The sequence below is a fragment of the Triticum urartu genome, chromosome 3A, assembly GCF_056163025.1.
Source record: "Triticum urartu cultivar PI428250 chromosome 3A, HENAU_Tu73, whole genome shotgun sequence".
Lineage (NCBI taxonomy): Eukaryota > Viridiplantae > Streptophyta > Magnoliopsida > Poales > Poaceae > Triticum > Triticum urartu.
Window position 1 is genome coordinate 10,886,132 of NC_141875.1, and position 71,426 is coordinate 10,957,557.

The 71,426-nt window shown below is 44.8% G+C and overlaps 5 protein-coding genes and 1 pseudogene across 9 annotated transcripts; 3 read left to right on the forward strand and 3 right to left on the reverse strand.

The window, feature by feature from the left end:
• The first annotated feature begins 1,140 nt into the window (after window positions 1-1,140).
• Window positions 1,141-3,969, forward strand: LOC125547589 (receptor-like protein EIX2). The gene has a single exon (XM_048711410.1). It carries the CDS (start codon window positions 1,141-1,143, stop codon window positions 3,967-3,969), a length of 2,829 nt encoding a protein of 942 aa, XP_048567367.1.
• Window positions 3,970-11,399: 7,430 nt separating this feature from the next.
• LOC125542347 (beta-1,2-xylosyltransferase XYXT1-like) lies at window positions 11,400-16,865 on the reverse strand. 5 transcript variants are annotated; one of them, XM_048705346.2, is made up of 5 exons: window positions 16,432-16,865; window positions 16,280-16,348; window positions 15,969-16,043; window positions 15,788-15,862; window positions 11,400-12,705 (listed from the first exon to the last, which is right to left on the reverse strand). In XM_048705346.2, the coding sequence occupies exons 1-5, from the start codon at window positions 16,595-16,597 to the stop codon at window positions 11,519-11,521; spliced, it is 1,572 nt and encodes a 523-aa protein (XP_048561303.1). In that variant the 5' UTR covers window positions 16,598-16,865; the 3' UTR covers window positions 11,400-11,518. The 5 variants fall into 5 exon arrangements, with proteins under 5 accessions (XP_048561303.1, XP_048561306.1, XP_048561305.1 ...); XM_048705349.2 differs by having other exon boundaries at window positions 15,788-15,859; window positions 16,280-16,345; window positions 16,432-16,864; XM_048705348.2 differs by having other exon boundaries at window positions 16,280-16,345; window positions 16,432-16,864.
• A 3,338-nt stretch (window positions 16,866-20,203) lies between these two features.
• Window positions 20,204-23,893, reverse strand: LOC125542346 (beta-1,2-xylosyltransferase XYXT1-like). Its single transcript, XM_048705345.2, has 5 exons — window positions 23,495-23,893; window positions 23,326-23,388; window positions 23,054-23,161; window positions 22,799-22,888; window positions 20,204-21,547 (listed from the first exon to the last, which is right to left on the reverse strand). Exons 1-5 carry the CDS (start codon window positions 23,640-23,642, stop codon window positions 20,367-20,369), a joined length of 1,590 nt encoding a protein of 529 aa, XP_048561302.1. The 5' UTR covers window positions 23,643-23,893; the 3' UTR covers window positions 20,204-20,366.
• A 4,166-nt stretch (window positions 23,894-28,059) lies between these two features.
• LOC147977758 (protein FAR1-RELATED SEQUENCE 5-like) lies at window positions 28,060-29,422 on the forward strand (annotated as a pseudogene).
• A 64-nt stretch (window positions 29,423-29,486) lies between these two features.
• LOC147977759 (uncharacterized) lies at window positions 29,487-30,131 on the forward strand. The gene has a single exon (XM_087514532.1). The coding sequence runs from the start codon at window positions 29,487-29,489 to the stop codon at window positions 30,129-30,131; it is 645 nt and encodes a 214-aa protein (XP_087370658.1).
• A 4,096-nt stretch (window positions 30,132-34,227) lies between these two features.
• On the reverse strand, window positions 34,228-36,905 carry LOC147977760 (uncharacterized). The gene is made up of 4 exons (XM_087514533.1): window positions 36,419-36,905; window positions 36,163-36,299; window positions 35,490-35,594; window positions 34,228-35,346 (listed from the first exon to the last, which is right to left on the reverse strand). The coding sequence occupies exons 1-4, from the start codon at window positions 36,903-36,905 to the stop codon at window positions 34,228-34,230; spliced, it is 1,848 nt and encodes a 615-aa protein (XP_087370659.1).
• Window positions 36,906-71,426: the final 34,521 nt, after the last annotated feature.

The window sequence follows — 71,426 nt, forward strand, 5'->3', positions numbered from 1 at the left end:
CATTGTATTGTTGCAAAGGCTAGATGTACTCCCTCCGTCCCATAATATAAGAATTTTTTTCAACCTATCCCATATAAGAACTTTTTTCAACCTATCCCATAATATAAGAATGAGATAGGTTGAAAAAAGTTCTTATATTATGAGACGGAGGGAGCACTTGATATCAGCTTGATATTAATATATTATCCTTTTTTGAAAGAAAAAGAAAACTTGGTACACAGAAGCGCCACCTAAACCGTGTTGTCAAGAAATACCACAGCGAGTCTAGGAATAGAATGCAGGGCATACGATGATGCAAAGAATGTCTGGTCCAACTGAATTCTGCACGGCACGTTTCACATGAACCAATTTTTTCTATGACGTGACTATTGTGGCAGTTCTAGAGCACTTGGAAATCTCGAGACGGTCTCACGATCTAATTCGTTAGTTGTGTGTGTGTTGTACAGTTGAACTCTTCGACTCACTTGGAATTTCACGCACTTTACGTATTCATCGTGGAAGAAACAAAGAAACGGACGAACGCATCTATTCAAGCCAGGCCACCCAAGATGACTTGACTCGAGTCTACAGGTCTGACCATGAAATTTGTTTGTGGTGTATTTTCAGGTCAGTTGTCAAAGGTGACGAACACTTACGATAATCAGCCCTCACCCAGTCTCGTCGAACGTTGAAACAAAGATGTATTCATTAGGAAAAACTCGAGAGTTCTGTCCACACAAGCATGAATCCTGCATGACGTGAGACCAAAAGCATGCATGCATGCTACTCCCTCTGTACCACAATACTTGTTGCTAGGGAACTAGTACTGGTTTTCTCAAACGACAAGTATTTTGGTACAGAGGTGGTGTTAGAAATATAATTGGGTTTAAGTTAGAGATAAGGAGATAGAGATAGAATTAGTTTAGACCACGTGTAACTTGTCTTGTACTCCAACTCTCTACCTCTCTTATACTTCTATATATACTTTACACAAGGGTCAGATCAATACAACAACAATATTCAGCCATACTACAGTTTTCACAGGTGGTACTTCGACAGCAAACCATACTGGCTAGGCTGTGCTATATATAGCAGTATCGAACAACAAAGTCGCCATAGGCAAAGTCATACAAAGTTGTTTCTGTTACAAAGTTAAACACAATGAGCATCGTCCTTAGATGCTTGTGCGTGCAACTAGCTATAGCCTCGTTCCTGCTCACACAAACCAGCTCCACTGAAGCCCATGGCAACAACACGGGCAGTTGTGCTGTGAGTGAGAGATCCGCCCTTGTCCGCTTCAAAGCGGGCTTGTCGGACCCTGCAGACCGCCTTTCGACGTGGCAGGGCGACCACTGCTGCCGATGGAAGGGTATCCGCTGCAGCAAGAGAACCAGCCATGTCATCAAGCTCGATCTTCAAGGTTCCTATGACAGCTATCTAGGAGGCAACATAAGCTCCTCGTTGGCTGGTCTAGAACGTCTAAGGTACCTCGACCTCAGCGGCAACTCATTTAGCGGCTTTCAGCTAGCAGAGACTTTGCCGTCTCTCCACCACTTGAGGTATCTAAACCTGTCCAGCTCGGGCTTTGTTGGAAGGATACCACCACAGCTGGGTAATCTCACCGACTTACGTTACTTGAGTCTTGGTGGTAACGCCGACACATACTCCACGGATATCACCTGGTTGTCGCGATTATCTTCCCTTGAACACCTGGACTTGAGCTCTGTGAACCTCAGCACCATTCCGAACTGGTTGCCAGTCGTGAATATGCTTCCTTCCCTCAAAGTTCTTCTTCTTACTAGCTGCCAACTTAACAACAGTCCTGATTCTCTTGTGCATTCAAACCTGACATCTCTTGAAACTCTCGACATTTCCTTCAACCTTGCCCCAAAGCGTCTAGCACCCAACTGGTTTTGGGGCTTGACTAGCCTTAAGTTGCTTGATATCTCATGGAGTCAATTTAGTGGTCCAATTCCTGACGAGATTGGGAATATGACCTCCATGGTAGAGCTCTATCTGTCACATAATAATCTTGTGGGCATGATACCGTCAAACCTGAAAAAACTTTGTAACTTGGAAACATTGTTTATACATGATGCCGGTATCAATGGAAGCATAACGGAATTCTTTCAACGGTTGCCTTCTTGTTCATGGAATAAATTTTCAGCCTTGGATCTATCTAACAACAGTTTGACAGGAAGCCTACCAACCAAGCTGCAAGAATCCTGGCTCAATCTGACCTTTATCTATCTTGGTGGAAACAAACTCACAGGTCAGGTGCCGCTATGGATAGGAGAGCTCAGAAAGCTAACTGCATTGAACCTAATGAACAACTACCTGGATGGTGTTATACATGAAGGTCATTTATCAAACCTAGCAAGATTGCAGAGATTGTTGTTGTCAGGTAATTCAATAGCCATCACAGTGAATTCAATTTGGCTTCCTCCATTTAATCTGACAATGATTGGACTCCGGTCGTGCCTACTCGGACCTAAATTTCCGATGTGGCTACGGTGGCAAACACCTATATACCTCGACATCTCAAATGCAAGCATCTCCGACATAGTTCCGGATTGGTTTTGGATAATGGTTTCCTCGTTGGACTCGGTTAGAATGCAACAAAATCAACTTCGTGGTTTTCTACCATCTATGATGGAATATATGAGGACATCCGCAATGGATCTCAGTTCCAATCAATTCAGTGGTCCAATTCCTAAGCTTCCTATTAACCTAACCTACTTGGATCTTAGTACAAACAAACTATCAGGGCTACCATTGGAATTTGGAACGCCACTACTTGAAGTACTTCTTCTATTTGGCAACTCAATCTCTGGCACCATTCCATCATCTCTGTGCAAGTTGACATCACTGAAACTATTAGACCTATCAAGAAATGAGCTCACTGGGTCAGCTCCTGATTGCATAGTCAATCAATCCACTAAAAACACAGAAAGTTTAAGTCTTAGTAATCTAAGCTTAAGAAACAACAACCTCTCTGGTGTTTTTCCTTTATTCCTCAAAAATTGTCCCGACCTCATATTTCTTGATCTCGCACACAATAAATTCTTTGGGACTTTGCCATCATGGATTGGGGAGAAGTTGCCATCTTTGGCATTCTTGCGGTTGAGATCTAATATGTTTCATGGCCACATTCCTTTGGGGCTCACAAAGCTAGCTAATCTTCAATATTTGGACCTTTCCAACAACAATATGTCAGGAAGCATACCAAAATCTATTGTTAACTGCACGAGGATGATTCTAAGCAGAGATAAATCTGATAAATTTAATGGAGTACTCAATTTTGAAGATGTTGTTTATCGCTCTGACGTTGACTACACAGAGAATTTCACAATAGTCACAAAAGGCCAAGAGAGATTATATACAGGAGAAGTCATATACATGGTAAATCTTGATTTGTCGTGTAACAATATCACAGGAGAGATTCCTGAAGAGATCGGCGCACTTGTGGCGCTGAAGAGCCTGAACCTATCATGGAATGCCCTCAGTGCAAAAATTCCTGAGAAGATTGGCGCCTTGGTGCAAGTCGAGTCTCTTGACCTATCACATAATGAATTGTTCGGTAAAATCCCTACAGGCTTATCGGCTCTCACATCATTGAGTCACTTGAACCTGTCCTACAACAATCTGAGTGGAGAGATACCATCTGGGAATCAGCTTCAAACACTTGATGACCAGGAGTATATTTATGTGGGCAATCCTGGTCTTTGTGGTTCCACGATCCCCAAGAAATGTCCAGGAATTGAGTTAATTCCAGCTACTCCGGAACATCATGAAGATGCGGGCAATATGATCTCGTTTTACATCGCCATGAGCTCTGGATATGTAATGGGCCTCTGGGTAGTCTTCTGCACCTTCTTGTTCAAGAGGAAATGGAGAATTTTCTGGTTCTCATTCTGTGACAGCTTGTACAACCGAGTTTATGTGAAGGTGGCTGTTAGTTGGGCTTCCTGGACAAGCAAAGATGGGTAGAACGTGATATTTCTATCACTGTTTTTCTTTGGTATATGCTGTCATGTGTGGGAATTTTATGATGTAGTATCATCTGATGTAAGTATTGTACAAGTGTATTAATAAACATGTATGTAATCAAGGCACCGGGCTAATGTACCCAGTCGACCAAGTTTGGTATTACCTTCGCTATGTACAAGTTTATGCATAATGACCTGCAAAAAAAAAAGTTCATGCATAATGAATAAACTTATCAGAGTGATCCAGAGCGCACATGCTTACAATGTCGTCCGCGCCTGAACGCAGCCACACCGCCGTCTCAATACAAGTACGAGCAGTTGTAGCTTAGCTTGTGACTAAGGGCATCTACAACACTCACCCGCAAACTAGCTCCGGCATCCGTCGGCAAACAGGCGAATACGGATGCAAGAGCCGGCCATCCAACGCTGTCTGCACATATTTCAACCATTATTTAAACTAACAGGATGAAATTCGTACAAAGACGAAGAATTTTTATATAAACCGGACAAAATTCATTACATTTCGAACATTTAGAAAGAAAAAAATGTGGTCTGGTCCTAAACCCATCCTCCACTATTACTTTTAGAAAAAATGGTGGTCCGGACGTAACAGTGATATAGTCGGGAGTGGGCGTAACAGTGGTCCGGACGCCCGCAAAGCCTCTCACTTTGTTTCTGGTTTACGGAAAAAAGAACCGAGTTGGATGACTTTCGAAAAACGGAACATGTTGTCCGGACGTATGCGAGCAGTTGGAGTCAGCATACCCTAACACTATTAGTTTCACGTCGAACACCTCTAAAGTTCGCTCGCGTCAGAAAATTTACAAGACAATCACACACACACACGGGAGTGACAGCGAGAGAGCAGATTGGCTGACCCACCATCCGGTCTACCAGCGTGGTACCTTCTGGTTTTACCAGTTTTGGAAACCTTTCAGAAGGTTCCGCTCTGGTTTCTTTCTTTGGTTTTTTTAGGGTCGCTCTGGTTTCTTTCTGATTCTGCGGTTTTCCTTTACAGTGTTTTCTGGTTTTTCACATTTTTGTTCCTTTTCTTTTTTTTCCGAATTTTCAAAATTTCGTACAGATTTTCAAAAGAATCTAAAATTTAAAAAAATGCCCGCACTTCAAAAATTTCACAATCTCAAATATTCTCGCATTTTCTAACAAAAATTCTAGCGTTAAAAAAATGTTCACATGTCTAAAACAAATCTGAAATTTTCAAAAAATGTTCATGTTTGTCAGCAATGAAAAAAGTTTTTAAAAATAGTTCATGTTGTTTCAAAACATATCCGCATATATTCAAAATATCACCTTCTAAAAAACTAATGTTCTTCTCCTCCAAAAGGCCGAAATAAATTTCACTTAAAAAACAACAAAAGAGTAAAAAAAAACTTAGATGAAAACAATAGGAAAAAATGTGATGGGCCAGCCAGCCCGGTTGTTTTCTCCCCTGAGGACGTATCTTGTGCACCGAAGCTTCTTGTGTTACCGGTGCACCGGATGACGGTTACACATTCAAAAATGTCAAAAAAAGAGTCCAAGAAAACGCACAAAAAATCCAAGAAAAAACAGCGCATTGACAGAACATCAATCTATGTTGTCATAAAAATAGAAACCAAAGTTCAAAACATTGCTCGAGATACAAAAATGGCAAATGTTATGTGAATGTGCTAAATTTTTCAGAATTTTTCAAATATTTGAAAATGTTCGTTGGTTTGCAAATAACCACTAAGTAATTTTCAGAGAATTGTTTTTTGAAATATTAAATTGCCCCTAACCTATTTAAAACAGTGGCCAAAACAGCCTATTTAATCCATTTGTATTAAAGTAAAATTCAAACTAATTCCCAAATGACCGCCGAGCGCAAGCACGATGGACGGGACGCGGTGCGTCACTGTGCACGCGGGCGCCGGGGATGCGTCGGACGTCGAGTCGAGCTGCGTCACCATGACGTTGGGGATTTTTTCCTTTTTCTCTTATGTTTAACCTTTTTTCTTTTTTCCTTTTCCATTTTTCATGTTCGTTTTGTGCTTTCCTTTTTCTTTATTTTTTCATTTTCCTTTCTTTTTCATTTTGCGAACATCTTTCAAATTCCTGAACATTTTTCGAAATAGTGAATTATTTAAATCATGGGCATTTTTTGAATTCGTGAACTGTTTTTAAAATCATGAATATTTTTTGAATATTTTTTGAAATCATGTTCATTGTGTATTAAAAATATTTTTTATAAAAACGTTTATATGATGTACTAAAAATATTCATTTGGTATTTCAAAAAAATGCTCATTATGTATTAAGAAAATGTTCGCTGGGTATTAAAAAAATGTTTATCATGTACTTAAAATGTGCATCATGTATTAAAAGTTATTTAGCATCTATTTTTTAAAACTGTTATACAACGGCTAGTTATGCATCGCGACATGCCCAGCCTCCTAACACCCATAGTGATTGTCTTTGGTGGGCACACATCCCACCCATCTGCTAGTTTCACTTTCTCCTGCGGTGGATAGCTGAGTGGCATAATTTTCGGAAGATCCGTTGCCTAGTTGGTGTTTGAAACACACTTAAGAGTTTTAAATTAGAGCTACCAAATGGAAGTCCAGATGGTGTTGTACACGGACGAACCGACGACAGATTCTTCTCCCGCTTGTTGCACGGACAGAACGTAGGCACAAGACCGCTACACCTTCGCTGGGTATCCTCGTGCTGGCTGACCATCATCATGTATAGCACGTGCATGGATTCCATAGAAACGGTATTAAGAAGAAGCGACTGGCTGGCAGATTAGTTAAGCTATGCCTTTGATAAGTTTAGTTATAAGGATGGGCCCTTCCCAAGGTATGTAGACCCCAAGCAGCAGCTTCTAATCAAATGTGATAAAGCTAATTAATCCACGGCCGACAGGGTTTTGTCTGATGCGAGAGCCGGCGATTATGCCTTGCTACTTTTGCTGGATTCCCTTCCCTCCTTTTGCTTAAAAAAAAGGGGCTGTTCCTATCTATCTAATCGAATGACAGATTGACAGTTTTTCTGCCAAAAGAACCGCAGAAGCTGGGCAGTAACAGGCAGTTTGCATTAGAAGACTGATAAGATTACGACAGATTGTGAACGCGTAGTGGTAATCATTGAAGACACGGTGTACTACTTTCTAATTTGTACACACATGGCGCCAACAAAATTTTGCACTATCTTTGATACACTACCTCTGTTCCTAGGTACTATAAAACGTTTCGGCAGTTCAAGGTCACTTTGTCCTAGCTAAATGATGTGCTTAAATGAAGAAAAAAGTCACACATGCAGCAGGCCGTTTCTAAATTATACTAGTGCGCACATGGGAATAATATACATAATAGTGCACACATGGGAATAATATCAAAGCAAAAAACATCGGTTGATAAAGAATGTAAAATAAAAAATATGAAAATTTTGTTCACAAATATGATTTTGATTGCTGATATCAGGGCCTCACTTAGGAAATTGATACATACAGTTCAAATTATTTGTCCAGGTTTCTGGGTTCTAAAAATGCTCAAGGTTCCGCAATGGATCAATCAACTTACTCTCAGTGATGATCAAGACTCCCAAAATGCCTTTTTTTCATGGTCAAAGATGCTCAAGCACACATCATTGTTGGTTTTCTCACATCATGCCATGCTTGGTTGTGTAACCGAATCTCGAAAATTCATAGGATGTTCCGCGAATGTGGAACCAAACTTGGATGACTTTATGTACAAATGCATTATTCATAATGAAAACAATATCATTGTATGTGTCTAAAAAAATATGTCATACTTTCGTAAAAAGATGGAATCTACTACCAGATAAAGAAGTGATAATGGCAAAAAAATACTTCCTTTAGGTAATCTCCATGACTAGAAGGTTGTGACGTTGAGATATCAGGGGGTGTGCATTTGTATCAAAGATTATTAGAAACCAATGGTGGCTCAAATGTGCTCCCACGGAAAATCGATCGGCCGAGGAATGAGAACACTAACTTGAACTCCAGATTTCTATGATTGTGTTTGTATTTGAATTAAGAAAAGAGCAAGATAGTAAAATTGTTCCATGCCTTGATAAAAGTATAAAGAAATACGGATAACAATGTAGGTACATCACCACCACCGCCAGAATTATGCACTCACCCATGGATGGGTATCACAACCTTCCTCGGCGTTCAATTGGTTTCAATAATATGTATTTTTTAAAGTTGTCAATAACAGGTTTCAATAACATATTTTTTTTAAAGTTGTTAATAATGTATTATTGTGTCTGATAGTATGATATGTGTCAGCTGAGATGTGCATTATTCTCGATTAATTTAGCTCCGTGGGTAGCATCTTATTTTTTAAAGCCCATGGCAACGCACGGGCATTCTACTAGTATACATAATAGTGCACACATGGGAATAATATCAAAGCAAAAACCATCGGTTGATCAAGAATGTAAAATAAAAAATATATACACTCTGTTTTCTATAAACAAAGTTAGGCAACGTGTGATGACCGTACCAAGGACGTGACATGGTAGATGGCGTCGGTGTTACAATGGCGATGTTCTCTCAACTCAGAACATGAGTTCCAATGTGCCCCCTTGTATAATTAGGCAGGACGAAGTGTTATGCTTTCTACTGAAGTGCTTGGTGTGTCTATTAAGTTTGGAATCCCTGTCGAGCGACACTTTAGTACCAACATTTGTGGAAGTGAGGGCCACTATATGCTTGACAATCTGGAAAACTAGAAATAGCGCTTGTTTTGATTGAAAAATTTCCTAATGAGCCATCTTCTGTGGTTTTCAAATTGTGCTTGATTTTGAAATCTTGGACCATGTTGCAGAAAAGCCAAGACAGAAACTTTTGCCAATATCCATGGATGGAATCGTCTTGCTAGAAAGATTTGCAGCTGATACTAGGTTATCCTTGACTGGAGTGTTTTTGTTCATGGTTTTCGGGGCATCATTCCTTAAGCTCCCGGGAGATCTGTGTTACTTTAAATAACAACTTTCTGGTGTGCTTGCTGGTTGACTTTGCCTGCGTGCAGTACTGATCTAGCGTGTCCGTTTTTTTTTCTCGTTGTCTAGCACGTTTAGCATGTGCGCCTTTCCTTTGCTTTGTTATGATACTTTATAGAACTTGTGGGGGGTTTCTCTAATGAAAATCGACAAAAAGGCTCGTTGTTTTTTTCAAAAAGAAAGTAGCAACATTTCGCCATTTTGGTAAGTTTCAATTCACTTATTATGTAAAGTAAATCGACCAATATAGCACCAACAAATTCCTATATGTATTCTTCACCAAATTCAGTGGCAGTAAAATGCCCCGATTCATCATTATATACTAAAAAAGAAAAATATGAACTCCTTTGCAGCTAGCGGATGTACAAACGGTCTGTGTCGTCATCCCTCACAGGCAGGGGCGAATCTAGTAGGGGGCTTTAACAGGCTTGAGCCCCCCCTCCAGCACTGCAAGAATTTTTTTTACTACTAGTTTCATGGCTCAACTAAGCCACTTGCAAGCCCAACCCAACAGATATTGGCATGATACAGGCTTTGAGCCCACCCTCCAGTTTCTGTCTAGATTCACCACTGCTCACAGGCATGTAACCCTAGCTACTGTTGCCGGAGATGGTCGAGCGCGAGCGCGAGCGTCGGCGCGAACCTTTGGACGTTGACGCGCACGTTCTGCTTGCCAAGGTAGTACTCGGCGACCTTGTCCCAGCCGCTCCGGTGGACGGAATCGGGGTCCTTCATCGCGGGGTGGTCCGGACTATTTTGGCATCTCCAACGGACCCGGGGAGGGGGGGGGGGGGGCATAGATGGTCATGATTTTCTACGCAAAAGGAAGGTCAAGGGCTCAGCTTCTCGTTGAAATAACAAACATGGACGATGAACTGTCGGCAGATTCTTCTCCCGCTTGTTGCACCGACAAAACGGAGAACTATGCAGGCGCAAGACCGCCACACCTTCGCTGGGTATGCTTGATGGTGCTGGCCATGTACTGGCTGACCATAATGTATAGCACGTGCCAGGATTCCATACAAACGGTATTAAGAAGAAGCAACTGTAGCTGTCAGATTAGTTAAGCTAGCTTAATCAGTACCGTACTACAGTACTAGTTTACGCCTCTGATTAGTTATAAGGATGGGCCATTCCCAGGTATGTAGACCCCAGGCAGCAGCTTCTAATCAAATGTGATTAAGCTAGTTAATCCATGGCCGACAGGGTTTTGTCTGATGCGAGAGCTGGCGATTATGCCTTGCTACTTTTGCTGGATTCCCTTCCCTTCTCGCTTAAAAAAAGGTGGATTGGTCCTATCTAATCGAATTACAAATTGACAGTTTTTCTGCCAAAAGAACCGCAGGAGCCGGGCAGTAACAGGCAGTTAGCATCAGCAGCATTAGAAAACTGACGACATTACGACAGATTGCAAACGCATAGTGCTAATCATTAGACATGGTTGCTACTTATACACGCATGGCGCCAAAAAGAATTTTGCACTTATCATCGTTAATACTACATCTGTTCCTAAAAATAATACACAACAGCGCACACATGGGAATAATATCAAAGCAAAAAAAAACCATCGGTTGACCAACAATGCAAAACAAAAAACATACACTCTGTTTTCTATAAACGAAATTGGGCGACGTGTGAAGACCGTAGGATGTGACATGGTAGCTAGCGTCGGTGTTAAGATGGCCATGTTCTCAGAACTCATAACATAGTGTTATACTGTCTACTGAAGTTTTTGGTGTGTCTATTAAGTTTGAAATCCCCGTCGAGTGACTCTTAGTACCAACATTTGTGCAAGTGGTTGTTGTGCTTTTGATTGACTAGACCACCTAATGGGGTTTCACGTATGATAGAGTGCTAGTTGCACTCCTTTCTTAGGAACCAAAGCCGCCTAGTGCTTAGAAGGGGGGCCAATATATGCTGGACAATCCGAAAAACAAGAAATAACGCTTGTTTTGATCGAATATTTCCTAATGATCCATCTTTTGTGGTTTTCTGTGTTTGATTTTTAAATCTTGGAGCATATTGCAGAAAAAGCAAAGACAGAAGCGTAACTAAAGCTGGGGTGCTGAGGATCAAGAAGGTGTTGCCCGAAGCCTTCTTGTTCATGGTCTTTGCGGCATCATTCCTTAAGCTCCCGAAAGATCTGTGTTAGTTTAAATAACAACTTTCTGATGTGTTTGCTGACTGACTCTGCTTGCATCCAGTAGTGCTATAGAGTGTCTGCTTTTTCTACTTGGCTAGCAGGTATAGCTGTTTGGCATGTGCGCCTTTCCTTTGCTTTGTTTTATGATGATACATTGATGCTTTCTAGAACATGTCGCGGTTTCTCTAATTAATGAAAATCAACGACGAGGCTCGTTGTTTTTACCAACCAGACATGTCGGTAAGTTTCTATTCACTTCGGTAAAATATAAATCGACCAATATAGTACCAACTTTTTCCTATATGTATTATCTCCACCAAGAAAGAAAATGTGAACTCCTTTGCAGCTAGCGGATGTACAAACGGTCTCTGTCGTCATCCCTCACAGGCATGTAACCCTAGCTACTGTTGCCGGAGATGGTCGAGCGCGAGCGCGAGCGTCGGCGCGAACCTTTGGACGTCGACGCGCACGTTCTGCTTGCCAAGGTAGTACTCGGCGACCTTGTCCCACCCGCTCCGGTGGACGGAATCCGGATCCTTGATCGCGGGGTGGTCAGGCCCCAGCGTCTCCAGCAGCGTGCTCTCCTCCACGGAGATGCTGTACTCGAGGTACCGGAGCCCCATGTTGGCCGCGGGGTCGCCGAATTCCCTCTGCGCCATCGGCTCCAGCTTGCCGTAGGGCACCACCTGGATCACCACCGCCCCCGGCGGCAGGAACGCCGAGTTGGTCAGCCCGGCGCCGTGCACGCCGAGCAGCACGTCGAACGAGTTCACGGAGAGGGCCAGCTCTTTGACGCGCACGTTAAACCGCGGGTCCGCGATGGTCACCTCGAACCCGGCCTTCTCGGCCGCCTTGACGATCTCCGGCACGTTGACGAGCTTCCGGTAGTGGCCCCGGTCGAGCAGCATCAGCCGCGGCTTCTTCATCTTCTTCCCGTCCACCGGCGGGCTGCTCTTCTTATTAGTCAGGCGGATGGGAGCGGCGCGCGGCAGGGAGTAGGTCTCGCGGAGGAAGGCGGTGAAGTTGAGCATGGAGAGCGGGACGCCGCCGGGGACCAGCTCCGGCACGATGTTGAACTCCTTGTGCATGTTGAGGCCGACGGTGACGTGCCGGAAGCAGCGGATCTGATCGTCGTGGTCGAGGTCCAGGACGTCGTACTTTGTCAGCCGCCGCACGACGGCCTCGTACTTGCCGAGCCACCAGGGCTGGATGTTGCCGGCCAGGAGCTGGACCTCGCCGCCGTACCGGCGCGACGCCACGAAGAGCGGCACGAGCGCGTCGCTGAAGTCGTGGAAGTAGTTGCCCAGGTGGCCGCCGAGCGCGAGCACGATGGCCGGGACGCGGTGCGTGACCGTGCACGCGGGCGCCGGGGACAGCGCGGACGTCGAGTCGAGCTGCGTCACCGTGACGTTGGGGATGCCGGTCATGTTGAAGCGGGCGTAGGCCTGGATGCTCCACTCCCGGCGCTCTGGTCGGGACGTCGCCGGCACGAGGGTGACGGTGTGCGCCGTGCCGTTGGTCCGGACGTCACCGAAGACGTCGCAGGTGTAGGAGTAGGGGCTCGCGATGCACACCACCTTGCCGTTGTCTGCTCAAAAAAAAAAAGGCACAGTGATTTGTCAGCTTCACTGATCATTGAGCATTTTATTGATCAAGTGAAATTAATTGATATGTGCCATGCAAATGAATCAAGTCTTAAACTGCATTTCTCTTCCTTCATATAATTGATTTGCACGTGCATATTACATCTTGGCTGATGATGTTAACCGTCCGGTCTAATTTTGATTCCATGTTGTGCGCGTATCTTAAAATGAGGGCATTAGACAACTCAATACATCGACTTAGCTACACAAGAATCTTTAGGTGACCTATGCACAAATTTATATCCTTTTCATGAAGAAGCAAAAACATACTCCCTCTACCCAAAAATAAGTTGTGACACTTATTTTAGAACAAAGGGAGTGTATTCCAAAGTTTGTGCTCCGCCTCTCTACTTCGATACTCCCTCTGTATCAAAATATAAAATGATTTTTGGCTCTATGATAGTATAAAAAACGTCTTATATTTTGATACGGAGGGAGTACCAGAAATATTATATCCTTAAAATCAGTAGCCCCAAGCCTAGTAACAACGTTCCTGCAATTGCCTCTTAGGCCTTGTACAATGCTAGACGCTTAGGAAGGTGCTTAGAGAAATAAACTGGCTTTTTCGTAGCACCGCTGCCTATTTTTATAGGAGAGACGTTTAATTAAACGCATGTCCTGTACAAATAAGCACCAGTGTTTAAAGAAAGCCTGGTTTATTTTTTCAAGCACCTTGCATTGTACAAGGCCTTAGAAAGGAAAACAATTAAGCTAGCTTAGCCCAGACGTAACCCATTGTTAGCTCCGCAAGGGACGGAGCTGCCTGGACTGGGTCAGCTGACCCCAATGACTTTTACAGATCCTTCACTACATCCTACTACCTCTGTTTTTATAGATGTAAGACGTTTCGACAGTTTAATTTAAACTGCCACAACGTCTCACATTTAGGAGCATAGGATGTACTAAATTAGCACCAAGTGTTGTTTCTTTGTGAAAGTTGAACCTAGTGTAATGTAGATGACGCCATCAGATTTATTTTCTAGCTCCACCCCTACTTAATAGTCAAACCGTGAACTATTTTTTATGTCCAGAAGTCCCTAAAGTAGTAAGATTAGGTTTGGTAGTGCTAGGTCCAATACAAGGAACTTCTTCAGCACAAAAATCCATATGGTCCCTAAAGTGGTCTAGACTCGTTATTTGTCCCGTTGAAAAGTATTTTGACAATGATGTGTGAGTTCATCGCTTAAGCTAGCTCAGCCGAGGGCGTAAACCCGTTGCTAGCTCCACCCCTACTTGAAATAGTCAAACCGTGAACTTATTTTTATGTCGAGAAGTCTCTAAACTCTAAAGTGGTAAGATTTGGTTGGTATTGTTAGGTCCAATTCAAGAAACACCTTCATCACAAAAATCCATATGGTCCCTAAAGTAAAGTGGTCTGGACATGGTCATTTGTCCCGTTGAAAAGTATTTTGACAACGATGTGGGACGGCTTCATGCAAAAATAGGAACAAAAACATGAAACATGAAAAAGGGGAAATAGCTAGGAACAAAAATGCAAAAGAAGGAAAAAGATTGACATGTCAAAGTTTCATGTATTTCTTGAAACTCAACTAATTTGTAGAAAGGGGTAATTGTACTCCTACTGTTTGTTTTAAGGAAGGAACTTACGGGATGACATGGAGGCCCACCATCAAAATGGGGAGGGTGGGGTGGTTTGGAAATCAAGGGGTGTTATTGGGGATAAAGACATATACATCTGTATATTTATTCTGTAAGTCGAGCATTATTATTGTAGAAAATAGGGGCCGTACAAAAAATGTGCTACTATCTTTTTTGGACAAATAGAAAACATTCACACATGAAAAAACTATCCCCCATTTTTATTGTTTATCGTCACAAAAAAACAGATGCTGGCACAGGAATGGACTAAATTCAGACAATTTTGACACTTGAGGGGGGGGGGGGGTTAAATAGCCTAGTTTCATGTATAAAATTGATACAAATACTCGTACTACTAGTGACCAACAGATACGTACTGTGCATCCAGCATTATTACTCGTACTACTAGTGACCAGCATTATTACTCGTACTACTAGTGACCAGCAGATACGTAATGTTACTAATGATTTTCTGGAGGAGTTGGTTTGTCCGGAACGAGCTAGTTCATGCTAAGCCTGCCCCACCTATGGAAGTCTCTCTAAGATTTCTGCAAAGCTATCTGGTGTCCTTGGTTGGTATCAAGCAGAATCCACAGGCTGACCCAGCCAAAGGCAAAACTTATATCGAATGGAAAGATACAGTGAGAAGGGGGGAAAGCGTTGGTGATCAGGACGAACGGAGTTGGACTACGCCCGAGCCGGGGTGGTGCAAATTGAATACTGATGGATCTTTTGTTGCGTCAGAACAAGCGGGTGCGGGCATGATCTTACGTGATCATCGCGGGGCTATCAACTTCTCGTCATGCAGGGTGTTGTTTTCGTGCAGAGACTCCCTTGAGGCGGAGTTGTGCGCGTGTATGGAAGGCTTGTCCCTTGCCTTGCAGTGAAGCGAGTTGCCGATCGTGGTGGAGATGGACTCTATCGAAGTGATCTCTCTCATATCAAGCTTGGATGCGGATCGCTCAGCTTACTCTTCTATTGTTAGAGAGATTAAGCACTTAATGGGTTTAAGGAAGACTTGTATTTCTCATATAGTTAGATCTCAAAATAAAGCTAGTGATTGCTTAGCAAAGTTTGCTAGAACCCAAGGCAGGACCTTGACTTGGTTAGGAGCTGGTCGAGATGAAGTAGTGGAAATAGCATCTTATGATTGTAAAGACATTGTGATTGAGTAATGCAATGCTATTTCTCCCGGAAAAAAAAAGATACATACTGTGCGTCCCAAAGCTAATCGGATCGAATCAGCACAATTATAGCAGCATTAGTGAGCAGGCAGTAGGTACACAGAGTACGTCCGAAAGCTACGCGAATCGAATCAAACCAATATGCTTGTATATATTTTCTTCTAGCAGAGCAGGAACAAAATGCGACATCTCATCACACTAATTGTGCTGCTAGTTTAGTTAGGGGGAAGGAATATTGGACATACCAAACGGCTTGGCCGCACCGTCGTCGTCTCTCTTCCCCACGCCGCGCGCGCGGCCCTCTGCTTTCGGCGGCCCTGCTTTTGGTAAAAACACAGCCCCCTTTCGCTCACTCATTCCATCCATACCATCCCATGCCATGCCATGCCACCGACAGCAAGAAGGAAGATATTTATTTTTACTTACCCGTTTGCTGCTGCTGCTCGTGAGCTGGTCTGGCCTCCGCCTTGCCCTCTCCTTCTCGACCCCCTTGCGTAAATCCTAGTCAATTTAGCCATGATTCCATCAGTCAGAGAGGCACGCCTCACTGTTCCCAAAGACGGGAACAAGTTGACTTAATTGTGTGGGTTCTTTCTTTCCACCACGCCGGCGCCGGGCCCGGGCGGACGGCGAGGTAGCGCGGCATTAATCTCCATGGAACGAATGAACTAACAGCAGTAGTGCTTGAAATTGGACGGCTGAGAATTATAGGGCAGGGGGTGGCGATGGGTGCTCACCTGCTTCGCCGGCGCCGGGGGACTTGACGGCCTGATGCTTCCTGTGCGGCGGCGTCGTGGGGACAGCTGCTGCAGATGAACAGTCAAGAACCGATAGAAGGAACCAATTGGGACAGTGAGCGATGTAGTAGCGGAGGGAGAAGAGCACGCACCGACGGGGGAGGTGACGGCGAACTGCTGGGAGACGACGAGGTAGGTGAGGAGCACGAGGAGAAAGCCGGCGACGAAGCACAGGTTGAGGTGCCTCTGCGCCCAGCTGCTCAGCAGCCCCCTCCCCCCCGCCGCCGGCGCCGCCTGCTTCGCGTCGACGCTGACCATCTCCGCCTCCGCCTCCTCCTCTGTCTACCGGCCGCGGCCGGGTTGGATCCTTCCTTCCTTCCGGCGGTGCGCCGCACGGGTTTCTTGCTCCCTTGAGTGGCCGACTGGCGTGGCTGCTGGTTCACATGGGGTGGGAGAAAGCCAGATGATAGCTGGGGACGGGACGGGACACAAGGCTACAAGCGAGACGGTGTTGCATGCAGATGCAGAAGCAGTGTGGCAGTGGAGACTTCTTTGGCTTCGATTGGGGTTCCAAAGCCTCCGCGTCCGCTCGTTTTATCGGTGGTCATTTGTACCCATCCGGCCAGCCGGGCGGCCCCTTTTGCACTTACGCCCCTAGCAGTACACTACAGTGCACATAGCACCCAACCGAGCGGCTCGATGGAGAGCAATTAACTCGAGACGTGAGCGGTGAGCCCCCCCCTCCTCACCTCGCTGGCCACGCATGTGTCCTCCCGTCCTGCCCCATGCATCCGACCCCAATCATTCATCTCACTCTCGAGTCTCAACCATCCCGACCGTGACTCCACCGACGAAACGTGTCTGTCTTTCTTTATTTCTTTTATTTTATCATTAGTATTACAAAAATGTACCACTAGTATACGAAAAAAAATATACTGGCGACCAGCGAATCGATCACAAGTGCAAAAGGAAACAGTGACAAACACGCTCTGCAGCACAGATTAGGAAGCAAGTGACACCTCACCTCACCTGGGATGGGCCTCCTGAACAGAAATGAGAATCCGAGTTGCGGTGAATTATGGGCTGCTGCCTGCTTGGATGGAGTGATCTCATTGGTTAACGCCGTACATGGTCCGTAATGGTCTACGCGAGATTTGGCCAACCGGCGAGGGGATATGCGCGAAAACATGTGTTCCTGTCTGTCAGTCAGCCTGTACTTGCTCCCATGTCTCATGATTAGCACTCCACTAATGCGTTTCCTATCCTATCAACTCTCCAACGCTAACCCAATGTGGACCCAGATACCGCCAAACCTCCGTGTTTCTTTCTTTGGAACCGCCATTCGCTCCGCTTTATAAATAAAACCACACCGTCAAACGGTACATGGTGTTGAGAAAATCATCATAAAGACTGATTGTATGTGGCTTGGTCGGGGTCTCTGGCTTTAGATGTTAGGCTTGGTGCGATGTCTGTTTGGTATTAGGATCGGACCATCGGCACTCCTTCATCAGGTAGATAGCAGCAGCGATAGTTGTTGCTAAGATAGTGCCTTCAGACTATCTGATGTACTATTTTGTAAGGTCTTTGTGAATAATTAATAAAATGGCTGCATGCATCGCTCAGATGCAGAGGCCGGGGATAATCCTCCTTTTCTAAAAAAAATCATAAAGACCGATCGAAAGAAAACCCAACATAACACGCCAAACACGCAATCAGGACTATGCTACTAGACGCCTCCAGCAAGCAGCCGAGATGAAGCACAAGAGAGGCCGGACCACCACAGGACGCAACCAAGGTTGGCAAATGAAGCTCCAAATCATCACGAATACACCGTGGCGACCCAGAGAAACCCACACTCAACGGCGATGCCGTTGTCACCGTGACACCCCGAGTGGACAAAGGTAATCTCACCTTGAGCGTCGGCAAAGGGTGGGGAGAGATGATCTCACCGTTGCCACCTCGAATCCTGCCTTTTCCGCCGCCTACACGATCTCAGGCACGTTCACGAACTTCCGGTAGTGGCCATAGTGGAGCAGCTTCAGATGCGGTTTCCTCTTCTACTGGTCCTCCGGCGGGCTTGGGGTAGGGTGTAGGCCTCGCGGAGGAAGGCGGTGAAGTCGACCATGGAGGCGGGGGGGGGGGGGGGGGGGGGGGGGGCGTTGGGGACCAGCTCCGGCACGATGTCAAACTCCTTGTGCATGCGGAGCCCGACGGTGACAATCCGGAAGCACCGGATCTGATCGTCATGGTCGAGGTCCATGACGTCGTACTTGGACAGCCGCCACACGATGGCCTTGTACTTGCCAGGCCACCACAGTTGAATGTTGCTGGCCAGGAGCTGGACCTCGCCGCCGTACCGCCGCGACGCCACGAGCAACGGCACCAGCGCATCGCTGAGCTCGTGGAAGTAGTTGCCCGTGAGGCCGCTGAGCGTGAACACGATGGCCGGGACGCGGTGCGTCACCGTGCACGTCGGTGATGGTCACCTCGGTCGGAAGACGGAGCCCTTAATTATGCTCAGCAATCGATGATACACCATTCAAGAGACCATGTGCAAGTATTGCTACCACTTGAAACAATGGAGATTCAAAAATGTTGACCTTGAAGAGAAGGAGTTGAATGCCGATGCAAGGATGGTCGTGCATGTCGTCCATCTTAGGATGTTGAAGCCCTTGAAGGAGCAGTTGGAGATGGCCAAGAAGGAAGCGGATGGCGAGGAGGAGCCGGCAACTGAGTGAGCGTGGAGGCTCAAATAGCCGGTCTAGCAGGGCCAACAAATCCCCCTTTTTCTGCTCGGACAGTCGGACTGGGATACTTTTGTCATCGGGCATGTCAAAACTATGAACATCGACCTTTTAGTTGCAATTGGACGCTATGTATTTGAATTTGAAATTGGCAGGATATGGACGGATGTTTAGGGCATGCGGTTGGATGGCTGGCTCCTCACCCATATCTATAGATTGGTCTGAACCAATGCGCTCACGGATACCATCTTCATTTGAGCTCGGCGTTGGAGATGTCCTAAATGCATCAAACTTATGTGGTATACCATTAGGCATTCAAGCTGGTGACCATACGTATTGACATTGCGATGCTGGTACAAGTTGGACACAAGGTGGATGACTAGCCATGCAAGGCGCACAAAAGTGCAGTAAAAGAAAAGACATTTAATTTTTCTGGTCATGAAGAGAAAAAACAACAATTTTTATTTCCTTGACAATTGCGACGTGTGAGGTTGTTTTTTGTCGAAATCATACCTCGATGAAGATACCATATGAAAATTTTAACTTTTAGTGATACTTTTAACCCTTTTTTTTTTGTTATTGTCCACTCGAACTTAGTGTCTGCAGGCATCCCGTAGATACTTGTCTACCTAAATACCCCACGTCCTGGCAGATTACTGTGGTATTCGTCCCGGGCCTTGCGTCAGCTGGATCGAATCCAAGCAGTCTAAAAAGGTGTTGCCATGACGAGGAAGGAGGACCAACCAAATTCGTCTTGAGTCTTGACAAATTCTCCCTCCGTCCCAATTTAATACAAAGTTAAGTTATTTATTTTGGGATGAAGGGAGTACATTAAATGGGACGTGCACAACACATGGGCGATGTATGAATTCTATCGCGAACAATGCGACAAAAGGTTGGACATTGTTCACGAAGCCTTTTTGCTATCACTTTGCCAACAATTCTGGTTTTATAGTAATCCAACCTATACAGGTGTGAAAACCTTTTGGCAGTAGGAAAAAAAGAGCACATATAGTAACAAAATGGATCCGTAGTTGACTTGATTAATTTTCATGTGAGTGAGAATTGGCAAAAACGATGTATTAACAGCTTCCAATGCAACTTTTCGTTGAGTTTTGGCGCAGTACGAAGTTTCAAACCCTTGATTTGTTCAGTAACTCCTTACCAAACACATTGCATCTATTGAAACAAGTTAATTTTTCTATTCACTTGAGGTAAATAAATCAACCAATATACCAGCAATTCTTCTATGTATGTATGCTCCACCCAATTCAGAGGCCGCAGAATGCCCCGAATTTGTACCAACAAAAAAAAAACAAATTCTCTGTGGCCGATGCAATCTTCTACTTCTGCCGGAGATGTTCGATGGCCAACGCGAGCGTGGGCGCGAAGCGCTCCACGTCGACGCGCACGTCCTGCTTGCCGAGGTAGTACTCGGCGACCTTGTCCCAGCCGCTCCGGTGCACCGACTCCGGGTCCTTGATCACGGGGTGGTCCGGCCCCAGCATCTCCAGCAGCGTGCTCTCCTCCGACGTGATGCTGTACTCGAGGTACCGGAGCCCCATGTCCGCCACGGGGTCGCCGAAGTCCACCTTCGCCATCCGCTCAAGATTGCCGTACGGCACCACCTGGATCACCACCGCCCCTGTGGGCATGAACACTGCGTTGGTCAGCCCGGCGCCGTGCACGCCCAGCAGCACGTCGAACGAGTTCACCGACCGGGCCAGCTCCTCCACCTGCACGTCGAACCGCGGGTCCGCTATGGCCACCTCGAACCCGGCATTCTCCGCCGCCTTCACGATCTCCGGCACGTTCACGAACTTCCGGTAGTGGCCACGGTGGAGCAGCATCAGCCGCGGCTTCCTCTTCTCCTGGTCCTCCGGCGGGCTGATGCCCTTCATCAAGCTGACGGGCGCGACGCGCGGCAGGGAGTATGTCTCGCGGAGGAAGGCGGTGAAGTCGACCATGGAGAGGGGTGTGCCGCCGGGGACCAGCTCCGGCACGATGTCGAACTCCTTGTGCATGCGGAGCCCGACGGTGACGCTCGGGAAGCACCGGATCTGATCGTCATGGTCGAGGTCCACGACGTCGTACTTGGAAAGCCGCCGCACCACGGCCTCGTACTTGCCGAGCCACCACGGCTGGATGTTGCTGGCCAGGAGCTGGACCTCACCACCGTACCGCCGCGACGCGATGAACAGCGGCACCAGCGCGTCGCTGAAGTCGTGGAAGTAGTTGCCCGTGAGGCCGCCGAGCGCGAACACGATGCCCGGTATGTTGTGCGTCACCGTGCACGCCGGCGCCGGGTACTCCGCCGAGGTCGAGTCGAGCTGCGTCACCGTGACCTCCGAGATGCCGGACATGGTGCGGCGGGCGTAGGGCTGGATCTTCCACTCCCGGCTCTCCGTCTGGGTCGCCGGGACGAGGGTGACGGTGTGCGCCGTGCCGTTGGTCCGGACGTCGCCGAAGACGTCGCACGTGTCGGAGAAGGGGCCCTCCGTGGTGCACACCACTTTGCCGTTGTCTGTATAGCACACAAAAGATGAGCAAAAGATACACAAATCATGAAGCATTTCCTTCCTTGTGAAAATATAAAGAAAATTCCAATCAGCAAAAAAGAATGATTAATCGACCATTTTTGTTGAAGATGCACTGATAAATCAAATTAAATCCTGGAACTAAATCAGGAAAAATCAACTAACTTTTGTGTTGTGAAGTCCCGTAAGTGGTCAACTTTTCTTTCCACCCAAGACTTTCTCATACTTGGTTGGTGTTGTTAGGTCCGATGCTAGAACATTTCAACACAAAAGTCCCTAAATTCCCCAAAGTAGTCAACACTTGGTCCGATGCCCCATTGAAAATTCTTTGGGAAAAGCATAAATATTATTTAAAAACTCAATTCAATTGAAAAAATAGAGGAATTTTTTTTTGAAGATAGGACATAAATATGAAAATGTTATTTGTTTGGAGACTACAAGTTCTCAATGAAAATTTAGTAGGAAAAAAGTTGAAGATTTAGTAGAAAACATGGTGGAAATGTAAAGTTGGAAAACTGAAGAACGAAAGTGCAATTTTAGAAGAAGAAAAAAGACGTAATAACAAACAAAAGTTATAGAAAAGTATGAATATTTTGAAAATGAAACAGAGTGAGAAAGCAAACCTAGTATTGACGAATCCCAAGAATTACATAGCTTCCCAAACTTTGTTCTTTGTTCTTTTGCTTTTATAAATTCATCATATTTTTTTCAGTTACTTATTAATTACTAGAACATTTACATCGTATTTCCCCCCTTTTTATTATAAGGAAAACAGCTTATTCGGTTGCCATGCATGCATGCGAAACTGCTGCCACGTCATTGTCAAAACAGCTCCGAGTGGAACAAGGGACAAAATGCAGATGATTTTCACACTTGAGGGGCCCAGCTTAAAATATGGCAATTGCCTAGTTTCATACTCCGTCCCAAAATTTTTGTCTTAGATCTGTCTAGATACGGATGTATCTAATACTAAAGCGTGACTTGATACATCCGTATTTAGACAAATTTAAGATAAGAATTTTGATACGAAGGAAATAGTAAAAAAGAATGATTAAATAACATGAATGATGGTCCAAACATGCTAGTGGCCATACACGTACGTAGACATACGTCCGGAAGCTAATCGAATCGAATCAAGACATTTATATACAGTATTTCCGAGCAGGAACAAATGCGTCATCACATCACAGCACATTGATTTTGCTTGTTTAATTAGGGGAATGAATATTGGGACGTACCGAGCGGTTCGGCAGCGGTGTCGTCTCTTTTGGGGGGCTCTTGCTCCGTCGCCACCGTGTCTTCCGGCTTCTTCCATTCCGGCTCCGCATCTGGCAAAACAACGGCTCGCTTTCGTTCATTGTTCCATCCATCAATTCATTTGAAAATGCAGGTAGAGATCAACCGTTCTACTTCTACTAGGAGAAGATACGAGAATACTATGCCACTGGTGAAGTCTGAAGCAGCTTGTAATCGGAGTATATGTATGCATTTACCCGGCTGTTGCTGCTGCTGCTGCTCCTCCTCATTTGGAGTTTCATCACCGGAAGAAGCGTCCACAGGTTTCGTCTCCGCCTTCTCCTCTACTCGAGCCTCCGGCGTCCCTGGATTAGGAGATTACCATGGCGCGATCAGATCAGTAACAAAGCGGACGCATGAGCAGATCGATCGACGTTCCCAACATGCTGACTTGGAACGAATTCTTAACCGAGTAGTAAATTAATTTTGATTGGGAACTACTAGGACGTAGCGTGAATCGAATCCTCACCTGTTTCGCCGGCGCCGGGAGCGCTGATCGCCTGCTTCCGGTGCGGCGTCATCGTGGGCACAGCTGCAGATGTACATGGAGAATTAAGCAATGGAACAGTCGAGCGACGTGCTAGCTAGGCGCGAGGGAAGATTTGTTGGTCGGTCAACCACGTGCGTACTGTACGTACCTTCCGGTGAGGTGATGACGAACTGCTGGGTGACGACGATGTAGGCCAGGAGCACGAGCAGGAAGCCGGCGACGAAGCCGAGGTTGAGGTACCTCTGCGCCCAGCTCCTCACCAGCCCCTTCCCATGCTTCCCCTCGCCGGCGCCCATCTCCCTTTCCTCTGTCCCTCCTGGCCGGCACCTCGGCGTGTACACAACAGGCAATCCTCTCGTGCGACCGGCGACCTGTTCCGTCACCGCGCACGAGGCCGGCGACGCGGTCGAGCTTTCTTCTTCTTCTCTTCCTCCGCCCCTTGTTTCTTCGTCGACGGTAGACAACTTTACATGAAGATAGAAGAGAGACGGGGACAGAAATGCGGGAGGCGTAGTTGCGGTGTAGGACTTGGCTTGAGGCTGCTGCTGGCTTTCTCCTCCCTTCCCTTTTGTACCCATCTGACCAGGTGGCACCTTTCGCAGTTGCACCCTTGGGAGAGCAACCAATTTGCACCGGCGGTTGACCGGCGACGAGGCCGGATAGTTGCTCGTGCCTGGGCGAGGTCGGCCTATGATTGGGGGTTGGTTGGGCCCGTGATCTGTCCATCATCACTTGTACTTAGGCACGTCGCTGGTTTATTTTACGGGAGCGTCTAGGAAGCAGTCGGGTGCTCCCTAGCGTTTCCTGGCAGCCATCCAGAAAAGGTAATTTTCTGTCCCTTCTGTTCAGGATAGGAAAGTACCTGGCCCCCGCTCCTGATTCCCGCAGCCACACATCGAGCGGGCAAATCACCTGGTCCTCCCTTTCGTCCGATCCCTCCCCCACCCCTGTGCATCTTCTTTTCTCCTTTCTCCTCACCTAACCCCCAGCCCCATCTTCTTCTCTCCCAAGCAAAGAAGGACAGCACGCCCTTCCCCTCACCACTTCCAGATCTAAGAAAACCATCACAGCCATCCAATGGCGGCTCCATTGATGTTTCTTCTCTAGGCGCCTTGTTCCTGATTGCCTTGCAAAAAGGCAAAAAAACAAGGCAAAAAGGTTAGATTTAGCTCATCTTCCAGATCCCCTTCCTCTTTCCCCACGATTTGTACAAGGCTTCAGTTGTGCAAAACATTGTGTAAAAAAGATGTGATGTTAAGTATGTTTAGTCTGCTGTTTGGGCAAGTTTCAGCCCCCTGATTTGGGCAAATTTAGTCTGATGTTAAGCATCATATTTCTTCCCAGTTTTCAAAATCTATTTGCAAATCTGTTGCATATGAACACATTTATAAATCTGTAGGTGCTGATAGTAAATGCTGACAAGAATATTAGGAAAATATAATGCCTTAAGCAAGAAAAACAACTGAGCAAAAAACAGTACTTATAAGAGGATGAGAAACAAACAGATCATGATCTATTTCTGATGTGTTCCGGTTCTATTAATTGCTTATAACCGTGCAAAAATAAACATTCTGTTTGAGCAAAAACAGTGCTATAATGAGGCAACTAAGTATATGTCTGCACAAAACTTTGAAAACTTATGCCATGGCAAAACATGAACACTTTTGAAACTTATAAGACAATGAATACTAACATCACTATGGCTTATTGGAGCAACTTACATTATAGGATTAAGCAAAAAAGCATAATGATGTCAAGGCAACTCTTGAAGAAACTAGAAAAAGATTCCTCTTGGACATTTGTTTCCATTATTCCTTGATTTCGATAGTGAAAACACACTAGAAGAAAATAAATGTAACTAAACTTGCAACTAAAAAACAAGAGACAGTTGCGTAGTACAATTTACCTTTGTTGTATCATATCCTTCACCATGATCCAAAAAAAGTTGGAAAGTTGCCAGGATACAGTGGCAAAATTATTAGTATTTCATCCTGCAAAAGAAGGAAAAAGCCAACAAGAAAATCCATATACCAACAACTATCTCAGCTGCGAAACATTACTTCAAAACATACTAAGCATATCCAAAAACACACAAACTTGCTGCTGTAAAAGATGAAACCTAAAAATGTCAACTTAAGTTCTTTCTAACACACAAACATAAGTACTGAAAGCAGAAATAGTCTGAATATAAAAGAGCAATCATGCCCATAATTCTAACTTAAGTTTTTCCTAACACTAAACATGCTCTAATCTCTCTGAATTGGGAGTGAATTCCATTCTGAAGACACTTCAAAGTAGCACTTCTATGGCAGTATGCTTGCTTCCCCAAAATCAAATGTTGCCTGCGTTTAAAGAAAAATAAAATAAGAAAAATATATTATGAAACACAAAAAACAAAAAGCCTATGTTATGTTTATATGTACAAACATGGTTCATTAATACAAAAAAAACCATGCATATCCTGAAAATAATATATTGCCTGGCATATATAGTTTGACTTGCCTGATTATATGGTTTGGGTTGCCTGATAGTGAACTTTGAATTGCCTGGTTATGTTCAATTGCTATCTTGTGAATCTGGTGTGCTTGCGTTGCTGTGTTCTTTGCTTGCCTGAGTTTAGTGTGATACTAGCTTGCCTCAACAACGTAAAAATTGCTTTAATTTTTCTGGTTGAAAAAATGCACAGGTTGAACATGATTGAGCTATTTTTGTGTGCTTTGGTGGGTGAGCTATTGGCTTGCCTGTATTTACTGTGCTATTTGCTTGCATTCCTCTGCTGACTTGCTTTACTTTTTCCCATATTCTCAATAAATAAACAGGTTGACAATGATTGACCTGAATGAAGAACCAGCTGAAAATAATGATGATCCATTATACTGTACACAACATGCTGCTGGAAATGCAGAATTTGTGGCGGAATCACCTAATCCCCCTATCATCCAAAGAGTCGATGGTGCTGCTACAGAAGCAATGGAGATAGATGGGCAGTCAAGTCATGGGGGCTGTGCTCCGGGCAGTACACAAGTACCTGCAGCTATAGCAGCTGGGAGTGATGCTCATACCCTTGATCGCTCAGGTGCTGCAGGTGATACCGGTGGCACTGTTGGTAATGGTTTGGGTGCTGAAAATGATGATGAGGCTTGGTCACAGCCCAAGGAGCCTTACGTGGGTATGAGGTTCGATACTTTGGAAGATGCCCAGGTGCATTACAATGCATATTCCTTGCAAATGGGGTTTTCAATCAAAATGAATAGTTCAAGGAAGGATCTCAAAACCGGGGAGTTGATAAAACAACAGTTTGTTTGCAACAAGTTTCGGAAGCCTGATGTTGATGACGGAGGGGCAGAAAAGATTCCCGTGCTAGATGACATTGTTGAGCAAGCAAAAGATGATAATGAAGATGAGGCTATTGTCTTTCTTGATGATGATAGTAAAGGCAAAAGGAGGAGCAAGAAATGAAAAAGAGATAAAATTGTGCAAACTGATTGTAAAGCTAAGATGATTGTGAAGGTAATAGATGGCAGATGGGAAGTGATCTACTTTGTTAGCGAGCACAACCATCCGTTGGTTGACAAGCCATGTTTGACTAAGTATTTTCGATCACACCAAGGGATCCCGCCAGAAGAAAGGGCCTTCCTTACTCATCTTCATAACTGCAATTTAACTACAGGTATTGAACCACACCCACCTTCCCCCTATCTTCTAACTTTAAGATCCTGGACATGCCTACTGGTTGTGTGTTTCTTAGCCTATCAACAAGTACCTGTTTTTGCTTGAAACATGTCACTGATTTGCTTCAAACAAATGCCTTAGTTGCTTGATAGTGCCACTAAATTGCTTACAACAGTACAAAAAAGACATAAAATGTCTGATTTGTTTCTGGATGCTGGACTTGCCTAATGTTTACCTGTTTGTTGCTCAATGCAAAGTTCCTGCTTGCCTAGTTTTTTTATAAAACAAATTTGGTGTTGAATCTGAACTTTCCTATGGTTAGTCTCTTTGTAGCTAAAATGTACAATAGTACTTGTTTCTGGATGGGGTCAACTTGCCTATGATTGAAATTTGTATTGCTCACTAAATGCATAGTTACCCCCCTGGTTTGTTTTGTGTATTTTGCTCATGTGTTGCCTGGGGCATATGGGTTGTAGTTCTTGTATAGCTTCATGAATTGCCCAAGCTTTGCATTTGAGTTGCTTTGCTGAAAACAGAAAAGAAACTATTTTTGGCACTGTTTTTGTGTAGAAAAAGTATTGACCACCATTGTGACTTCATGTCAACAGGTCGTATGATGCACATCATGTCAGATTTCTATGGGACAAAACTCATTGTACCTTATGACACTAAACACATTACAAACCTCAAGACGCTCTTGAACAAGGATGATACAAAAGAAGGGGATATGATAGAGACAGTTGCTTACTTTAAAGATCAGCAGAGAGAGGATCCAGATTTTTTTACAAGATAAAATATGATGAGGAAGACAGGGTTGAGAATATTTTCTGGGTCGATGGTGCAGCAAGGAAGGCGTACGTGGAATCTTATCATGATTGTATCTCCTTTGACACAACGTATATGACTAACATGTACAACATGCCCTTTGCGCCATTCATTGGGATTAACAGGCATGGGCAGTCGTTCATGTTGGGTTGTGGCTTTGTTAGGCAAGAGTTGGCATCGAGCTTTGATTGGCTATTCCAGACCTTCCTTGAGGCAATGCATAATGTAACACCCACCAACATCATAACCGACCAAGACATCGCAATGGCACAGTCAATTAAAAAGATCTTTCCTACAAGTGTGCACCGCTGTTGCCGCTGGCATATTATGAAAAAAGCACAAGAAAAGCTTGGAGGATTGCTGGGGCGAAACCCTGGCTTGTCCAAAGATTTCAACAACTGTGTTGACTTCAGCTTGACGCCGGAAGAATTTGAGGCAGGGTGGTGTGAGCTGATGATGAAGTATGAGGCTATGACTGACTCCCACTTCGAGAATCTATACAAGTACAGAGAGACATGGGTGCCATGCTACTTCAAGCACCAATTCTTCCCTTTCTTGCAGTCAACTCAACGCAGCGAGGGGTTCAACGCTGTCCTTAAGCGATATGTGAACCCACACAAGTCCATTTTGAACTTTGTGAAGCAATATCAGAAAATCCAACACACATACTAGTCCGGGAGGGTTCAAAAGACTACAGGCCAGGACATTTACAGACTGAAATGTGGTCATCTTACCCAATAGAGAAGCAGGCGTACGGTTCGTATACTAGGGACTTGTACGAGAAGTTTCGTGATGAGTTTCAGTTGACTACAAGGTACAATGTGCGATCGCATGGTGAAAACTTGTATGAGGTTTACCCCAATCAAGAGTGGGTTGCCAAATATGGTTCTAGGGGCTATTTTGTCACGGTGGAAGCTAGTGCTGGAGACTACAGATGTGACTGCTGCAAGATTGAGAGGGACGGCATGCTTTGCTGCCATATCTTGAAAGTTTTCAACCAACTTGGTGTTGATGAAATCCCAACGCAGTACATACTTAGAAGATGGACACCTATGGCAATTCCCAACGCACCCCCTGCTGTCGAAGAGCAACCTGATGAGATGCCACCACAATCAAAAAAGGAACTCAGGCATGCAAATTTGATGATGGATTTTGGTAGTATTGCCCGGGTTGCTAGTGCGTCAGATGCTGCGATGGATATTGTAAAGAAACATATGCGTGGTGCGCGTCATGAAATCAAAAATCTCAACATGTCAAAGAAAAAGAAACCGACAGCACCAACAAGTGGGCCCTCTGGTGGTCCTCCACCATCAGTTGATGGTTCTGCACCACAACCGAGTAACTCTCTGGCAACTGGTGGCCCTGCGGTGCGTCCTGGAGGGCCTTCACAAGCCCCTTCTGGACCTAGGCAGCAGCGACCTACTTCTGCGCCACCACCGAGAAACACTCAGGCAACTAGTGGCCCTGCAGTGCGTCGTGATGAACCTGCACAAACCTCTTCTGGACCTAGGCAGCAGCGACCTACTTCTGCAACGCGGAGAAAAAACGTGCCAAACCTAACTGGCAACTCTATGAGTGAGGATGGACACCAACAAACAGCATTCGGGGCTGCAGCGACGCAAAAAGGGGCTATACCACTACCCATGAGCCCTCCCACACAAGGCTGCCGGCCTGTACAGCAACTGTCAGGATATGTGCCACTGAACAGTGGAGCAGCGCCGCACCTTTCAAGGGGCTCAACAATGACAAGGCCTGTGCAAGCGCTAAGAGGAGCTGCGCGACCTCCTATGGGTCCTAGACCAGCAATTTGGCCTACACCACAAACTATGGGGGCTATACAACCACCGCGGGGGCCTAACGCAGCAAACACAACCTATGTGGCTGGTCCTGGACTGGCACCATTGCCTGCATCAACAGCAACACTGGATGGCTGGATTGGGCAGCATCCAGGGTCTTCAACAACACAAGAAGAAAATGCCAATGCAATTTCATCTCCTACTGCGCAAGCTCCTGGTGGATATGCGCACCAGCCGCTCAGTATGGCATCTCTACATGCAGCTGTTGCAGCCGCACAAGGTACTATGATGGTTGAACCAAAGTTTGGAAGACCTGCTACCACACTTGGCCCTGCAATTCCTAGAGACCCTCCAAAATCAACAACAAAAGGGAGGGCAAAGTCAAAAAGAATTCAATCAGCACTTGAGCTGCATCCGAAGAGAAAGAACAAGTGCAGCTATTGTGGTTCTTTTAACCACAATGGTGCAAGCTGCCCGACCAGATTGGTGTAATGGTCACACAGTGACCAGATGGCTGAAAAAGATGTGTCGAATGGCATTGACGAGTTAAACTATTTGTGGGTCTGTATGTTTGAACATCCTAAACTATTATTTATGGTTTACGGTTTCTTGTGGCTGACTTGCCTCACACTAGAGTTTTGAGTTGCCTGGTTATAAGTTTTGAGTTGCCTATTGTGTGCTTTGAATTGCCCCGCAAACACCCTTGCCCTCCCCATAATAGTCGAAAACTTACATACATAAGATTCTGCAATGCTATAAAATGCAACAATTCCCTGGTTATGTAATGATCATACTATTTGTCTTTCATTTGTCTTTTATGGGTTCTTCTGAATAACTTGCCTCAAATTAAAGCTTAAATTGCCTGTTTATGCAATAGAGTTGCCTGGTCCAAGTTGTTACACAGGCAACTCCTCCCCCGGCACTCCAAAAATTCACAAAAGAGCAAAAGAAACAACACATGCATTTACATGGATGTAGCGCGCGTGAGGGGAGAAAAAACTGACCTATGCTAACTTGAGTATGGTTTTCCATGGAGCATTGTTGTTGGTGTTGTCAACCCACGTGTTAGTCAATTGTTTCCTGATGTTTGGAATATCCTCAGCTGTGAATTTTGGAACAGCCCTTGCCTCCCAACCGTTTGCTATCGTCAGAGCAAAAACACCACAGTCGAACCTAAACAAAAAATTGAAAAAAAAACTGGATGCTTACTCTATGTAGTATTGTGTCGCTTGTAAAAAACTGAACAAAACCATAGTTAAATATGTGAAAAGAAGTGGATGCTTACTCATTATTTTGTTTTGGAACGTCGATGTTGGTAATCCCAAACTCATCTAGCGAGACGCGGGAACTGGCGTAATGCTCTTCCCGTAGAGACCGAAAACTTGCAACCATTTTCCTTGCGCAAACATCTAAAGACTTGTTTTTGAGCGTCCTCTAAGAATCAAGAGTTTCATAACGTTGATCCCTTATATTCACGTTAAAAATCCAGTAACGATTGCCTGTTTTAGGTTTTGTCTTGTCGATGTTCTCTAACACTGGGAACATAATCTGTTAGAAAAAACAAAAATGGGGTTAGTAAAAAAATACAATACTAGAAACTGGATGTAAGCAATTTTTTCTGTGTGCTCTCACAAATTAAGAAATGGACTGAAGAAGCAAAAATGCACATGCCAGTTTTGTGCTAGTGTGAGTAATTTGCCAAAAATAGAAGATGCATAGGCAACTTATCTGCTTGTGTAAGCAACCAGCCAAAAATGCACAGGCAAGTTGTGCAAAAAATGTAAGCAACTTGCCACAAAAAAGCAATTAAGAAATGGACTGAAGAAGCAAAAATGCACATGCCAGTTTTGTGCTAGTGTGAGTAATTTGCCAAAAACAGAAGATGCATAGGCAACTTATCTGCTTGTGTAAGCAACCAGCCAAAAATGCATAGGCAAGTTGTGCAAAAAATGTAAGCAACTTGCCACAGAAAAGCAATTAAGAAATGGACTGAAGAAGCAAAAATGCACATGCCAGTTTTGTGCTAGTGTGAGTAATTTGCCAAAAACAGAAGATGCATAGGCAACTTATCTACTTATGTAAGCAACCAGCCAAAAATGCGCAGGCAAGTTATGCAAAAAATATAAGCAACTTGCCACATAGAAGCAATTAAGAAATGGACTGAAGAAGCAAAAATGCACATGCCAGTTTTGTGCTAGTGTGAGTAATTTGCCAAAAACAGAAGATGCATAGGCAACTTATCTACTTATGTAAGCAACCAGCCAAAAATGCACAGGCAAGTTGTGCAAAAAATGTAAGCAACATGCCACATAGAAGCAATTTCATGAGTGTAGTCAACTTGCCCACCACACACCCCATCCCCCCCTAAGAAATATTTACTTTTGTGTGAGCAAAAGTTTTAGCATAAAAAGTCATATATAAAAAATGCATTGGTAAAAAGTAAAGAAACCATTAACTTACCATGTCTTTACGGTCCAAGCGATTCGACTTCTTAAACTGGGAAATGAGCTCCTTGCCGTTCAATTCCATGTTTAGCATTTGAACCTGATGTAAAAAAAATACAGACATGAACATAACCTTTTATGAAAAAAAGAAAAAGAAAGAAACGCAAAACTACAATATTAGTTGCTTCGCGTTTTCTTACCGAGAACCTGACGGGCATCACGAGCTTCTTTGAGTCTGGTGGCAAGTTCATCATTATATTTTGTATACCAACTTCCATTACATGGCTCAAGACAAAACCTTCCTTCTTCATTGAGTTTGCGAGCTCCCTGACCATGACAAAGTATTTGCCATATTCAATTACCCTTACGCTGCATGAAAAAAAAGAGGCATTCAGCTCACAAAATCCTTCCATGAATTGCCTACCACCATTTCAACTCAGGGAAAACACATGGGGGCATGGGCATATCAAAGGATAAACTACTTCAAAAAATAAGCATTTCACACTAAGCCGAGTTGCCTGATTCTATAAATGGATTGCTTGTAAACACAGTTTGAATTGCCTAGATAACATGACAGACCTTGCCTGGGGGAAAGTGCATTGTGCAATGGCTGTCAAAAAGAAATGTAGTGATATACTGTCATACCTGGTATCCACATCTGGTGATTCTTCTTCATTAATTCTTCCATGCAAAATAACTGATGCATACAATCTATTTGCTTCGGGTTTGGACATGTAGACTTTCTTCTCATTATAGTCAATGAAAGGTGACCTCTTGCAAGGAGGTGGCTTGATAATCCTTCTCTCGAATTGATGTGGATGCATCTCTCCTGAACTACTACTGCTGTAAACCTTGCTGCCTGACCCCACTTCTCCTTGGTTGCAACTTTTTTTAGGTGTTTGGTACGCATTTCCTTCTGCTTGAACACACGGTTCGTCTATGCCTTCAACGTCCAACAGATAATCATCATCGGTTATATCGATGATTGGCTGGTTATGTACTGGGAGTTCCTTGCACTCATGCTCTATAAATGTGCTTGACCCAACATGCTGATGTGTTGTGTTGTCTGCAGATCTTGTGTGCAAATCATCTATGCCTAGATCAAAACTTGGTGCTGGACAGTACTCTCTGAAAAAATCATTTGATCTTTCGGTGTCCCTTTGCTCAAAATGTTGTTTATCTTTATTCGCTGAGCTGTGATTTGTGGAGTTGGATTGGGCATTCTTGTTGTTTGGATCAACACACCTTGCAAACAGCTCACTCACATCTAGAACATTGTTTTCTAGTGCATTGGTTGTCTTCCCACTAACACGCATGAATTCATGGTACCTCTCCTCCACATGAGAGAAATGGGAAGTGTTCCCCTGGCCAGTTGCTTCTACTGCTTCTGGAACACTTGTGGCCTCAGGTTGGGCAAGTACAGTTGAGCAGACAGGCAATTTTCCTAGGGCTCTTAGCAACTTTTGTTCCGGACTTTTCCCATGGTTACAGCTTCGGGCAGGTCTTGTATCCTATTGATCTCCTTACATGACACCGGAGGGATGTTCTCTTTCTCCTTTTTGTGTCCTGCATGATTTAATACTACAGCCTCGGGTGATGCGTTGAAGTCTTGCACCTTGGCCCTCTGGATACCATTGGCTGACTGCATCACATTTCCCCGAGACGGAGGAGGCACTTGACCATTTAAGTCACCTAATGGTTGTGTTCCGCTGTGGTTTCCTATGCTTACTAGCACTGTGGGTCCCTTCTTGAGTTGAACTGGCCTTACTTTTGTGGGGTCCAGTGTTTCCTCTGCAGAACTTGCCTGAAAAACAGCTGGTCTTGCTTCCTCCTTAGACTGAGTTGCCAGAATATGCGATCCACTTGCTTGACATTGGGAATGAAAATTACCCGACTGCTTCGAATCTACTCCTGTAGGTACTGCCTCATCTCCAACTTTGCTGCACGGGGGTGTTGCTGAGCTTGATGGTGTACTCTTTACCATCTGTGTTTTGGCATTCCCATGGATTGCCTCTTTTGTTTCAGAAAATGCCTGTTGTTGCTGCTGGGGAGGACTAGATTTTTTCATGGCTGACTGCCTTGACTTTCCCCCTTGGCCGTAACCGGGATTTTTGGCACGATATGCCTGCAGATGAATTGCTGTTTCATTCATCACAGATGGCTCCAATAAAAAAACTAACAGTTTTCTTCATCTTCTTTGATGGCGGGAGTGGTGGTAGTTGGTTTTGACAAGCAGTCTTCTGTTCTGTAGCTTCATTTAGAGCGCCAAGTTCTCTCATTATTTTCTGCCAAGTCGCCTTTGGGCATATTTGTTTAGGGTTGAATGTGAAGACCATATCCAAATCTTCCCCCCTCAACAACTCTTTGAACACCCTCCTCGCTTCGGTTGCCATGGATATGTCATCAATATCCAACATTTCTTTCACTTCAAAAACAGGGAAGCGTGGTTTTTGGGAAACAACAGTTTTGAATTCTGTCATCACAAGGTCTCTGATAGATATCCTATCTGCCTCATCCAATCCTTTTGCCTTTCTGTGCCTCTTCTTTTCAATCAGAAATTGCAGCATGCATTGTTCATCATCATCGCTGCTTGCATTTTCAGCTGCGGGATCCCCGTCCCGATCGGAGCCACCATTGCTGCCTGAACCATCGTTGCCACCTCCGCTGTCATCCTCATCATCTTCATCCTGCTTCCCCTGCCCATCATCTTCCTTGTCTTTGTCATCCCCATCGCCTTCTTTATCGTCATCGTCCTCCTTTCCTTCGTCATCTTCTTTTTCGTCATCCTCTTCTTCTTCATCATCGTCATTGTCCTCGTTCCCCTCAGTTCCGTCTTTACCTCCCATCTCAGCACTTGCCCCCTCGTGGTGATCAACCGTTTCTCGTGCTCCCTGGCTACTTGATTTCCCCTGAACTCCACTTGATCCATCATGACCGTCATCGCTGTCTAAACTGCCATCGGTGTCGCTTTCATCACTACCTTCATCCCTGCCATCTCCCTCACTTTCACTGCCGGCTGCCTCGCTGTCGTCGCTGTCAGAATTAAATGACTCCTCCTCACTTGGTAAGCTGTCTCTTCTGGCTGGTACTCGCTTGCCCCTTCTGTTAGACTGCCGCCTGCTTGTCTCCGCAGTAGTAGGATCTGCCTCCTTTGTCCCCCATTCATCATCATCTATCTTCCCAACCCCAGTCACGAGCTTCCCAACTGCATGTGAAATTACAGAACACATATCGTGCACCAACCCTGTGAGCTTCTTTTGCTTCTGTAAAACATAAAAGTGGATGGTAGAGAACATGATAAGTACATATCTTCTATTGAAGATTCTGAAAAAATGGTTGAATGTACAAATGGCGATAAAAAGGGGAACAACAGTGAGAGGAAAAAACAAGTGCTAGATAAACTTACTGATTTGTCATATGACTCGGGCAATCTTGCGGCAACAAATTTGGTGATGTGATCCATACTGCCAAACAAGCTATCATCGGCACAACGGGAAAACTCCGTCTTGAGCTGGTGGTTTTATAGCCAAAAAAGATTAAAAAAAACTATGAGTGACAACAATTCTGGCACTCCCATACCAAAAAAGACCTGAGAAAAATGAAGAAAAATAGTACTACTAATAGTCTGAAAATTCCTACAACCATTATGCCACTTCCCCTGTTGCCTACTATTAGTTGATACTGTAATCAAAAAAATGAAGAACTAGTATGCAAGTTGCTAGTTTTTAGAACATAAGTTGCTTGTATTGTTGTGTAAATTTGCTACTTTTCAACATGTAAATTGCTCAGACAGAAAAAAGAGCTAAAAATGTACTACAGAAGCTACTATTAAATACAACAACAAAACAAAATCCTTCCTGTGAACATTATCCAACTGTGTGCATGGCAAATGAGAGAAGGTTCGAATAAGTCTGATAACTACTTGGACATACTTGAAAATATATGTATGGCACTTGCCCAAAAAGATACATTACCTTGCTTGCTCTTTGAAAGTGAATTGCCTACTCTAAAAAAATGCTAGCGTTTCCTAAAAACAATATGACAATGATATGTATACTAAAACATAAAAATTCAGTTACCCGCAATTGGCCATATTCTCCTGGAGCCTTCCTGTCCTTCTTGACAACTCTGGAGATTAAATCTGAATTCCAAACTGAAACCCTTGGTACCAAGTTCGGGATTGGCTCATTAACATCCAGAGAGTCTAGGTACAATAGGTGCGTAGAGACACGGAAAAAGAATAGAAAGTTTAAGTTAGCTAATGATTGCAAAAAGAAAAGAAAAGATAAGTAAACAAATGGATGTTTGAAAAAACTGAACAGCTTGAAGCACTTACAACAAGGTGGAAAACACAACAACAAACAGCCTTCTTGTTGGCACGCCCCGAAGTGAACGCAAGCTTTAATTGATCAACAACAAACTGGCATCTATTGCTTTCCGTTATTCCATTGACATCCATGACCGCCGGGAAGCTCTTTGGGGAAATACTCAAACTAGTTGAAGGGGCAAGGAAGCATGAAAAAACAAAAGCTAGCCAAGCGCGGACAAAGTCATCATCATGAGATCCTCCCATGTCAACGATCATCTTGCACCATTCTGTGAGGGTTGGGGAGTTCTTGGATGTGATGTTGTAAATAATGTACATTGCCTTTGTGATTTCAGGCCGAATCTCGAAGCACCTCTTCCTGCCCCTGTTGGGCAAACCCCATATCCTACGGACACTTGTGGCATCTACAGGAATCTTCCCCCTTTCTGGAATGACTATCTGCGAAATCTCCGGGTCGTAATGCTTCATTATCCACTGGCTAAAATCTCCGGGCATGCTACTCGCTGCAAGGTCCAGAATGCCACCAAATTCTTTTCCGATGATGACACCCTTTTGGTCAGGAACCAAGTTCTTGTTCAACTTGAAGAGCCTTGCAGGGGATTCCCTGTTCCTACGACCCTATTGCGCATAAGGAAAAAACAGAAACAGGGGATTAGCAAAAAAGGAAAAAGGTTCATCACAACATAGGCAACTTAGGCAGCATTGTTGGGCAGCTGCTCAGTGAAACTGAGGCAACTATGCAAAATACCTCAGTTCCTCCCGTCTTCTGGCGTTTTGCTTTTGGAGGCTGCTCGACGTATGCACCTTCAACATTTTTATTCCCAGCATCTGCAGCTTGGCTCTCATTACTATTCTCATTACTAATGATATCATCAGGGCGCTTCCCCCGTGAAACAACTACCTTAGTTCTCATACGCTTGTACCCAGTTATTGGTGCACTGCTCCGTGGCTGGGAGATGGAAACCACGTAAATCAATAAAAAATGAAAAAAACTCTGTTATGTACAGGAAGAACATAAAACTTCCTGAGCATGTGCACACCTGTGCTTGATGCTCTTCATTCCCATGAGATGCAAGGTCGTCATGACTTGATCTAGCAGGTCCATCCTGTTTAGACTTATGACTTGTCCTAGCCATCTATTTTCTGCTGCATATTTAAAGGACAGACAGTGAGATTCATCATAAAAAACACATTAGAAATGATTCTGAAAGAACTCTATATCATCAAACGAATTTCGTTTGGCTAAATTCTTACTGAACTTAACAAACATCAACTTACAAAAAGTGGGCAATGAAAAGGGTTGTAAACTATCTGATTTTCACTATATTACAACTATCCTATAATTGGCCCTATTACCCTCCCTCTACATGTCCTACAAAAATCTGAAAAACAAATAAAGGCACCTAGAACAGAAAATCACAGAATGAATCCTCGTGAAATGCTTAAAACTATCCTACAAATAGCCCTATTAACCTCCCTCTACTGGATTACTTCGTACCTCACACACACACACACACAAATCACATGTGCATTTTCAATTGCTAAATCATTACTTTCCTGCACTGAAAATCAAAACACACCGTCAAACCCACCTTCGTAGGCGACACACGGTCCATATCAGGCAAGTCACTCGCAAAAACAAGGGCAACATTAGCATGGGAGAGGCATTACTGTCCTACAATAAACCAAAAACACACTTTCAAAACACCTTCATAGGCGACACGTGTGTTGGGTAACGTAGCAGAAATTCAAAATTTTCTTACGTGTCACCAAGATCTATCTATGGAGAAACCAGCAACGAGGGGAAGGAGAGTGCATCTACATACCCTTATAGATCGCTAAGCGGAAGCGTTCAAGAGAACGGGGTTGAAGGAGTCGTACTCGTCGTGATCCAAATCACCGGAGATCCTAGTGCCGAACGGACGGCACCTCCGCGTTCAACACACGTATAGCCCGGTGACATCTCCCATGCCTTGATCCAGCAAGGAGAGAGGGAGAGGTTGAGGAAGACTCCATCCAGCAGCAGCACAACGGCGTGGTGGTGGTGGAGGAGCATGGTGATCCAGCAGGGCTTCGCCAAGCACCGCGAGATATGAGGAGAAAGAGAGGTAGGGCTGCGACAGGGAGAGGTCAAAAACTCATGTGTTGGCAGCCCCAAAGACCTCAACTATATATAGGGGAGAGGGAGGGGGTCGCGCCCCCACCTAGGGTTCCACCCTAGGGGCGGCGGCCAGCCCAGATCCCATCAGGTGGGGCGGCCAGGGGAGGGGGAGAGGGAGGCGCACCAGGCATGGGCCCTAAGGCCCATCTGCCCTTAGGGTTTGCCCCCTCCTCCCCTTAGGCGCCTTGGGCCCTTGTGGGGGGGCACACCAGCCCACCTGGGGCTGGTCCCCTCCCACACTTGGCCCATGCAGCCCTCCGGGGCTTGTGGCCCCACTTGGTGGACCCCCGGGACCCTCCCGGTGGTCCCGGTACGTTACCGATAAAACCCGAAACCTTTCCGGTGACCAAAACAGGACTTCCCATATATAAATCTTTACCTCCGGACCATTCCGGAACTCCTCGTGACGTCCAGGATATCATCCGGGACTCCAAACAACATTCGGTAACCACATATATCTATTCCTTATAACCCTAGCGTCATCGAACCTTAAGTGTGTAGACCCTACGGGTTCGGGAACCATGCAGACATGACCGAGACGTTCTCCGGTTAATAACCAACAGCGGGATCTGGATACCCATGTTGGTTCCCACATGTTCCACGATGATCTCATCGGATGAACCACGATGTCGAGGATTCGATCAATCCCGTATACAATTTCCTTTGTCTAGTGGTACGATACTTGCCCGAGATTCGATCGTCGGTATCCCGATACCTTGTTCAATATCGTTACCGGCAAGTCTCTTTACTCGTTCCGTAACACATCATCCCGTGATCAACTCCTTGGTCACATTGTGCACATTATGATGATGTCCTACCGAGTGGGCCCAGAGATACCTCTCCATTTACACGGAGTGACAAATCCCAGTCTCGATTCGTGCCAACCCAACAGACACTTTCGGAGATACCTGTAGTGTACCTTTATAGCCACCCAGTTACGTTGTGACGTTTGGCACACCCAAAGTATTCCTACGGTATCCGGGAGTTGCACAATCTCATGGTCTAAGGAAATGATACTTGACATTTAGAAAAGCTTTAGCATACGAACTACACGATCTTTGTGCTAGGCTTAGGATTGGGTCTTGTCCATCACATCATTCTCCTAATGATGTGATCCCGTTATCAACGACATCCAATGTCCATTGTTAGGAAACCGCAACCATCTATTGATCAACGAGCTAGTCAACTAGAGGCTCACAAGGGACATGGTGTTGTCTATGTATCCACACATGTATCTGAGTTTCCTATCAATACAATTCTAGCATGGATAATAAACGATTATCATGAACAAGGAAATATAATAATAACCAATTTATTATTGCCTCTAGGGCATATTTCCAACAGTCTCCCACTTGCACTAGAGTCAATAATCCAGTTCACATCGATATGTGATTAACACTCAAGGTCACATCCCCATGTGACCAACACCCAAAGAGTTCTGGGTTTGATCATGTTATGCTTGTGAGAGTGGTTTCAGTCAACGGGTCTACAACATTCAGATCCGTATGTACTTCGCAAATTTCTATGTCATCTTGTAGATGCAACTACTACGCTACATTTGGAGCCATTTCAAATAACTGTTCTACTTGGAGCTATTCTAAATTGTTGCTCCATTATACGTGTCCGGTATCTCTACTCAGAGCTATCTGGATAGGTGTTAAGCTTGCATCGACATAACTATTTACGTCAAACTCTTTATCACCTCATAACCGAGAAACATATCCTTATTCCTCTAAGGATAATTTAGACCTCTATCTGGTGATCTACTCCTAGATTACCTTTGTACCCTCTTGCCAGATATGTGGCAAGGCACACATCAGGTGCGGTACTTAGCATGGCATACCGTATAGAGCCTATGACAAAAGCATAGGGGACGACCTTCGTCCTTCCTCTTTCTTCTGTCGCGGTCGAGCTTTAAGTCTTAACTTCATACCTTACAACTCAGGCAAGAACTCCTTTGACTGATCCATCTTGAACACCTTCAAGATCATTTCAAGGTATGTGCTCATTTGAAAGTACCATTAAGCGTTTTGATCTATCCTTATAGATCTTGATGCTCAATGTTCAAGTAGCTTAATCCAGGCTTTCCATTGAAAAACACTTTCAAATAACCCTATATGCTTTCAAGAAATCCTACGTCATTTCTGATCAACAATATGTCAACAACATATATTCATCAGAAATTCTATAGTGCTCCCACTCACTTCTTTGGAAATACAAGTTTCTCATAAACTTTGTATACACCCAAAATCTTTGATCATCTTATCAAAGCATACATTCCAACTCCGAGATGCTTACTCCAGTCCTTAGAAGGATTGCTGGAGCTTTGCATACTTATTAGCATCTTTCAGGATTGACAAAACCTTCCGGTTGTATCACATACAACCTTTCCTCAAGAAAATCGTCGAGGAAACAATGTTTGACATCCTATCTGCAAGATTTCATAAATAATGCTAATATAATTTCAACAGACTCTTAGCATCGCTACGGGTGAGAAAGTCTCATCGTAGTCAACTCCTTGAACTTGTCGGAAAACATCTTAGCGACAAGTCGAGCTTTCTTAATGGTGACATTTACCATCATTGTCTGTCTTCCTTTTAAAAATCCATCTGTACTCAACAGCCTTACGACCATCGAGCCGTTCTACCAAAGTCTACACTTTGTTTTCATACATGGATCCTCTCTCGGATTTTATGGCCTCGAGCCATTTATCGGAATCCGGGCCCACCATCGCTTCTCCATAACTCGTAGGTTCATTGTTGTCTAGCAACATGACTTCCAAGATAGGATTACGTACCACTCTGAAGTAGTACGCATCCTTGTCATCCTACGAGGTTTGGGAGTGACTTGATCCGAAGTCTCATGATCAATATCATAAGCTTCCACTTCAATTGGTGTAGGTGCCACAGGAACAACTCTTTGTGCCCTGCTATACACTAGTTGAAGTGACGGTTCAATAACCTCATCAAGTCTCCACCATCCTCCCACTCAATTCCTTCGAGAGAAAATTTTCCTCGAGAAAGGACCCGATTCTAGAAACAATCCCTTATTGCTTTCGGATCTGAGACAGGAGGTATACCCAACTGTTTTGGGTGTCCTATGAAGATGCATTTATCCGCTTTGGGTTCGAGCTTATCAGCCTGAAACTTTTTCACATAAGCGTCACAGCCCCAAACTTTTAAGAAATGACAGCTTAGGTTTCTCTAAACCATAGTTCATATGGTGTCATCTCATCGGAATTACGTGGTGCCCTATTTAAAGTGAATGTGGTTGTCTCAAATGCCTAACCCATAAACTATCGTGGTAATTCGATAAGAGACATCATGGTATGCATCATATCCAATAGGATGCAGTTATGATGTTCGGACACACCATCACACTGTGGTGTTCCAGGCTGTATTAGCTGTGAAACAATTTCCACAATATCTTAATTTTGTGCCAAACTCATAATTCAGATATTCATCTCTATGATCATATCATAGATCTTTTATCCTCTTGTCACGACGATCTTTCAACTTCACCCTGAAATTACTTGAACCTTTCAATAATTCAGACTCGTGATTCATCAAGTAAATATACTCAACATCTACTCAAATCATCTGTGAACTAAGAACATAACGATATCCACTACACGCCTCAGCACTCATTGGACTGCACACATCAAAATGTATTACTTCCAACAAGTTGCTTTCTAGTTCCATTTTACTGAAAACGAGGCTTTCAATCATCTTGCCCATGTGGTATGATTTGCATGTCTCAAGTGATTCAAAATCAAGTGAGTCCAAACGGTCCATTTGCATGGAGTTTCTTCATGCATATACACCAATAGACATGGTTCGCATGTCTCAAACTTTTCAAAACGAGTGAGCCCAAAGATCCATCAACATGGAGCTTCTTCATGCGTTTTATACCGATATGACTTACGTGGCAGTGCCACAAGTAGGTGGTACTATCATTACTATCTTATATCTTTTGGCATGAACATGTGTATCACTACGATCGAGATTCAATAAACCATTCATTTTAGGTGCAAGACCATTGAAGGTATTATTCAAATAAACAGAGTAACCATTATTCTCCTTAAATGAATAACCGTATTGCGATAGACATAATCCAATCATGTCTATGCTCAACGCAAACACCAATCTCGATGGTAGAGGGAGCGTGCGATGCTTGATCCCATCAAGCTTGGAAAAAACTTCCAACACATATCGCCAGCTCACCTTTCAGCTAGTCTCCGTTTACTCCGCAACCTTTTATCTCGAGTTACTAACACTTAGCAACCGAACCGGTATCTAATACCATGGTGCTACTAGGAGTACTAGTAAAGTACACAATGTATATCCAATATACTTCTAACGACCTTTCCAGCCTTCTCATCTACCAAGTATCTAGGGTAATTCTGCTCCAGTGGTTGTTCCCCTTATTACATAAGCACTTAGTCTCGGGTTTGGGTTCAACCTTGGGTTTCTTCACTAGAGCAGCAGCTGAATTGCCGTTTCATGAAGTATCCCTTCTTGCCCTTGCCCTTGCCCTTCTTGAAACTAGTGGTTTCACCAACCATCAACAATTAATGCTCCTTCTTGATTTCTACTTTTGTGGTGTCAAACATCGCGAATATCTCAAGGATCATCATATATGTCCCTGATATATTATAGTTCATCACGAAGCTCTAGCAGCTTGGTGGTAATGACTTCGGAGAAACATCACTATCTCATCTGGAAGATCAACTCCCACTCGATTCAAATGATTGTTGTACTCAGACAATCTGAGCACAAGCTCAACAATTGAGCTTTTCTCCCTTAGTTTGCAGGCTAAGAAAATCGTCGGAGGTCTTATACCTCTTGACGTGGGCACGAACCTGAAATCCCAATTTCAGCCCTCGAAACATCTCATATGTTTCGCGACGTTTCAAAACGTCTTCGGTGCCTCAACTCTAAACTGTTTAACTGAACTATCACGTAGTTATCAAAATGTGTATGTCAGATGTTCGCAACATCCACAGACGACGTTCGAGGTTCAGCACACTGAGCGGTGCATTAAGGACATAAGCCTTCTATGAAGCAATGAGGACAATCCTCAGTTTAGGGACCTAGTCCGCATAATTGCTACTATCAACTTTCAACTAAATTTTCTCTAGGAACATATCTAAACAGTAGAACTGAAGCGCGAGCCACGACATAATTTGCGAAGACCTTTTGACTATGTTCAGGATAATTAAGTTCATCTTATGAACTCCCACTCAGATAGACATCCCTCTAGTCATCTAAGTGATTACATGATCCGAGTCAACTAGGCCGTGTCCGATCATCACGTGAGACGGACTAGTCATCATCGGTGAACATCTTCATGTTGATCGTATCTACCATACGACTCATGCTCGACCTTTCGGTCTCTTGTGTTCCGAGGTCATGTCTGTACATGCTAGGCTCGTCAAGTCAACCTAAGTGTTTTGCGTGTGTAAATCTGTCTTACACCCGTTGTATGTGAACGTTAGAATCTATCACACCCGATCATCACGTGGTGCTTCGAAACGACGAACTTTCGCAACGGTGCACAGTTAGGGGGAACACTTTCTTGAAATTATTATGAGGGATCATCTTATTTACTACCGTCGTTCTAAGTAAACAAGATGCATAAACATGATAAACATCACATGCAATCAAATAGTGACATGATATGGCCATCATCACTTTGCTCCTCTTGATCTCCATCTTCGGGGCTCCATGATCATCATCGTCACCGGCATGACACCATGATCTCCATCATCATGATCTCTATCATCGTGTCTTCATGAAGTTGTCTCGCCAACTATTACTTCTACTACTCCAGCTAACGGTTAGCAATAAAGTAAAGTAATTACATGACGTTTATGTTGACACGCAGGTCATAAATAAATTAAGACAACTCCTATGGCTCCTGCCGGTTGTCATACTCATCGACATGCAAGTCGTGATTCCTATTACAAGAACATGATCAATCTCATACATCACATATATCATTCATCACATCCTTTTGGCCATATCACATCACATGGCATACCCTGCAAAAACAAGTTAGACGTCCTCTAATTGTTGTTTGCTTGTTTTACGTGGCTGCTATGGGTTTCTAGCAAGAACGTTTCTTACCTATGCAAAACCACAACGTGATATGCCAATTGCTATTTACCCTTCATAAGGACCCTTTTCATCGAATCCGTACCGACTAAAGTGGGAGAGACTGGCACCCGCTAGCCACCTTATGCAACTAGTGCATGTCAGTCAATGGAACCTGTCTCACGTAAGAGTACGTGTAAGGTCGGTCCGGGCCGCTTCATCCCACAATACCGTCGAAACAAGATTGGACTAGTAACGGTAAGCATATTGAACAAAATCAACGCCCACAACTACTTTGTGTTCTACTCGTGCATAGAATCTACGCAATGGACCTAGCTCATGATGCCACTGTTGGGTAACGTAGCAGAAATTCAAAATTTCTTACGTGTCACCAAGATCTATCTATGAAGAAACCAGCAACGAGGGGAAGGAGAGTGCATCTACATACCCTTGTAGATCGCTAAGCGGAAGCGTTTAAGAGAACGGGGTTGAAGGAGTCGTACTCGTCGTGATCCAAATCACTGGAGATCCTAGTGCCGAACGGATGGCACCTCCGCGTTCAACACACGTACAGCCCGGTGACGTCTCCCATGCCTTGATCCAGCAAGGAGAGAGGGAGAGGTTGAGGAAGACTCCATCCAGCAGCAGCACAACAGCGTGGTGGTGGTGGAGGAGCATGGTGATCCAGCAGGGCTTCGCCAAGCACCATGAGATATGAGGAGAAAGAGAGGTAGGGCTGCGCCAGGGAGAGGTCAGAAACTCATGTGTTGGCAGCCCCAAAGACCTCAACTATATATAGGGGAGAGGGAGGGGGCTGCGCCCCTACCTAGGGTTCCACCCTAGGGGCGGCGGCCAGCCCAGATCCCATCTGGTGGGGCGGCCACGGGAGGGGGAGAGGGAGGCGCACCAGGCATGGGCCCTAAGGCCCATCTGCCCTTAGGGTTTGCCCCCCTCCTCCCCTTAGGCGCCTTCGGCCCTTGTGGGGGGCGCACCAGCCCACCTGGGGCTGGTCCCCTTCCACACTTGGCCCATGCAACCCTCCGGGGCTTGTGGCCCCACTTGGTGGACCCCCGGGACCCTCCCGATGGTCCCGGTACGTTATCGATAAAACCCGTAACCTTTCCGGTGACCAAAACAGGACTTCCCATATATAAATCTTTACCTCCGGACCATTCCAGAACTCCTCGTGACGTCCGGGATATCATCCGGGACTCCGAACAACATTCGGTAACCACGTATATCTATTCCTTATAACCCTAGCGTCATCAAACCTTAAGTGTGTAGACCCTACGGGTTCGGGAACCATGCAGACATGACCGAGACATTCTCCGGTTAATAACCAACAGTGGGATCTGGATACCCATGTTGGTTCCCACATGTTCCACGATGATCTCATCGGATGAACCACGATGTCGAGGATTCGATCAATCCCGTATACAATTTCCTTTGTCTAGTGGTACGATACTTGCCCGAGATTCGATCGTCGGTATCCCGATACCTTGTTCAATCTTGTTACCGGCAAGTCTCTTTACTCGTTCCGTAACACATCATCCCGTGACCAACTCCTTGGTCACATTGTGCACATTATGATGATGTCCTACCGAGTGGGCCCAGAGATACCTCTCCGTTTACACGGAGTGACAAATCCCAATCTCGATTCGTGCCAACCCAACAGACACTTTCGGAGATACCCGTAGTGCACCTTTATAGTCACCCAGTTACGTTGTGACGTTTGGCACACCCAAAGTATTCCTACGGTATCCGGGAGTTGCACAATCTCATGGTCTGAGGAAATGATACTTGACATTTAGAAAAGCTTTAGCATACGAACTACACGATCTTTGTGCTAGGCTTAGGATTGGGTCTTGTCCATCACATCATTCTCCTAATGATGTGATCCCGTTATCAACGACATCCAATGTCCATGGTCAGGAAACCGCAACCATCTATTGATCAACGAGCTAGTCAACTAGAGGCTCACAAGGGACATGGTGTTGTCTATGTATCCACACATGTATCTGAGTTTCCTATCAATACAATTCTAGCATGGATAATAAACGATTATCATGAACAAGGAAATATAATAATAACCAATTTATTATTGCCTCTAGGGCATATTTCCAACAACGTGAACCATGTCAGGCAAGTCACTCACAATACAGGGGCAACATTGACATGAGAGAAGCATTACTGTCCTACACTAAATGAAAACACACTGTCAAAAACAACTGCGCAGGCAACATATCAAACCATATCAGGCAAGTCACTCACAAAACAAAGGCAACATTGACATGAGAGAAGCATTATTCTCATACACTAAATCAAAACACTGTCAAACCACCTGCGCAGGCAACACATGAACCATATTCAGGCAAGTCAGTCGCCCATCAGGATCGACCTTGACATCTACAACACCGGAAATCTACAGCCCCAAGGCTTGCCTTCGAAACCTACGAATCCCAGTTCACCAGTAGCCTAGGAACACGAAATGCCCCGTGTCGTCGTCCATCTCCAAATTAACGAGTGCTCCAAACAATTTCTACCATCTGCTACTCGATTTCATCAACTTAGTGGAGGGGCGCCCGACCCGCTGCGATTCGGCACCTCTACAACAACCGCGCGATGGCCGCACGCGCCCCGTTCCTCCTCTGTCCGCGGCAGAGCGGCGGAGCGCATCGATTTGGACAACCTAAGCGCGGATGACCGGAAGAGATCAATGGGCATACCAGGGATTCGCCGCGATTTTGCCCTTCTGAGCCAACAGAACAACGGCCGCGCACGCCGTTCCTCCTCTGCCGAGTCTCCGGTGCTGCTCCTTCTGACGCGGCCTGCAGCGCGTCGTCTCTCCTCGGTCGCATCTCCGCCGCTGCACCGCCTTCCTTCACGCCACGCCCGTTGTCCCGCCCTCGCTCCAGCGGAAGACAACCGCCGAATCGCCGACACGCCGCCGGCCGCTCTCGCGCTGGATTTGGGGGATGGGTTGGGGGGATTGGAACGAGATCCGCTCCGCTGGGAGGGGCAGTTTCGAATGGGAGGGGTAGTGGAGAGGAACAAGAGAGGGGATGCGAGAAGCAACCGCACTGAGGAACCAATGGGACTCGACCAAGCCACGACCAGGGGACACCTGGCGCGTGCATCGACGGTTTCGCCTGAGCCCACATGAAACGCGCGTGACCGTAAGATCTCGATCGGACGGCGCACGAGCCCGAGTGCTCTGTAAGACAAAGTAGCACTCGACCACTTTTTAGGATTTAGGTTATTTTATTTTCATAACACGGATGACACGAAAAGAAGGAACGGAAACAACAACAGTGGCACCACGGGCTTTCCAACTGGACGATTTCCTGACTTTTTTTGGTCCATCCTCGACGGGGTGCGATCGTCGTCGTTCTTGCTTGTTAGGTCGGCGCGACATCGACTCAACCACATGATTAAAGTCTCTCGGGTAAGTAAGTACAGTGTTTTGGGTCGATCGTCCTGCCTAACTATACGGGGGAGTTTGATCTTTGATGCGCAGTGTCTCTTTCGATGACAGGAATGTGTATCTTCTTTCTAGACTCTGGATCGACATGATCGATGTATATATGTATGTGCGTTGCTTTGCACGCCGGGACGCACGGTCTTCGTGCACCGCCTAACTTCATGTGGAAATTAACTACGGATCTGGCATACTTTTGGTTTTTGCGTAGTAGATTACTAATCTGTCGAGTTTAGAAATGGTCTCCGGGGTGAAGGAAAGGTTAAACGCCACGATAGAGCAGGTCAAGGATAAAAGACGGCCAAAATCTAGTACTGCTTATTAACCCAGTCGACTTGGTGTCAGGCTGTCCTAATCAAACCGCTAACACGTGGACCAGCCTACTTTGTGCGTCCCCAGTGGTCGAGGCTCCAACAGCGCACGGTCTGCTCTTCCTAGATACTTCCTCCGGGTCCTTTGTTCGCATATAAGATTTGTCTGAAGTCAAACCTCATAAACTTTGACCTAGTTTATAGAAAAAATACAAACATTTAAAATGTGAAATCAACAACATTAGATGCGTCATGACTTTGCTTTTCATATTGTATAAATTCAGCATTATAAATGTTAATATTTTATCATATAAATATGGTCAAACTTTATGAAGTTTAACTTCATACAATCCTTATATGCAGAGTAAAAAAGACTGGAGGGAGTAAAACAGATCACCCAACCCAACGATTTAATTAAGTTGTAGTACTAATTCCAGACGTGAGCACCTCTCGCTGGCCAGTTGCCACGCATGTTCGTCCCGTGTCCAATCATTAATTTCATCCGCGACAACATGGCCGCAACCATCCCGACCGTGACTGCACTAATGAGCAAGTACACGACATCATAAGATGTTTCTTTCTTTCGAAAAAAATGTTTTTTCATTTATAAACATACTATACATGGTGAGTATGAATATCTGATGACAAGTTCACCTGGTCATGCATGTATAAAACCGAAACAAGGAAACTTCACCTGGAATGCATGCTGCCCACCAAGAGAAATCCGAGCAGCAAGAAGACAGATAATGCCTGACCCCCTCGCCGTCCCAAGGGCGGCTCGGGGGAACCCTAGTTGCGTCACCGTCGCCCCCTCTATAGCACGCCCTCCTCCCACCGTTGTCGGATGAGTCCGCCGGGCGAAGCCCGCGCCGGAGGACGGTGGCGGCAGGGATCTCCGCGCGCGCGGCGGCCTTGGCCTCCGGCTTGAGCCCGTGGTGGTGGAAGACTCGTCCTCGGCGTCTCCGACCGGCGCAGCGTCCTCGTCCTCTCGCAGATGATGGGCTGTCGGCTACTCGTGGCTGCCTCGACGCGACAGCGACCCGAGGTTTCAGATCTGGCCATGGCGTGCTCAGCCGTTCTGCCCGTCAACTTCGACTGGTGGTGAGGTTGGTGCTCGTGCATGGTGGTGGCGCCACCACCGCGGAGGAGGTGCTTGGCCAGTGGGTTCGCATGCTGGTGATGCTGGGGTTCCCTCATCCTCGTCCAGCTGCATGATGGTGCAGAGGTAGGGTTGCTCCGGGCGAAAGCTTACGGCGCGGCGTCTTCGGATGTCACTCTTCTCTTGGGGGCCGTCGTGGAGCTCTCCGGCCTCCTCCACTCCCGGGTCACTTTCTTCGGGTGAAAGCCCAGAACCTGTGGTGCAGGGCCAGACGATGGCGTGATATGTCGCTTCCTCTCCTGAGGGTGTCGTCTTGAAGATTGTGATTCCTTGCGTGCTTTCCCGGGGCTGGACTTGCACGGCATCGCGACAGGTGGCCGGCGATGCGCCCAGAGGTGGAGCAATGTTTCCTCCTTCGCATCGAAGACGACAGATCTTGGCGGCGTGGCGCAGTGGAGTCTCGGCGTTCGATGCGGGTAGATGGACTCGCGCAGGAGGTTGGAGCTATCTGGCGTCGTGGTGACGTCGATGGTAGGCCTCGCAAGGTCGATGCGTCAGCAAATTCTCGGAAGATGGATCGGTGGAAGGCGGCGGCAACGGCCTCTGAGAGTGCGTCGGACCGATGTGTGCCCCAGACCTAGCAGTGGCTTGGTTGGGGCCTCCGGTTCTAGATGTTAGGATTGCTATGAGGTCTGTTTGGAATTAGGCTCGGACTATCAGCACCCCTTCATCAAGTGGATAGAAGTAGCGACAGAAGTTGCCAAAACGTTGACTTACTGATGTATTACTTTGTAAGATCTTTGTAAATAATTAATAAAGTGGTTGCATGCATCGCCCAGATGCAGAGGCCGGGGGTCTTTCTCCTTTTTTTATAAAAATATGGAATGCTTTGATGGATCAATCTTATTGGCTAATGCCATATACATGATCCACAGAAAGGGTCTAACTGTGATTTTCAGGAACTTGCGAGGTGATATTGCAAAAAACCATGATCCTGCCAATCACAGTAAGTGCACCCATGTCTAATGATTAGCACTATGCATGTGTTTCCAATCTGTCGTAATCTCGCCACTTCCCTAATAATGTAAACTGCCTGTGGGCCCTGCCGTTACAAAGCTAACTTCTGCATTTCTTTTCTTTTAGCAAACAATGTCTGTTGATCTGTCATTCGATTACATAGAAACAAAAACCCATTTTACCCTAAGGGCTCCTTTGATTCAAAGGAATTGTATAGGATTTTTGAAGGATATGAACCCTTAAGAATTTTTCATGTGATGCTCGTTTGATTCGTAAGATTGGCATCCATAGGAATTTTTTATAGGATTCATTTGTACTACATTTTAAAGGAAAATTTCCATTCATTCGAACCTCTTTGTAGAATTCCTTTGTTTTTCCTGCGCTATCAAATATTCTTTCAAATCCTGTATGATATTGTGGGACATGCCATTCTATTCCTACATTTTTCCTATTCCTTCATTTTAACAATCCTGCGAATCAAAAAGGCCCTAAAAGGGAAGGGAATCCAGCGAAGCTAGGAAGGCATAATCGCCGGCTCTTGCATCAGACAAAACCCTAACGGGCATGGATTAGCACTTTGCTTAATCACGCCTGATTGGAAGCTGCTGTCTGGGGTTTACGTACCTGGGGAAGCCGATTAAGCTCAACTAATTAATCCACTAGTAGTCGCTTCTTATAGTAGCATTTGTATGGAATCCTGGCACGTAGACGCACGCACACTATGATTCGTCGCGAGTACGTGGCCAGCACGACTGCCCAGCAAAAGTCTAGCGGTCTTGTGCAGACTTGTCCAGCACGTATGGCGCATTTTCCATTCTTTCGCGTATCCTATGTTTGCTACTATGTAAATTCAACTCTTGTACTTCTGTTGAGACGATTAATAAAATGAGGTTCACCCTACTGGAAAAAGGTGCAGCGGGCGGCAGATGGGATATGTCCGTTTGTCCATGTACAGCAGCATCTGGACCTCCATTTTGTAACTCCAGTTTAAAACTCATGTTTGTTGTTCCAACAGCGGCAACCAACACGAAGAAGCCCACATGTTCATTGCTGGTGCTGGATTAAGGACAAGCTACCTCTCTGTGGCATTGACTTTCCCATTGCGTAGAAAATTGAGACCGTCGTCTCCCCTCTATGCTGTTAGAGATGTCTTAAAAGATTAAAAAAAAGTCTTATATTAAGATACAGAGGTACTAGTATAATCAAGTTGTCGATAGCTTAATTGGCCTCTTAGGACTCGTGATTAACCTAGCTTTAAATCCAGTGGTTGCAATGACAAGGTGCTATGGATGGTACGGTATTTGGTTAAATGTTAAAAAAAAACTGATCGAAATGTTCATGCATTGGTAATCGGAAATTCGAAACCCATGGGAGGTGGATTGTCCTTACTCTGAATTTCCCTGTGTCGGCTTTCCCCTCTCCCCCTATTTTCAACCAGAAGTTGACGCCACAGACTGTAAATTGATTTTCATACATTTTGTTCATATATCTTTTTTCAAACAAAGTACAACGTACTATGCACAGCTCACGGTCCGAAGTTGGAACTGATCACCCAACAGAACTGTTTAATTAAGCTGTACTAATTCAAGACGTGAACACCTCTCGCTGGCCACGCATGCATGTTCGTCCCATGTTCGTTCATTAATTTCATCCGCAACATGGCCGCAACCATCCCGACCGAGACTACATAACATCATAAATAGTTTTCATTGTCATTTATAAACATACTATTTACTACTCCCTCTGTTTCTAAATATAAATCATTTTAGAGATTTCATTATGGATTACATACGAAACGAAATGAGTGAATCTACACTTTAAAATATGTCTATATACATTCGTATGTAGTCTATATTGAAATCTTTAAAATGACTTATATTTAGGAACGAAGGGGGTACACAATGAGTATGAATATCGATGACAAGTTCACCTGACCATGCATGTATAGAACTAGGAACTTTCATCTGGAATGCATGCTATGTACTTCGAAGAGAAATAACAAAATCCGACCAACAATTCTGGGCTGCTTGGATGGAGCAATCTTATTGGCTAACGCCACATAAATGATCCACAAGGGTGTACGTGTGATTTTCAGGAACTTGCGAGGCCATACGCAAAAAACTGTGATCCTGCCAATCACAGTACTTGCACCCATGTCTAATGATTAGCACTATGCATGCGTTTCCAAACGGTCGTAATCTCGCCACTTCTCTCTAATCTTTAGCTTCGTGTGGGGCCCGGCCTCTACCTAGCCCCTCTTCTCCATCTGTTTTAGCAAAAAATTGCTGTTGATCTATCAATTTCAAGCTAAAAGGGAAGGGAATCCGGCAAAACTATGAGAGCATATTAAATGAGACAAACCTCTAAGAGCATCTCCAATAGCCTGTCTATATGGATGTCTATACTCGTTTTCCACGACGTGAGCCCAAAACAGGCGTCCAACAGCTTGTCTATATGGTCGTCCAAATATGCACATCATCTAAATCGACCTTGACAATGTCCACACTTGGACATTGTGAAGGTGTTGTCTAAACTCAGTTGCAGTCATGATTTCTTCCTCTCCCCAGCGACGGCCCACCAGTCATGGTCCCTGTATATAGACGTTCTGATACAAAACTGGACGTGTATATAAGGAAAAAAATTTAGACAATTGTCTATATAAATATATAGATATCCAAATATACACGTGCTATTGGAGATGCTCTAACGGCCAAGAATTATCTTGTGGCTTGGCTTAATCAGTTCCACGTTTGGGAGCTGCTGCTTGGGGTCTGAACGTACAGTAAGTACGTACGTACCTGGGGAAGGCAGCTTCATCGATCCCTCCCTCCTTAATTAACCAGAGGCATAAACTATCCCAGATTAAGCTCAACTAATCTAGTCTAGTCGCTCAATACCATCATGTTATGTAGTATGGAATCCAGGCACGTATACACACGTACATACATTTACGATCATCGAGTACATGGCCAACACGACTACCCACTACTCTCCGTTTTGGTCGGTGCAACGAGCGGCAGAAGAATCTGTCGTCGGTTCATCTGGACTTCCTTTTGTACGCAGTTCTAGTTTAAAACTCATGTCAATTTGTTGTTCCAACAGCATGCAGCAACCAAAACGAAGAAGCTCCATGTGACCATGTTCATTGCTGGCCTTGGATTAACTACTACCGCTACCTCTCTCTAAGCCATTGACTTCCCTTTTGTGTAGAAAATTAAGACCGTCTTTTCCCCCATTGTGCAGTTAGAGATGTCTTAAAAGATCTAAGCAAGTCATCGACGACCTGCAAAAAAAAAACTTAATTGGCCTATTACGGCTTGTGATTAACCTAACTTAAAATCCGGTGGTTGCATTGACAAGGTGCTAATGCAGGAGATCAACAACCCCTGTCAAGTTTTCCATGCCATGGTTAATGAAAATCCTAGTCCTACGACAGGTGGGTTACAGACATGGTCACCTATTTGCAACCAGAAATTAGCGCCTCGGGCTGTAAGTTAACTTCCGTAGGATTTTTCAGTATGTCCAACAACACTCCATAGTTAATTATTCAGATCAGCAATTATTCCTTTGACTAAGCAGAGCAGACCAAACTTACTAATCGTCAACCAGAAAAGAAACTAAACTTACTTACTACCCCAAGATTAAGAAAAACTATAATAGTCTATATTGAATTCATGCCGTAACCAACTCATCCAGAAGCCCGAACTATGGGAGAGGGCTGGATATTATGCTTCAAATACCCTCACGTCTATGGCGCCAGACCACAATTATTTATTGCGTTCGTTGGGTTTCGAGCCCTGACCTCTTTGTTGCAAGTTGTATGCGCGAGCAATATATTTCAACAATCCATGTTTGCAAGCTTCTTTCTGTGTATAATAGATTAGAGGTTAGACGTGGTAGACGTGCTCGGCCGCTAAGTAGTAAATGTGGTTTGTGTTCATAAAGCACGGTAAACATAAATGGTTAACTTCTTTGATGTCGACCCATCAATGCAATTCATAGTGATGCGAGAAGCACAAATGGCCTCACGCAAGACCAATAGAGTTGCTCGCTTGATTCGGAGAAAACCGTGCGAAAACGTAAATGTGAACCCAAAACACAGAAAATAAAACGCTCGAATGACACAGAATGTCGTTCCATAAAAACAAAAACTTCAAACCGAGACGCGATGACGTCTTGTCCGTGTTTTGTAAGGAAGTTGACTTTTCTCTGACAATGGCATCTCTTTCTGTCGGTGACAACATTGAGAACACGAAGGTTGTGCACGACGATTGGTGAGCAGGGCATCCCGGTTCGGTACGTGGCAACATTCCCTGTAGGCACCCACAATGGTTGGCCGAGCTTGTATTTTTGAACTAGATCACAGCCAACGGCCGCATAATAAACCGAGGAACAGCGAATCTTCCTCTTCTGAACTGCTCCTCTCGTACGTACGTACGTACTCCATAGGAGCCGCACGTAACACATGCCAGATTTGCAAGATCGTATTCATTGAAGTTTACAGTTAACCTACATGTACAGCGACCGGGTACGTGCTAGCTCTCTCCGTGTCTCATATGGACCACACCACGTCACCGGGCGTACGCGACCGAAATGAATTGGAGCATGCTAGGATGCACGCACGGGTCACGGTCGAGATGGCAACGGCGCAACAACGGCCCCTGCCTGCCTGCCTGCCGACTAGCTTCGCTCGCTAGGCGACGGCGCATCAAGCTAGTTGCAGACACCTATGCTTTTGCCGGCCTGGCTATAGATGGATGGCTAGGTCGTTGCCTCTCGTCAACATCACAAGTTTCCGACCGGTTTACCGTGAGAAGACAAATAAGCAACTCCCTCCGTCCTAAAATTAGTGTCTTAACTTTAATACAATTTTGCTAATACAAAGTTAAGACATTTATTTTAAAACGGAGGGAGTATTTCATTTTGTTCACGACTTCACGTACCATGTGACGTGTATTCGCCTCTACTCGTGTGACCCGCACTCTGTATATATCCATGAAAGTAACGGAGCCATGATAGATGTTCTCTTGCTAATTGACTCAACTGACAACCGTCACCAACCCGTGATGAAACTCGCAATGTTAGTGTGGTTCTTTGGACGAGAGCGGCCTATTATGGATGAGAGCTGGTGCATTTAGGTTGCGAGACATCTTGAGGTAGCAGATTTGCACTCTTTTGTGGGCGCTGTATTGGCCATGGGCATAGGATCGCCCGATCCAAACAATTGGCCGCTGTGCAGTTTGCATGCCCTATTGTACATTCCAATTTCCTTCTAATAGACGGACAAACAAACGTTCTCCAAAAAATAGTAGTCTTGTTCGCAAAAATATAATTAAATGTTAGTATAAAACGTACGCATGTAAAGTACTAGGATACTGGATTGAAACATTTTTACCCTCGCAAAAAAAGTACTAGTATACAGGGTCTTTCTTTGGAGGCAATTTTTTTTTGAGACAATTTTTTTGGAGGCGACATAGTAGTGTTGTTTCCTTTAATGCCCTTGCGGGGCTATGCTACGGTAGCAGCGGCTGTCGGGGGCGTTTTTCTTCTCTCTCTCTCTCTCTTTTTTCTTCTCTCTCTATCAGGTTAATGAGACCAACAACACAGTGAAATCACTACTTTAAGATTACTTCTTTCAAAGGTCACTCTCAACTTTCAGGTCATGATAAGTGGCACGTTCATGTGCGCCACTTGTCGCAACCTGCGAGTTTTTCCTTTTTTCGTAGATTTGTTTATTCAAAATGTTTTATCTCTTAAATCGTGCGTTCAAATCTCGAACCGTTTTCATTGTTGGATTCCTCGTGATGAGATCTTTCAAACTAGATATCATCTTGATAGGTTTGGGCGACCTTTTTTTACTAAAAAAATCGAACGAAAAAACCGGACCGGGAGCTTTTTTTCCCATTCCGAAAGCCGCTTCAGAGAGGCACGGCTGTACCTCTCGTGGAAGCAAAACCATGCCCCTCGCGGAAGCAAAACCTGTTGGAAATATGCCCTAGAGGCAATAATAAAAGCATTATTATTATATTTCCTTGTTCATTATAATTGTCTTTATTCATGCTATAATTGTATTATCCGGAAATCGTAATACATGTGTGAATAACAGACACCAACATGTCCCTAGTAAGCCTCTAGTTGACTAGCTCGTTGATCAACAGATAGTCATGGTTTCCTGACTATGGACATTTGATGTCATTGATAACGAGATCACATCATTAGGAGAATGATGTGATGGACAAGACCCAATCCCAAACATAGCACAAGATCGTATAGTTCGTTTGCTAGAGTTTTCCAATGTCAAAGTATCTTTTCCTTAGACCATGAGATCGTGTAACTCCCGGATACCGTAGGAGTGCTTTGGGTATGCCAAACGTCACAACGTAACTGGGTGACTATAAAGGTACACTACGGGTATCTCCGAAAGTGTCTGTTGGGTTGACATGGATCAAGACTGGGATTTGTCACTCCGTATGACGGAGAGGTATCACTGGGCCCACTCGGTAATGCATCATCATAATGAGCTCAAAGTGACCAAGTGTCTGGTCACGGGATCATGCATTACGGTACGAGTAAAGTGACTTGCCGGTAACGAGATTGAACGAGGTATTGGGATACCGACGATCGAATCTCGGGCAAGTAACATATCGATTGACAAAGGGAATTGCATACGGGGTTGATTGAATCCTTGACATCGTGGTTCATCCGATGAGATCATCGTGGAGCATGTGGGAGCCAACATGGGTATCCAGATCCCGCTGTTGGTTATTGACTGGAGAGTCGTCTCGGTCATGTCTGCTTGTCTCCCGAACCCGTAGGGTCTACACACTTAAGGTTCGGTGACGCTAGGGTTGTGAAGATGTGTATATGCAGAAACCCGAATGTTGTTCGGAGTCCCGGATGAGATCCCGGACGTCACGAGGAGTTCCGGAATGGTCCGGAGGTAAAGAATTATATATAGGAAGTGCTGTTTCGGGCATCGGAACAAGTTTCGGGGTTATCGGTATTGTACCGGGACCACCGAAAGAGTCCCGGGGGTCCACCGGGTGGGGCCACCTATCCCGGAGGGCCCCATGGGCTGAAATAGGATGAAACCCAGCCCATAGTGGGCTGGGGCGCCAGCCCCTATAGGCCCATGCGCCTAGGGTTCCACCATGGAAGAGTCCATGTGGTGGAAGGCACCCCTAGGTGCCTTGGGGGGGAGGGAATCCTCCCCTTGGCCGCCGCCCCCCCTAGTAGATCTCATCTACTAGGGCCGGCGCCCCCCCATGGCACCCCTATATATAGTGGGGGGGAGAGGAGGGATTTGACCCCAGCCCCTGGCGCCTCCCTCTCTCCCCGTTACGTCTCTCCCTCGTAGTCTTGGCGAAGCCCTGCTTCTGTGACGCCCTGCATCCACCACCACGCCGTCGTGCTGCTGGATCTTCATCAACCTCTCCTTCCCCCTTGCTGGATCAAGAAGGAGGAGACGTCTCCCGTCCCGTACGTGTGTTGAACGCGGAGGTGCCGTCTGTTCGGCGCTGGTCATCGGTGATTTGGATCACGTCGAGTACGACTACATCATCACCGTTCTTTTGAACGCTTCCGTGCGCGATCTACAAAGGTATGTAGATGCATCCAATGACTCGTTGCTAGATGAACTCCTAGATGATCTTGGTGAAACGAGTAGGAAAATTTTTGTTTTCTGCAACGTTCCCCATCAGTGGCATCATGAGCTAGGTCTATGCGTAGTTCTTCTTGCGCGAGTAGAACACAATTTGTTGTGGGCGTAGATTTGTCAACTTTCTTGCCGTTACTAGTCTTTTCTTGCTTCAGCGGTATTGTGGGATGAAGCGGCCCGGACCAACCTTATACGTACGCTTACGTGAGACCGGTTCCACCGACTAACATGCACTAGTTGCATAAGGTGGCCGGCGGGTGTCTGTCTCTCCCACTTTAGTTGGAGCGGATTCGATGAACAGCGTCCTTATGAAGGGTAAATAGAAGTTGACAAATCACGTTGTGGCTTTAACGTAGGTAAGAAGACGTTCTTGCTAGAACCCTAATTCAGCCACGTAAAACTTGCAACAACAATTAGAGGACGTCTAACTTGTTTTTGCAGCAAGTGGTTTGTGATATGATATGGCCAAAGTTGTGATGAATGATAAATGATCTATATGTGATGTATGAGATGTTCATGCTATTGTAATAGGATTCACGACTTGCATGTCGATGAGTATGACAACCGGCAGGAGCCATAGGAGTTGTCTTTATTCTTTTATATGACCTGCGTGTCATCAAGAAACGCCATGTAAATTACTTTACTTTATTGCTAAACGCGTTAGCCATAGTAGTAGAAGTAATAGTTGGCGAGCAACTTCATGGAGACACGATGATGGAGATCATGATGATGGAGATCATGGTGTCAAGCCGGTGACAAGATGATCATGGAGCCCCAAGATGGAGATCAAAGGAGCTATGTGATATTGGCCATATCATGTCACGATTATTATTTGATTGCATGTGATGTTTATCATGTTTTTGCATCTTGTTTACTTAGAACGACGGTAGTAAATAAGATGATCCCTCATAACAATTTCAAGAAGTGTTCTCCCCTAACTGTGCACCGTTCCTAAAGTTCGTCGTTTCTAAGCACGCCGTGATGATCGGGTGTGATGGATCCTTACGTTCACATACAACGGGTGTTGACGAGCCTAGCATGTACAGACATGGCCTCGGAACACATGCAAAACACTTAGGGTTAACTTGACGAGCCTAGCATGTACAGACATGGCCTCGGAACACAGAAGACTGAAAGGTCGAGCATGAGTCGTATAGAAGATACGATCAACATGAAGATGTTCACCGACGTTGACTAGTCCGTCTCACGCGATGATCGGACACGGGCTAGTTAACTCGGATCATGTAATACTTAGATGACTAGAGGGATGTCTAATCTAAGTGGGAGTTCATTAATAATTTGATTAGATGAACTTAATTATCATGAACTTAGTCTAAAATCTTTGCAATATGTCTTGTAGATCAAATGGACAACGTAGTCCTCAACTTCAACGCGTTCCTAGAGAAAACTAAGCTGAAAGATGATGGCAGCAACTATACGGACTGGGTCCGGAACCTGAGGATCATCCTCATAGCTGCCAAGAAAGATTATGTCCTACAAGCACCGCTAGGTGATCCACCCGTCCCACAGAACCAAGACGTTATGAACGCTTGGCAGACACATGTTGACGACTACTCCCTCGTTCAGTGCGGCATGCTTTACAGCTTAGAGCCGGGGCTCCAAAAGCGTTTTGAGAGACATGGAGCATACGAGATGTTCGAAGAGCTGAAAATGGTTTTTCAAGCTCATGCCCGGATCGAGAGGTATGAAGTCTCCGATAAGTTCTTCAGCTGTAAGATGGAGGAAAATAGTTCTGTCAGTGAGCACATACTCACTATGTCTGGGTTGCATAACCGCTTGTCTCAGCTGGGAGTTAATCTCCCGGATGATGCGGTCATTGACAGAATCCTCCAGTCGCTTCCACCAAGCTACAAGAGCTTTGTGATGAACTTCAACATGCAGGGGATGCAAAAGACCATTCCTGAGTTGTTCTCTATGCTGAAATCAGCGGAGGTAGAAGTCAAGAAGGAACATCAAGTGTTGATGGTCAATAAAACCACTAAGTTCAAGAAAGGCAAGGGTAAAAAGAACTTCAAGAAGGACGGCAAGGAGGTTGCCGCGCCCGGCAAGAAAGCTGCCGGGAAGAAGCCAAAGAATGGACCCAAGCCCGAGACTGAGTGCTTTTATTGCAAAGGGAAGGGTCACTGGAAACGGAACTGTCCCAAATACTTAGCGGACAAGAAGGCCGGCAAAACAAAAGGTATATTTGATATACATGTAATTGATGTGTACCTTACCAGTACTCGTAGTGACTCCTGGGTATTTGATACCGGTGCCGTTGCTCATATTTGTAACTCACAGCAGGAGCTGCGGAATAAACAGAGACTGGCAAAGGACGAGGTGACGATGCGCGTCGGGAATGGTTCCAAGGTCGATGTGATCGCCGTCGGCACGCTGCCTCTGCATTTACCTACGGGATTAGTTTTAAACCTCAATAACTGTTATTTAGTGCCAGCTTTGAGCATGAACATTGTATCGGGATCTCGTTTAATTCGAGATGGCTACTCATTTAAATCTGAGAATAATGGTTGTTCCATTTATATGAGAGATATGTTTTATGGTCATGCTCCTATGGTGAATGGTTTATTCTTAATGAGTCTCGAACGTAATGCTACACATGTTCATAATGTGAGTACCAAAAGATGTAAGGTTGATAATGATAGTTCCACATACTTGTGGCACTGCCGCGTTGGTCACATAGGTGTCAAACGCATGAAGAAGCTCCATGCAGATGGACTTTTAGAGTCTCTTGATTATGAATCATTTGACACGTGCGAACCATGCCTTATGGGTAAAATGACCAAGACTCCGTTCTCAGGAACAATGGAGCGAGCAACCGACTTATTGGAAATCATACATACTGATGTGTGCGGTCCAATGAGTGTTGAGGCTCGCGGTGGATATCGTTATGTTCTCACCCTCACTGATGACTTAAGTAGATATGGATATGTCTACTTAATGAGACACAAGTCTGAAACCTTTGAAAAGTTCAAGGAATTTCAGAGTGAGGTTGAGAATCAACGTGACAGGAAAATCAAGTTTCTACGATCAGATCGTGGAGGAGAATACTTGAGTCACGAGTTTGACACACACTTAAGAAAATGTGGAATAGTTTCACAACTCACGCCGCCTGGAACACCTCAGCGTAACGGTGTGTCCGAACGTCGTAATCGCACTCTATTAGATATGGTGCGATCTATGATGTCTCTTGCCGATTTACCGCTATCTTTTTGGGGCTATACTTTAGAGACTGCCGCATTCACTTTAAATAGGGCTTCGTCAAAATCCGTTGAGACGACGCCGTATGAATTATGGTTTGGGAAGAAACCTAAGCTGTCGTTTCTAAAAGTTTGGGGATGCGATGCTTATGTGAAGAAACTTCAACCTGAGAAGCTCGAACCCAAGTCGGAAAAATGCGTCTTCATAGGATACCCAAAAGAAACTATTGGGTACACCTTCTACCTCAGATCCGAAGGCAAGATCTTTGTTGCCAAGAATGGGTCCTTTCTAGAGAAAGAGTTTCTCTCGAAAGAAGTAAGTGGGAGGAAAGTAGAGCTTGATGAAGTATTACCTCTTGAACCGGCAAATGGCGCAACTCAAGAAAATGTTCCTGAGGTGCCTGCACCGACTAGAGAGGAAGTTAATGATGATGATCAAAATACTTCTGATCAAGCTCCTACTGAGATTCGAAGGTCCACAAGGACACGTTCCGCACCAGAGTGGTACGGCAACCCTGTCTTGGAAATCATGTTGTTGGACAACGGTGAACCTTCGAACTATGAAGAAGCGATGGCGGGCCCGGATTCCGACAAATGGCTAGAAGCCATGAAATCCGAGATAGGATCCCTGTATGAAAACGAAGTATGGACTTTGACTGACTTGCCCGTTGAACGGTGAGCCATAGAAAATAAATGGATCTTTAAGAAGAAGACAGACGCAGATGGTAATGTGACCATCTATAAAGCTCGACTTGTCGCTAAGGGTTATCGACAAGTTCAAGGGGTTGACTACGATGAGACTTTCTCACCAGTAGCGAAGCTAAAGTCCGTCCGAATCATGTTAGCAATTGCCGCATTCTACGATTATGAAATATGGCAAATGGACGTCAAAACGGCATTCCTTAATGGTTTCCTTAAGGAAGAGTTGTATATGATGCAGCCGGAATGTTTTGTCGATCCTAAGAATGCTGACAAGGTGTGCAAGCTCCAGCGCTCGATTTATGGGCTGGTGCAAGCATCTCGGAGTTGGAACATTCGCTTTGATGAGATGATCAAAGCGTTTGGGTTTACACAGACTTATGGAGAAGCCTGCGTTTACAAGAAAGTGAGTGGGAGCTCTGTAGCATTTCTCATATTATATGTAGATGACATACTATTGATGGGAAATGATATAGAACTCTTGGACAGCATCAAGGCCTACTTGAATAAGAGTTTTTCAATGAAGGACCTTGGAGAAGCTGCTTATATATTAGGCATCAAAATCTATAGAGATAGATCAAAACGCCTCATAGGTCTTTCACAAAGCACATACCTTGATAAGATATTGAAGAAGTTCAATATGGATCATTCTAAGAAGGGGTTTTTACCTGTGTTACAAGGTGTGAAATTGAGCTCAGCTCAATGTCCGACCACGGCAGAAGATATAGAAGAGATGAGCGTCATCCCCTATGCCTCAGCCATAGGTTCTATTATGTATGCCATGCTGTGTACCAGACCTGATGTAAACCTTGCCGTAAGTTTGGTAGGAAGGTACCAAAGTAATCCCGGCAAGGAACACTGGACAGCGGTCAAGAATATCCTGAAGTACCTGAAAAGGACTAAGGAAATGTTTCTCGTTTATGGAGGTGACGAAGAGCTCGTCGTAAAGGGTTACGTCGACGCTAGCTTCGACACAGATCTGGATGACTATAAGTCACAAACCGGATACGTGTATATGTTGAATGGTGGAGCAGTAAGCTGGTGCAGCTGCAAGCAGAGCGTCGTGGCGGGATCTACATGTGAAGCGGAGTACATAGCAGCCTCGGAGGCAGCACATGAAGCAATATGGGTGAAGGAGTTCATCACCGACCTAGGAGTCATACCCAATGCGTCGGGGCCAATCAAACTCTTTTGTGACAACACTGGAGCTATTGCACTTGCCAAGGAGCCCAGGTTTCACAAGAAGACAAGGCACATCAAGCGTCGCTTCAACTCCATTCGTGAAAATGTTCAAAATGGAGAAATAGAGATTTGTAAAGTACATACGGACCTGAATGTAGCAGATCCGTTGACTAAACCTCTCCCTAGAGCAAAACATGATCAACACCAGAATTCCATGGGTGTTCGATTCATCACAATGTAACTAGATTATTGACTCTAGTGCAAGTGGGAGACTGTTGGAAATATGCCCTAGAGGCAATAATAAAAGCATTATTATTATATTTCCTTGTTCATGATAATTGTCTTTATTCATGCTATAATTGTATTATCCGGAAATCGTAATACATGTGTGAATAACAGACACCAACATGTCCCTAGTAAGCCTCTAGTTGACTAGCTCGTTGATCAACAGATAGTCATGGTTTCCTGACTATGAACATTTGATGTCATTGATAACGAGATCACATCATTAGGAGAATGATGTGATGGACAAGACCCAATCCCAAACATAGCACAAGATCGTATAGTTCGTTTGCTAGAGTTTTCCAATGTCAAAGTATCTTTTCCTTAGACCATGAGATCGTGTAACTCCCGGATACCGTAGGAGTGCTTTGGGTATGCCAAACGTCACAACGTAACTGGGTGACTATAAAGGTACACTACGGGTATCTCCGAAAGTGTCTGTTGGGTTGACATGGATCAAGACTGGGATTTGTCACTCCGTATGACGGAGAGGTATCACTGGGCCCACTCGGTAATGCATCATCATAATGAGCTCAAAGTGACCAAGTGTCTGGTCACGGGATCATGCATTACGGTACGAGTAAAGTGACTTGCCGGTAACGAGATTGAACGAGGTATTGGGATACCGACGATCGAATCTCGGGCAAGTAACATATCGATTGACAAAGGGAATTGCATACGGGGTTGATTGAATCCTCGACATCGTGGTTCATCCGATGAGATCATCGTGGAGCATGTGGGAGCCAACATGGGTATCCAGATCCCGTTGTTGGTTATTGACTGGAGAGTCGTCTCGGTCATGTCTGCTTGTCTCCCGAACCCGTAGGGTCTACACACTTAAGGTTCGGTGACGCTAGGGTTGTGAAGATGTGTATATGCAGAAACCCGAATGTTGTTCGGAGTCCCGGATGAGATCCCGGACGTCACGAGGAGTTCCGGAATGGTCCGGAGGTAAAGAATTATATATAGGAAGTGCTGTTTCGGGCATCGGGACAAGTTTCGGGGTTATCGGTATTGTACCGGGACCACCGGAAGGGTCCCGGGGGTCCACCGGATGGGGCCACCTATCCCGAAGGGCCCCATGGTCTGAAATAGGATGAAACCCAGCCCATAGTGGGCTGGGGCGCCAGCCCCTATAGGCCCATGCGCCTAGGGTTCCACCATGGAAGAGTCCATGTGGTGGAAGGCACCCCTAGGTGCCTTGGGGGGGAGGGAATCCTCCCCTTGGCCGCCGCCCCCCCTAGTAGATCTCATCTACTAGGGCCGGCGCCCCCCCATGGCACCCCTATATATAGTGGGGGGAGAGGAGGGATTTGACCCCAGCCCCTGGCGCCTCCCTCTCTCCCCGTTACGTCTCTCCCTCGTAGTCTTGGCGAAGCCCTGCTTCTGTGACGCCCTGCATCCACCACCACGCCGTCGTGCTGCTGGATCTTCATCAACCTCTTCTTCCCCCTTGTTGGATCAAGAAGGAGGAGACGTCTCCCGTCCCGTACGTGTGTTGAACGCGGAGGTGCCGTCTGTTCGGCGCTGGTCATCGGTGATTTGGATCACGTCGAGTACGACTACATCATCACCGTTCTTTTGAACGCTTCCGTGCGTGATCTACAAAGGTATGTAGATGCATCCAATGACTCGTTGCTAGATGAACTCCTAGATGATCTTGGTGAAACGAGTAGGAAAATTTTTGTTTTCTGCAACGTTCCCCATCAAAACCGTGCCTCTCGCCGAAGCAGATCTTGCCTCTCGCGGAAGAAGAAAAAGAGAAAACATATTTTTTTTTCGTTTTCGAGAGGCACGGTTGTGCCTCTCGCGGAAGCTTAACCATCTCTCTCGCAGAAGCAAAATCGTGCCTCACACGGAAGGAAAAAACATGTTTTTTTCGTTTTCGAGGCACCATGTCTCTCGCGGAAGCAAAGATGTACCTCACACAGAAGGAAAAAAAGAAAGGAGATTTTTTTTCTTTCTGTTTCAGAGAGGCGCGGCCGTGCCTCTCGAGGAAGCAAAACCATGCCTCTCGCGGGAAGCAAAACCGTGCCTCTTGCAGAAGCAAAACCATGCCTCTCACGGGAAGCAAAACCGTGCCTCTCGCGGAAGAAAAAAAAGAGAGAGAAAATGCGTTTTTTTCATTTTCGAGCGTGCCTCTCGCGGAAGCAAACCATACCTCTTCCAGAAAGGAAAAAAAATGTTTTTTCACATAATTTTTTGTCCAAAAGCTAAGAAAGACCGGAAAAAACCAAAAAGCTAAAAAAATAGAAAAAGCCATCTAAAAAGCGGAAAACGCGTGCGATAAAAAAACAAAATTAAAAGGACCCAGAGCGTGACAGGTGGCGACGGCTGAGACTGCGTCAAGTGGCACGCTCACACCCCATCCCCAAGTGTCCCTTGGGGAGGCTGGAACAATCGCTCTTTACTTAGTTGCTCCCCACGATACAGACATCCATTGAAGACAGTGACTGGGCCGGCCAACTACCTTTATCTTTAATGCAAATTTATGGTCTCATTTTCCGGGTTTTAGGCTTTTTTCCTTTTTCTTTACTTATATTATTGCCATTCCTTTCTAAAAAGTTCACTATTTTACAAAGATTTTTTAAAAATTATAGACATTTTAAAAACTACTTAAAAATACTAAATAGATGTTCCCCCGTTTAAACTATTCACTATATTAAAAGATATTGTTCATAAAATTTAAAAATATTCATAATTTATTAAATATTTTTGAAAACAGTAATTTTTTAAAAATGAAAAAATATAAATCATAATAATATGTACTACTTCTCATATATTTACAAAAAACATTTGAAACCCGCTAGAAGATGCACGCACGAAAGAAACACCTAACGGCACAAACTGCGCGGGCCCATCTACGTCGTTGCGTCATTCTGTGTATTTACTCGACAAACTTGACGCACATATCAAAAAATTGGAGGTCTCTGAGGAAGGGTTCTTCATTTAGGAGTCGTTAGTAGGGTGATGCAAATGAGCGTTCGTTGCTCCCGCCCACATTTGAGGGTTCAGTACTCCGTGCTGCGTTTCCAAAACAAAATTTAATGATTTTCTACAGTTTCCTAGTCAGTAACTTTTATACATAAAAACCTAGGTATTTTTCTATCGATTTTACACATTAAAAAAATATACATGAACACTTCTTAAATGTGTGAAAATATTAAATACATGAACATCACTTTTTATAAAAACATTATTTAAAAAAGTAGAATAGTTTTTGAAAATCATGTGGACATTTATTTTAGCAAAACATGAATGTACTTTTTGCAAATTAGACGTTTTCCAAAAATATGGATATTAATTCATTTTAAAAATAGAATAGTTATTTGATATTTTAGGAATACTTTTTTTAAGTTTCCTCAAACTATGGAGATTTTGTGAAATCTGTGAAAGTACTCCGACACTTCAGCAGTGGCGAAGCTAGCAGCCAGTTACGCCTAGGGTTGAGCAAGCTTGAACTACAATTCTTGAAATTTTAAGTACTTTGTAGAAAGAAATTACAAGGGACCTTGGTACTAAGCCTAGGGCTATAGCCCTAGTTGCCCCAGACTTGTCTCCGCCATTGCACTTCAGGAACAATTTCTATGAATATAGGGAAAAATAAAAAGGGATGAAAGAAGCCAGAAAAACCTCTTGACTATAGTGGAGAAAAGAATAGAAGAAGGAATAAATAAACCAAAGTTTTTTTTTGAGGGAAAAGCCTTGTGGCATTTTATTCAGTTTGGGAAAGTGTTACATCAAAGATTACATGAGGTAATAAGAAAGAAGGCATCTCATCTAACCACTCTTCACATATTTTTGAATCATAGCATCGCCTAGCTAGAAAGTGTGCAACTCTGTTTGCTTCTCCCGAACAATGAGCAAAAGAAATATTCAAGATGTCATGGGCCAGATCAAAACAATCAGCAAGGGTAGCTGAGTAGGGGCTTCAAATTTCTGTCTCTCCATTACATGCATGTACCAGTTCTTCACAGTCTGATTCTACTTCAACATTCCTGCACCCCACTGCATAAACCAGCCGTAGCCCCAAGTTGTGAGCAATTGCTTCAGCTGATTGTGCACTAAGAGTGTTATCTATAAGCTCTGAGACCCCGGCCGAAAGGTATCGCCAGCCTAGGCGCCCCTATACGTCACCTCAGTTAGTGTAACTCCCGACTCCAGGTTTTCTGTTTTTTTATGTTTTTGTTTTATTTTTGTACTTTCTTTTATAATTTAAAATATCATATAAATATTAAAAAAACTCTACTAAAACCATTTGGAAAGTCTTGAATAAGTATTTAAAAAGTGTTGAACAAGTATTTGTAATTTTTTAATCTAGCGTACGAAAAAAGTTGAATAAGTATTTGAAAAATGTTGAACAAGCATTCGAAATATGTTAATCAAGCATTCGGAGAAATATTGAAAAAGTATTTGAACAATGTTAATCAAGCATTTGGAAAATGTTGAACTAGTATTTGAAAATGTTGAACAAGCATTTTAAAGATATTGAACATGTATTTGAAGAAATATTGAACAAGTATTTGAAAATTTTAAATCAAGCATTAAAAAAATGTTGAACAAGTGTTTGAAAAATGTAGAACAAGTATTTAAAAAATGTTAATAAAGTATTTTAAAAATGATTAACAATTACTTGAAAAATGTTGAACGAGTATTTAAGAAAATGTTGACTGTGTATAGAAAATATTTTCACTATGTATTTAATGAATGTAAATATGGTATTTCAGTAAAACTAATAAAAACAATTAAGAAAGGAACAAAACTGAATTAAAACAAAGAAAAAGAATAGAAAAGAAAAAACACAGTGAAAACCAAGAAAGACCAGAAGAACGCATGTGCGTTGCAACGGAGCCACATTAACTTTAGTGTTCAATATTAATATTCACATACATATCAAGTGACATTGATGACCTTTTTATCATCAAATCCTCACACACACACACACTCTCCCTCCCTCTTCCTCACTCTCTCTCCCCCTCTCCCTCTCTCTCTCTCTAAACACACACATATCCATCTTATTGGGTACGGGACCATAATCCATCTATTTCATACACACACGCTAGTGCATAACAATATGAATTATGTGTATTATATTTGCCACGGGCCCGCTTCCAAGTGCGTCTGCGCGCCGGCCACCCACGTCGGATCCTTCAAGTGCCGCTTCCACCGCACCAACTCCCAGGGCCACGGCCACGGCCAGGGCTAGGGAAGTCGCGCTTCTTCGCCCCCTTCACCGGCCGCGGCCAACGCGGTGCCGCGGCACCCGGCCTCGCTGTCCTCGTCCTCGGTGTACTGTTTCCTTTGTTTGGAGATTGACTACCATCCATGAGTTAAGGTAAGGTTAATGTGATTGAGTGATTTTTATGAAAATTAATTATTAGTTTTCTAATTAATGTGATTGAGTGATTTAAGGTAAGGCTAATTAATTTAGATTTGATCTTTAGAGATTGTTCGTGATTGATTCTACATTACTAAATAACTTGCGCCAGTATGGAAAGTTCTGATCTGTTCAGATTTCTTTCGTTGTGTGAGAGGGTGACGCGAAAATAAACCGATGAAGTGGGGGAGGGGACGAAAAAAAATCAGCGAAGGTGGAAGGAGGTACCAAAAAAAACCATAGAAGGTGAGACAAAAAAAACCTGGAAGCGAGACTACCAACTGCTCCGTTAAGAGTAGAGATATGATGAAAACCAAAGAGAAGACAGCGGGAAATAGAAAAGAAAAGAAACCCAATAAAAATAGAGAAAACAAGGAAAACAAAAGAAAAAACGAAAACAGGAAAAGAAAAACCTGAAATACAGTGAAGAACCAGATCTTTTTGCCTCAAGTATAGTTGCACCCACATACCAAAGCAAGAACCTGACGATAATCTATGGCCAGAAGCGATGCAGATCGTCCTGGAGACCTGTGGTCGATCCTTGAGTCGCCCCTATTTTTTGTTGGACTGTTTTCATGTTTGCGCTCGCAAGGTAGGAGAAGGATATGGACTGGCCCGATTCTTACGCGGGAGCAAGATTTCTTCAGTGAGAGCAAAGCTATCGTCGCGCTTAATGCGAAAAATAGCCTTCGCGAGTCGTATCACTCGGCCGCTTGCTTTGTGCTATGGGCTGTCTATTAGCCCACGCTGCTGGGTGAGGTTAAATGGCCTAGTCCAAATCGGTATTCACTTTTTTGTCACTTTTTTGTTTCTTTAATATTTTTAAAATATACTTCCCCGTTCAAAAATAAGTGTCTCAACTTTATTCTAACTTGAGTACAAAGTTATACTATGCTTGAGACACTTATTTTTGGGATGAAGGCAGTATATTCCGATAAAAATTATACTATTTTTTTTAAAAAAATACTTGAACTTGGACAAAGTTAATACAATGTAATTTTCTTTGTTAGTGTAATTCCCAAAACAATATTTTGAAAGCAATAAAAAAATCCGTTTTATTTTACTATTGGCCAGCCCAGTAGCCTCCACGCTAGAGGCGAGGCAGAGCTGTGGCGACGATGGGCCGGTCGGTCTCTGCCTTCAGCCTTTCAACTGGTTGGGCTAGCAGCTTCGACACTTGTGCATCTGTGGGACGTGGATGCTCTGACTTAGCAATCCCTGCCATACCCTGCCTTTGAGTCATTGGCGGGTGGGCCCCATGCTCTATGGGACCCATGTGTCAATGACTAAAAGGTAGGCTAGCCCAAGCATCTGTGATGATGGAGGTTTGGCACAACCATTTATGAAACAAGGGGCTTTCCCCTGAAGGAAGAAAGAGACCTATAACACGTCACAAGGGGCTTTTCTTTCTTTCGCTCGAAGAAAGAAAATGAGACCTTGCCGCCAGGAGTCTCCCACGCCGCCGCCCTCCGCCGGCTCCCCTCCGCCGATAGCCTCGGTCGTCGTTGGTGAGGGGGTCGTCGAATCCACGCGCATGGATCGTTTTTACTCTCGTAGATTAGATTTTTAGATTGTTCATCGTCTTTGCTTTGCAGCGGTGATGGCGGCGCTGAATAAAGTTTCTTCAGATCCTACTCCGATGAGGCGATCAGTCCTATGGTTGGGGATGGATTTGAAAATCAGTATGTTCAAGTAAGGATGGCGTGACGGTGGTGACATCCTCGTGGTGGACCTGTGTCCTCGGGCTCCGCCGTTGCGGCGGCATTTGCTCTAGCGTCGGTCCGGAGTTTGGGAGGTAGTCCAAGAGCAGATACAAATTGTGGTCTGCATCGACAGCATCTGAAAGATGGTGAATTGTGTGCTGTGTTCGTGGCTCGTGGATGGCAGGTGTGGTTTTCTTCACTGGTGTCTTAGTCATGTGGGGGTGCCAGATCTGGAGTTCGATGACGTGTCCAGGGGTGTTGCCCCGGTCTGATTCGTTCAACGGTAATGGTTTTGCTTTTGGTGAGCCACCTTGAAAGTCCGCAAAGCTGGATATCAGCGATGGAGCCGCTTTGAGCTCGGGTGTGAAGATGATCCGTTATTTTTTCATTTGGTGGCTGCTATGGTGGTTTCATAGGAAGGTGACGAGCGTTGGTGTCAAGTTCAGAGGTTTCTTCGGTCTTAATTGTAATTTTACTTCTTGGATGTTGTTCCTTTGTGCAAAGGCTAGAATTTTGCTGTCTTTTCAGTTTTGCCAGGTCGGTTTATACGTGGCTTGTACTATGATCTTTATAATATAAATGAGACACGTATTATCATGCAAAAAAAGGAAGAGAGAGACCTAGTGGCACCATATGGGCACGGTGTTGTCGCGTTCACTAGTGGGCACCTAGACGAAGTAGTCGGCACTGAGAGAGCACGAACTTAGGGCTAGACCAAAAGCTAGTAGCTTGCGAGT

Coding starts and splice junctions, on each gene's coding strand:
- LOC147977759 (XM_087514532.1), top strand. CDS start 29,487: ATGAGCCCTCCCACACAAGGCTGCCGGCCTGTACAGCAACTGTCAGGA.
- LOC125542347 (XM_048705346.2), bottom strand. CDS start 16,597: ATGGTCAGCGTCGACGCGAAGCAGGCGGCGCCGGCGGCGGGGGGGAGG. Junction 16,349..16,431: donor CGCCGTCACCTCCCCCGTCG/GTGCGTGCTCTT, acceptor GTTCATCTGCAG/CAGCTGTCCCCACGACGCCG. Junction 12,706..15,787: donor CGGTGCGGCCAAGCCGTTTG/GTATGTCCAATA, acceptor TTTTTTGAGCAG/ACAACGGCAAGGTGGTGTGC.
- LOC147977760 (XM_087514533.1), bottom strand. CDS start 36,905: ATGCCCGGAGATTTTAGCCAGTGGATAATGAAGCATTACGACCCGGAG. Junction 35,595..36,162: donor GAGAATATGGCCAATTGCGG/GTAACTGAATTT, acceptor TAAAACCACCAG/CTCAAGACGGAGTTTTCCCG. Junction 35,347..35,489: donor CCGAGTCATATGACAAATCA/GTAAGTTTATCT, acceptor TATGTTTTACAG/AAGCAAAAGAAGCTCACAGG.
- LOC125542346 (XM_048705345.2), bottom strand. CDS start 23,642: ATGGGCGCCGGCGAGGGGAAGCATGGGAAGGGGCTGGTGAGGAGCTGG. Junction 23,162..23,325: donor TCCCGGCGCCGGCGAAACAG/GTGAGGATTCGA, acceptor CTCCTAATCCAG/GGACGCCGGAGGCTCGAGTA. Junction 22,889..23,053: donor GCAGCAGCAGCAACAGCCGG/GTAAATGCATAC, acceptor TTGTTTTGCCAG/ATGCGGAGCCGGAATGGAAG.
- LOC125547589 (XM_048711410.1), top strand. CDS start 1,141: ATGAGCATCGTCCTTAGATGCTTGTGCGTGCAACTAGCTATAGCCTCG.